This window comes from Sciurus vulgaris (genome assembly GCF_902686455.1).
Source record: "Sciurus vulgaris genome assembly, chromosome: 7".
Lineage (NCBI taxonomy): Eukaryota > Metazoa > Chordata > Mammalia > Rodentia > Sciuridae > Sciurus > Sciurus vulgaris.
In genome coordinates this window covers 140,550,964-140,623,052 of record NC_136467.1, presented here as the reverse complement: position 1 = coordinate 140,623,052, position 72,089 = coordinate 140,550,964, and the positions used below count along the sequence as shown (strand labels likewise).

General features: G+C 34.8%; 2 protein-coding genes across 2 annotated transcripts in view; both read left to right on the top strand.

The window, feature by feature from the left end:
- The first annotated feature begins 28,826 nt into the window (after positions 1-28,826).
- Positions 28,827-49,548, top strand: LOC306665891 (adenosine 3'-phospho 5'-phosphosulfate transporter 2-like). Its single transcript, XM_079147543.1, is given in 12 exon segments — positions 28,827-28,952; positions 34,078-34,371; positions 36,021-36,142; positions 39,517-39,671; positions 41,108-41,215; positions 43,443-43,540; positions 45,400-45,489; positions 45,492-45,493; positions 45,885-45,915; positions 45,917-45,998; positions 47,967-48,036; positions 49,260-49,548. Coding segments are annotated over 12 exon segments (1,278 nt in total). The 5' UTR covers positions 28,827-28,877; the 3' UTR covers positions 49,411-49,548.
- A 10,644-nt stretch (positions 49,549-60,192) lies between these two features.
- Positions 60,193-72,089, top strand: part of LOC306665892 (adenosine 3'-phospho 5'-phosphosulfate transporter 2-like) — a 15,760-nt gene continuing 3,863 nt past the window's right edge. The window contains 8 exon segments of the mRNA XM_079147544.1: positions 60,193-60,483; positions 62,128-62,249; positions 65,617-65,771; positions 67,204-67,256; positions 67,258-67,310; positions 69,527-69,635; positions 71,495-71,587; positions 71,979-72,089. The exon segment at positions 71,979-72,089 is cut by the window's right edge and continues 1 nt beyond it. Of these exon segments, the coding sequence (XP_079003670.1) occupies positions 60,283-60,483; positions 62,128-62,249; positions 65,617-65,771; positions 67,204-67,256; positions 67,258-67,310; positions 69,527-69,635; positions 71,495-71,587; positions 71,979-72,089 (897 nt within the window). The 5' untranslated portion in view covers positions 60,193-60,282.

The window sequence follows — 72,089 nt, the reverse complement described above, 5'->3', positions numbered from 1 at the left end:
TAATCTCTAGCATGCTGGTGAGCTGAAGTTGGGGGGATGGTATGTATACTGAGGGAATAGAACTGCTACTTTGAGCATATGAAGCCTTCCAAATCTGGTGTTCACGTTGGGAGGGCCCGTGGTAAGGCAGTAACTTGGACCAGGTTGTGGCAAAGAGGCTGATAAAAGATTGCATGTTCTAGGTACCCAGCTGGGGCATATTCCTTGGGACCCAAGGAAGAGCAGGGAAGTCAGTTGTCTGGTTTTTCTTTTTGATTAACATATCTAAAATGAGTGCTAGAGACTTTAGCAAACCAAAAAAGCCCACATGGACAAATAAACAAATGATCAAAAATCTGCCAGACAAGTCTGCTCATATTCTCTAAGCAAATGACCAAAAGAGTGGTAACCTCATAAGGTAGACAACTTTTAGGCAACTACACACTATTCAAATCAAACACTGTGAAAAACACCTCTAGCTGAGCCAACCTCAGCAAATTCTGAGTGGGAAGCCTAGACTTCCAGATTTCCCTTGACTGTGATGGGGTCAGGTTGGTTCTAGATTTTTTTGAGTCAGGACCCAGAAATATCATCATTGTCCAAAAATAGTAAGCCTCTATTATACTGTCAGTGAGGTTTACATAGGGAGAATTATTGGGGCAAAAACATTTATATTCATTTTCTTTTTTAAACTGTTATGAGCAGAAATTATAAGAGAACAATGCAGAAATGCAGAAATAAATGAAGAATTCCAATGTGACTGATATATTAATATCAGTTTGGGCTAGGTCAATGATTCCTACATTCTTGTAGTTGAAATATTCTACCAATATTCATTGTCCTTTAAAAATCTGATGATGTTTTAAAAATTAAATTCTACTTTGGTTTGTTCAAACATACATTATACATTCAAACAAGAAGAAAACTATGACATACTTTTACCATGTGTGCCAATTATCAGTTTATGGCCATAATGACCAAATTCATCCCTCAAAACTTTCTCTCTAATAGTGGATTAAGCAAATTTATTACTAAAGGATGCTAGAGAAACATTGAAGGTACAGAGGCTTCTTTTCTTACTCCTGCTCTCTCTTATAATTCTTCAAACAGTGCCTGTAAGAGTAGAGAGCACCCAGTAATATTCCCCAGCTGGGTACCTAGAACATGCAATCTTTTATCAGCCTCTTTGCCACAACCTGGTCCAAGTTTCTGCCTTACCATGGGCCCTCCCAACGTGAACACCAGATTTGGAAGGCTTCATATGCTCAAAGTAGCAGTCCTATTCCCTCAGTATACATACCATCCCCCCAACTTCAGCTCACCAGCATGCTAGAGATTAGTTTCTTACTTGCCTGAAAACTGGACCAGCTCTGGCTAGAGCAACCCAGTGAATTTTCTGCCATCCAGTTGGCTGTAATGATACCTCCTCCAATAAAGTCTAACTCAAGTATGGGGAAGGCCCCTTGCTTCCAACTTTGTGATTCCTTGGGTATTCTCTCTCAGCCCTAGGGTATCCTTTAGAGTTCCCTTGACATCCATACAACTACTATCCTATTGATGCTTAATAATTCCTTAGAGTACACTTTCCCAGCTTAACTTACTTTGTGATTTCTTCTCCTGATTGGACCCTGACTCATATACCATGTGACTGGCAAACCCACCTCTTTGTCCAGCTCCTTCGTGTGGTGTACATGTGTGTGTGTGTGAGACACTAGGGATGGAACCCAGAACCGTGCATATGCTAAGCAGGCACTTTACCTCTGAGCTACATCCCCAGTCCCTTGCTACATGTTTTGAGATTTACGTAATTGGTGAAAGCTTTAAGGCTCACCTTACCTTCTTCACTTTCTGCCCTACATATGTACAAACTGATAAGAAAGCATTGGTGCTCCTTCATCAGGCACCAGCAGGAGATAAAAACTATTACACTTACCTTATTCTCTTTAGTCATTTTCAAACCAGATTGGGAGGCCTGCCTAGGTCTCCAAAACAGGCTTGTTACGTGAACAATAAGCCTTTTCATACCCTCTTGGTGTGGTGTCATTAATCTTGACATCTGAATCAAATTTGGGGTAAGAAGGTCCATTTGTCATTTCAAAATAGCTACAACAGTCTCATAAAGTACTTATTAAATTTTTTATCATTTTTCTCTAATGTACATATTATATAATTTATATTGATCAATCTTCAAGTAAACCAACATGGGTTTTAAATCATATATGCTGCTACAACCCTTTAAGGATTATTTTTAATTCAAATATTTTATTTTCTGTTCTAGGTGTTCCATTTAGTTCTTTGTCATAATTTCTACTTCTTTCCTAAAATGTGTTATACTTTCATTTTGAGCATTTTTATTCATTGTGGAAATAGTCTCCTTCACTACCAATATACAATTCTATACTCAAGATATCATTAAACAATGGAGGAGAAATAAATATCAAATAAATATCAAAAGCTAGAGTTTACTATCAGAAGATCTTCAATAAAGGTCTTTATCAGGAATTTATGAGCAGAAATTAAATGAACCCTGGGAAAAAAGGACAACTCTGAAAAAATTATTAGTAAGAAAAGCAATTAGAAAATATGTGAGTAAAAGTTAAAAATTGAAAAAAATGAAGGAATAATAACTTGTCATTTAGCTAGAATTAAAATACTTGTTAAAAACAGCATATAATTTCAAAGGATAATGACAAAATTAACATATTCTAAGATGTCTACTTGATTGAGGACTAGGGAATGATATTAAGGTTTTGTTAAGAATGTATGTTAATTTAACGAGGTTATGAATTGAAAAACAGATAAAGAAGGAATAATTTCCAAAGAAGTTGAAATGAAAAATTGAACAAGAATAAACAAAGGAATTAGCCCAAAAGGAGGTAAGGAGCTAGAGATACAACAATTGAAAACACAAGACTTAATAAAAAGCAAAGACAACCAAATCTAAATGAATTAATAATACAATAAATGTAAATGGACTACACCCTTCAGATCAAGAACAAAGATGGTCACATAGGAATAAAACTCAAAGTAAAGAGACATACACCTAAAACATAGTGACACAGAAAACCAGAAAGCATAATAACAGGAAAAAAATTTTGTTAAGAAAATTGACATAACTATAACATTAACCAAGACTGACTGTAAAGCCAAATACATCATCAGAGATAAAGAGGTTGCTGAACATTGGTTGTAATTTCCATTCACCAGAAAGATACAACAAATCTAAACTTATGTAAATCCTAATAATATATCCTCCAAGTACTTAAAGTTAAATTATCAAATCCACAACCATAGTGAAAGATGTTAACACAACCACCTATTGAATAATAAAGGTACAGAAGTCATGAATCACGCAACTAACAAACTTATGAAAATAGATATATGGAATTGCACCTTGTGTCTCAAGAATACACAGTCTCCACAGTCATACACAGGACTCTGGGCTCTGGAACACTGTAAACCAGGGCACACAACTGGCTGCCACAATCTGTGAAGAACTTGAATCATACAGAAACTTTCCTGGTGACAATGAAATTATCTTAACTTGTAGTACAAAATATAACAAAGGAAGTAACACATGATAAGAAATTGTAAATCCTCTGATGGGTCAAACAAGAATTCACAATGAAATTGGGAAAATAAGATTTAATAATAACAAATGTACTATAAAATAAAAACTAATGCAATTTGGTTAATAAAGCAGTCATAAGTGGGAATTTATGATGTCAAGTACTATCTTATAAAAAGGACCACAGGATAAATCCAAAGAATGTAGAAAGTGAGTGATTAATGAAATTGAAAATAAGCATACTGTAGAAAAATGAACTACAAGAAATAAGTTCTTGAAAAGAGCTCATTAACCACTGACAAGCATAATCATGATAAAAGAGAGATTTTTAATATTATATTGAGAATTAAAAAGGGGGACATAATTTGAGATATTGCATAGATTGAAAGCATAATAAAATAATATTATGAACAATTTTATACCAGTAAATGTAAATACATGAAATGGGTAAATTTCATTAAAATACAGTCTACCAAATCAAACACAAGAATAAAAGACTATTAATAGTTCTATTACCATTAAAGAAATTATCCCACAAATAAAAACACCAGTCCCAGATGGCTTTACATGGGCTTCTACCAAATAGTTAAGCAAAAGGCAAATCTGAGTCACACTCTCAGAAAATAAAAGGAAGGACTCTCCTCCAATTCATTTATGAGTCTAACACAACCTTGATACTGACACTACACACACACAATAAAACATTTGGACTTTGGACATACGAGGCAATCTTACTCATGAATACTGATGCAAATTCACAAGCTAAATATCCAATCGCATTCAGCAGTAGGATGCGACTATACTAGTTCACCAGGACTGCCGTAAAAGAGCACCGCAAACAAGGAGGCTGAGCAGAATTTATTCTATCATAGTTCAAGGAGTCAGAAGTCTGAGGTCACCATGTTGGCAGGGCATGTTCCCTCATAAACCTAAAAGGGAAGATCCTTTCTTGCCTCTTCCTGGTGGCCCAAGGCAGCTTGAAATTACAGGTTGATTTTACAGTTTTTTTAGAAAGGGAGAAATAAATTGTACTCAGAGACAAATCCAAGGAAACATAAGAATGCCTGTATGGATAAAGCTTTAAAGTTTAACTAAGAGATTAAGGATTCCAAAGTAAATAGACATTTCACGTTCGGATGGTTTGAATATGGATCGTTCCCCAAAGGTCCAGGTGTTAGAGGCTTAGGCCCCAGGTTTGCATTATTGTTAAGGGGTGGAACCTTTAAGTTAGGGAACCCAGGAGGTAGACTTCAGGTCGTGGGGGCTCTGCCTCCTAAGGGGTTGTGAGACTCTGGCCCCTTCCTGTTTCTCTTTGCCCCCTGGCTTATATGGGGAGCAGTTCAGCTCTACCTCTCACTCTCACCATGATGTGCCATCCCACCAAAGACCCAAAACCAACCATCCAACCAACCAGACTGAAACCTTCAAAACTGTGAATAAAAATAAACCTTCCCTCTCTGTAAGTTGACTATCTCCAGTATTTGTTATAGTAACAGGAAGCTGACTAAGATAACACAATACCATAAGGATGCATATTCTCCCAAAATTATTCTATCAAGAATCCAATCCAAATCCCAACAAGATTTATTGTTGCTGATTTTACTCTTGAAATTTCAACTTGGTTTTGCAATTTATTTAGAAAGACAAATTCCACAAATATCCACCAAGTTGAGGAGTTCTAAGCTAATATATTTGACATCTTATAAAGCTATATAATTAAAACCTATGGCATAACTATATGGATGTGGAAATAGAGTCATGGAACAGAATAGAAAGTTTAGAAACAAATCTAGGTAAAAATAGTTTTAAATTACTTATAATAGATCTGGGACTTCAGATCAGTGGAAAAGGATGAGCTATTGAACATTTATTGTACATTTTAAGTTATCCCTATCTTATTCAATTTCCTACATTAGCCAGGCACCATAGCACATGCCTTTAATCCCAACTACTCAGGAGGCTGATGCTGGAGGATCATACATTTGAGGCCAGCTTCAGCAAGTTAACAGGGCCCTCAGCAACTTAGCAAGACCCTGTCTCAAAACAAAATATAAAAAGGGCTAGGGATACAGTTCAGTGGTAAAGCGCCCCTGAGTTCAATCTCCAGTACCAAAAAAAAAAAAAAAAGGAAAAACTTCCTACATGACACACATACTAAAAAGAAAAAGTTACTAGATAACTTCTGATTGAAAATAAATGTGAAAGACAAAACTATAAAACTTTAAAAAGATAATATAAGAATATATCTTTATGATGTAGGGTAGGAAGTATTTCTTAAACAAGACATGAAAATGTAACCTAGAAAGAAAATATTGATAAATTAAGGTACATTAAATTCAAAGATATCTGATACCATAGAGTGAAAATATGAACTCTAAGCTAAAGAAGATATTTGGATTACCTACAGTTGACAAAGAACTTACATCAGGTATATATAAAGGAATTAAGGAGAAAAGACAACCCAATTTAAAATAACTTGGGCAGGTACTTCACAGAAGAGAAAAAAAATACGTATATTGATTCCTCTGATTATAAATCAGAGAGATAAAATTGTCCATAATAAAATATTATTTTATATCAGAGTATTAGGAAAAAAAACATTAAAATTCAGGCTACATCCTGTTAGCAAGATGGCAACCAGAACTCCCAGATTCTGTAGATGATTTTATGATTTGATCCAACCACTTTGGAAAACAATTTAACATTACTGGATGAATGTAAACATGGGTCTACCCTGAGATTCAGCAATTCCACTAGTAAGTTTATACCTGGGGAAACTCCTGGACACGCATACAAGAATGTGTACACAAGTGTGGTGGTGACAGCATTGCTCAGAACTGCAAAACCTGAAATGAGCACCGAATCAATTAACAGTTCATACAGTGGAATATTATACAGTGAAAATAAATCACATCTATTTACATCAACACATACGAATCTGAAAAACATAGAGAAAATGTATATTATTTGTTGGCATGATGCAAATATCATAAATAGGTAATCTAAATCATCTATTATTTGTGCACATAGGAAAATTATAAAGAAAAGCAAGGGAAAAGTGAACACAAAAACCATAATCCTATTACCATAATTCTATTATCAACTACATACATAGAAGTAAGTCGTTGGGAAGCAAATGAAATCAAGGAGGAATAATACAAGGCAACACTTTAATTTTTGACCTAGGTCATGGTTCATGATGGCTCTTGTTATTATTATTCTTTATGTGGGACCTGAATTTTTATGTATTCTTTTATATGTATAATAAAATTGACAATAAAAATTAAGCAAAAAGGGACCAAAATCAGAAAACATATTTTGAAATTTTGTGCACATATGTATGTGAAAACTCTGGCGTATTATCCACGTTGACTCTTTTCCTTTAGATAGTAATGCTACTTTCCCTTCCCTTCTTAATTCAAACCCACACAACACAAAACCTGTTTATTAATCATGTTCAAAGGTCTGGATTTCTTTATCTAATCAGGCATTAAAATTTGTGTAAAATTGTAATAATGAAAATTTGGGGACTTGGGCAGGAATAGGCAAACCAAAGGAATAATACAGATTACCTAGGATCACACAGAACCTAGAAACAGTTCAGCATAATGTGGGGACTTGTTATATGATAGAGGGGCATTGCAACACTCTCAAAAAAGAATTTCACAAATGATGCCTGACCAATACATAATAAGGATGAATAATTTTACTCTGAATAACCTATGTGTCTTTCTGCAGAGCAGGGAGAATATTAAGGGGTTCATTCTAACATTTGGGTGACTGCATTTCAAGGCCTCCTGGGCAGGCTACCTAGCTTTTCTACATCTCACTTCATTCATTACTAAAATGGGGCTGATACAATATGGTACTTGCGTTGGAGGCTTGGTAAGATTTAATGAAGTACAGTCAGCCCTCCATATCTAAGTTTCTGCATGTGCATATTCAACCAACAGTGGATGGAAAAAAAATTCTATCTGCGCTAAACATGTACAGATTTTTGTCATTATTACCTAAACAATATAAGGTAACCACTATTCACATAGTATTTGCATTGCATTAAGCATTAGAAGCAACTTAGATTGGATTTCAAGCACACTTTGAGATGTACAGAGTTTATGTACAAATGCTACTTCATTCTAGATAAGGAATGTGAGCATCAGGGGATTTTCCTATCTCCAGGGCCGGGATTGGGGTATCTTAGAACCTGTGTCCTGGGGATACTGAAGAATGACCATAATTCATTTTAAGTGTTTAACCAAGTGTTCACCCTTGAGTGAATTCCCAATAAATAGCTTGCTTCTAAACTTCTTTAATGTCAAGTGTCCCAAGTTAAGGATTTAATGTGATACAGGGAGAAAAGTTATTTTGAAAATCACCATTTGCTACTTTTCTCTCAAGTGATAGAATTTTGACTTTGAACAGCTTGAGAGTAGCAATTATGCCTATTCAACTTCATAAATTTAGTACCTACTACAAAACATGACAGTAACGAATGCTTAATAAATAAATAGTCTGATGCACTGATTTGAATTAAGAAGGGAAGAGAAAGCAGCATTACTATACAAAGGGAAAAGAGTCAACGTGGGTGTTAGAAAATGCCACAGCTTTTCACACTGTGTGGAAAAAAACAAAGCTGTGTTTTAAAGGCCAAATTTAATGGATTCCCAAGGTTATGCTACTGGGAAATTATGCTACTGTGGAACAGGAATTAGAATCAGCCATTTCAAATGTAAAATACCATGGAAGATAAAGTCATAAAACATAGTATACTTTAAGTGAATAGTCCAATTAGCCAAACACCAGGGAGAACTTAAATCAGAATGTAACTTTATATGAGCAGAACAAGGAGCAACCATTAATACTTAGAAGTAAAAGCAACCAAAAAAAAAAAAAAAGTAGAACAATTATGAGGTAATATGCCATCTCATTCAAACCTAATCACCTAAGAAATAGCTGTCGTCTAATGCATCCATATAATTCCTTTGTGAGACACTTAAATATCTATATCTGTAATTTAAATAATCCAAATCAGTAAAAAACAAAAGAAATGAAAAAACTATATTGTCCATCTTCAAAGAATAAGATCTATGCTCAAATAGCCAAGAGTTAGAGGAGAATAAAGTTTAGGATTGTTTGATTCTGTAATAATGTTTGATAGGCACTGATCTGAAGGTTCATCAAAATGCAATGACATGGAGGAATATATGTGTTAACTGGTGTCATCATTGCTATATTGCTGAAGAAAAGACATTTTCCTTGAAATCCACATCCTAAACCCTGTTTCAGGTGACATTAAAAATTCCTAGTTTTTCATGTTTTAGAAATGTGAGATAAATCTACATAAAACTTATGGCAATGTTTTCAAAATAGTTTGTCTTTTTTAAAGACTATATAGCCAAGTGGTTTAAATGTCAGGAGAATCACGATGGATATTTCTCTATCCTCTAAAAAAGAATATTTTCAATTCCATGACCAAGAAGAGAATCTAAAAAGCTTTGTTCACTTTACTTTTTCATTATCATTCTGTAAATGATCTACTGTAGTATATCAAAACCAGATCTTCCAAGCTATTACATTTCACCATCTGGTTAACCTTATCAGTAAAGCACTAGAAAATAAATACCACACATTAGAATTTCATCCAATCTGCAGTTATCCTGACCATAGAGTTGCCTAAAACTGAGATAAATTATTATGGAGACCAAAAATGGGCTACATTAACTGTGCCTGATTGGATTCAACTGGAAGAACGGAACACATAACAAACTAACATGTAACGCTGGGGGCAGTAGTACAAAAACAGACTAGAAAATTCTGGTTGCTCAGCTCTCTGTTACCCAACACACATAAACATACTGAAAATACATCAAAGCAGACTTTAAGAGGTTTTAAAATTAAGCATGCATCTCAATGTCACATAACATTTTCATATTCTTCTTCAGTGTTTCTGGATCAAATCAGAAATTATACAAAACTTATTATTAATGACCCTAGGGTCATTACAAAACAAACAAATCTATGAGTTAAAATAAAAACTCATGAAAATTGTGTAACTAAATTTAGTGTTAGGTCAAGAGTCCAAAGCACTACCCAAAGTATAGTCCTAGGATATCCACACTTTATTTAGCTTGAAGAATTAATAAAATAACCACAGGAGATTTCACTAGTATCACATGAAGATAGCATTCCACATACTATATCCTTGTCATATCTGTCTGAATTAAGTCCGGGAAGGAGCTGGCTTTACAAATGAAATCGTGGCCCACGAAAATTATTTGTGACTGAGAATATTCTGGAGATAGTGAACAATGAAAGTGCTAATATGCTAATCAATAAATATTCATGTTTCTTGGAGAACATAATAAGGGTGACTAAGGTTATGTTTTTCTGGTAATTCAAAACAACCTTCTCCTTCCTCTCTACACATAAAAAATTAGTTTGGTGTTGCACCCACTGAGTATCCCATGCCATTCCTCCCTTAGTCTTTCCCTGCATTCCCAGAGAATGCCAAGAACATCCAGAATGCATTACCATGCAAATGTCTTGGGTGCCTTTACTATACATTTATATTGCAAGGTAATCAATAAATTATTATTTCAATATTTATTGGAATCTCAGAATAAGAAAGAAGATAGATTACACAAATTCATCTTCTGTGATTAATGGATGTTCCAGCAGAAGGCATACACTGATGGAGGAGGTCAGTATGCAGACTATATTACTGAATATTTCAACCCAGGCTGTAAATATAGTATCTGTTTCTCTTAGGGACTGTCACACTGAGTGCAGTATAAAAGGCAATAAATTTCAACAGATTAATTAACTCTTTGGTTACTGGGGCTGTGTGTCACCTATCCTGGCACCTAATAAAAATTCCTTTAATGCCAAGACATAAAGAAGGGCCTCTTTGGAAATGAGTTATTAACAGCATTTCGTGAATAGATGGAGAAATTGTAGCCGAGCCATTTAAGTGTCATAAAGTGCAGAAAAGGCTGCTGGAGGCCTCTGAGGGACGCCAGGCAATACCATAACAATCAAATCTGAGATGGAAGAGGGATTGAGCTGTCCACTCAGAATTTTTATATTGTCAAAGAGCAGTGAGGAAATAATGTGATCAAGAAGTGAATTAACCTTGTGTGTGAAAGAAAGGGGATGATCTGATGGAAAAGGCAGTAAAGTAAAAATCACTCCATAATGCCTACATTGCAGGCGAGCCATGAGGGGCCCCTCATGTCTGCAGGCTGTCAGAGAACGGATCCAGACCTCTAAGTACCATAAACCCATTACCTGCATTAGCCTATAATTGGAATACATTTATTCATGCTTTTTTAGTTCTTCAGGGTCTCCACGTTGTATACCCACAGAGTATTAATTCCTATAAATGCTCTACCTTTGCAGACTCCTGAAAACTGCTAGTCAGTCTTGGGTGGGAATTAACATTCGGTGAGAGGAAAAGAAAGTGCTGCATGAATAGAACAGGATTGGTATCGATTTTCCATTTCATACTATGTAGCTTAATTCAGTACCTTAGCTGCCCCACCCAAATATTCTCTGAATGTTTTCTACTGAATATTTAGCTATCAATTTTTTTTATATTTTTATAATTTTCAAAGAAAGTGTTCCAACAACCAAAACATAATAAATATCAAATACTGATAGCTCACTTATTATCAGTACTTGAATAACTATGATTGGAAATGTAAATTTCATTTTCTATCCAAGTTATGCCTCAATGTATGATACCTTTCTAAGTTTTACACATAAAAATCTAAAAAGAATGTAGAAATAACGATAATGTTTAAATTAATAATCTTTCTGAAGACAGCACCTGTAGCCTAAGTTAGTGGAGAATCAAACCCCACAGTTACTAGCAAGTAGATGCCTGGCATACAGAGGGTGCACCATGAACCAGGAACTGCTCTATGCTTCACATATACTAATTTAGGTCACCCCGATGACAACCACATGATGCAGAAGCTATTTACTGATTGGGAGCTGGGGAACTGAGATATTAAGTAAATTCCCCAAGACCGCACAGCTCATTTGAAATCCCCAAAATCTGTTTCTAGGAATCTGAGTTCTTGACTACTTTGCAAAATCGCCTCACCAAAAGATTATTAATATATCCGACACACAACCTTTATCATCATTCCCACACAGTGAAGATCATATTTGTACTCCAAAAATTAATCTTAAAATCATGCACAAATAGGCATAAATGTATATGTTTTATTCTCAGGGATTTCACTGCCTCGGTTTTTCCTCACCCCGCCCGCATTATCAACCACTGTTTTCTTCTTTCTGATAATGGTGCCATCAGCTCCCAGTTGTGTTCAGAATCTTCTACCTTAACCTCCGACCCTGTGATCCTACATCCCCTATAGCAGCTCCCTCCCGTCCATGGTCCGTGGAAAGCTTCCCTGAAGAGCTATATTCAAGGGCTGCCCAGCTTCCTCCTTCATCCCACTTCCTACTCAGTCCACCCCATGGAAAATGCCATGCTAAATTCAAAGGTCACCTTTATGTCTTCATTTGTTCCACCTTTGGCAAACAGAACACAACCACTCCCTCCTTGGAAATTACTCCCCTGTGTCTCCCCTGCCACCACTGCTTTCTTGCCTTTCTTCCTGCCTCTGACCTTAATGGGTTTCCCTTTGCCAGCTCCTCCTTTTTTCCCCAGAGTTTAGTAGTTGAAGCCCCTCAGAGCCTGGCTGTGGTCATCCACGCCCCCATGATCAAGGCATCAACTACATGGATTCAAAAAGCATATTTTTGCTAATTATGTGTACATGTCAACCCCATCTTTTCATTCCCAATGTAAATATCCAACTGCTGCCTGACATCTCAACTCAGATGTCTTATGGGTTTCTTAGATACAAAATGGACCTCTTAATTTCCCCCCATGACTCCGAAGCTTAAGGCAGAAATCTAGGTCATCCTCGATTCTCCAATTCTTCTCATGCTCTGCACCCAGTCCATCAGCATGTTTGCAAGTCCCTGCTCTCTCCATCTCATTTGCCAAATGTTGGTTGAAAGAAAGATATTTTATTCAATTCTGGCCACCAAAAATGAGGGGGAGCCAGGCATGGTGGCACACACCCATAATCCTAGTGACTTGGGACACTGAGGCAAGAAAACAAATTAGAGGTCAGCCTCAGCAACTTAGCAAGACACTGTCTCAAAAACAAACAAACAAACAAACAAACCAACAAAAAAGGTGGGGGGATTTTCTTTTTCTGCAAAAAGACAAAGAAGAAATGCCTCTTTTGTCCAGGAGATGAGTGAAACTGCTGACAATTCTGACAGTTCTGTGGTTCTGTGAGGTGACATCACCATAATAATAAGAATGGCCACACAGAAAGATGATGTTTGGGGCACAGTCTTGACTAGTATTGAAATTGCCCTTCCTCTGCATTTATGATGTGAGACAATAACTGCTCATTGTTTCAAAATGCTTTTAGTTGGGTCTCACATTTGGGAGGCCAAAAGCCATCTATCTGCACATTTCTTGTTCATCAGCTCTCTATATAAAAAAATCACCTCAAAATTTAGTGGCTTACAACAATAGTAAAAAAGTGGTATCTTTCATTGTTCCTGATGATCAAGAATTCAGAAGTGGCTTATCTGGATAGTCTAGTCTGGGGTCTTTCATGAGGTTATGAAATATAACGTTGACCAGGGTTGAAGGCTTAATTGGCAGGTGGATCTCCTCCCCAAATTGTTCACTTACATGGTTCATTTGCATCAGAACTTGGTATTAGTTGCTGGTACAGGTCTCACTCAGTTCCTTTCCATAGGATTCTCCCCATAGTCTCAAAAAGCAACGTGGTAAATGACTTTTCAGAGTGAGTCACCTGAAACTGAGTAAGCCAAGTGCAAGCTGTTCTTTACTATGACCTAACCTCAGAAATCACAAGGAATCACTTCTACCACCTTGTATTAATTAGAAGTGAATCACTAATTCAAACCTAGATTTTGGAGGAGGGACTTAGGCCCCAGCTTAGGGAAAAAAGTTGAAGACACATTAGAGCTGTAACATGCACCTTTTCTCACTGCATCCTAGTCTCAGGAGTCTTCTTTCGGTTCCCAGAATTTGCTAACCCCTTTCTACCTTCAATCCCTTCACATGTGAGCATGCCTGCCTAGAAGATTCTTCCCCTGGCTGACTTTTCCTGAACACCTTTTTAAAGTGACTTTCCCCAACCCATTCATCTTTGTCACTGTCTCTTGTATGTTTCATGAGGGAAGGGCTAGCTGTGGCTGGTTTTCCCATTACATCCAAGATTCCTACACAGTGTCCTATAGACAACAGGCACTCAAAAATAGTTACTGAATGAATGTATAAATAGACAGATAGAAATACATATGTATTCACCCACAAAATGTTTTCAAAGAGCTGCAAAACCATTCAGTAAAACCCATCAGAAGAAAATGTCTAAGATGATAAGGTGCTTAAGAAGTTTAATATGGAAAGTGACATTATAGCCATCTTTTAAATATTTAAAGGACTATCACTGGGGAAAAGATTAAATTTATTCTTTATAATTCATGGAGTTGAATTAAAATGAATGGGTAAAAAATCATAGGAAAACAGAATTTAGCTGAATAAAAGAAAGACCTTCCTAATGATTAGAGTTATCTAAAAAAGTCAAACCAGGCCACTTACAAGGGAAAACTTATCATTTGAAATTTTCAAACACGCTTTAAGAAAACCTGTCTTCAATATTGAAGAAATTCAGTTAACTGGAAACCAACTTAAACACATGACCCTAGATTCCCATTTTTACATTCTAAGACTATATAAGCCTTAACAAAACATACATTTAATACTTTTATGAGACTAAATAAAGACAATAAACTCCATAAGAAATGACTTCTGTCTGTACTCTCATGCTTTTAGAAAATGTTTGTTCTACTTATTATAAAAGTTTATATATTTTAAAATCTAAATATCATATACTGATCTTAAATATTTTAAATATACACTGATATGATATAGGTATTAATCTTGGAGCTAAAGAAACTTTCATTGAATGGCTCACTATCAAACATAATTGCTAATCTCTTTGGTTTCTGACAATAATAAACTATATAAGCCTTAGTTTCTACCTGTGTATTAAATTGGTCTTTTAAAATTGCATAAAGGAAAAATTATTCTTTAAACAAATAACAGAAATGTTCTTTTATAGGTGAATAGACAAACTATACTCTGGAATATTATATAAGGATAAAAGGAAATGTACCAGCAAGTCACAAAAAGACATGGAAGAAACTTACATGCCTATTGCTAAGTAAAATATGGCAGTCTGGGAGGACTACATACTGTATGCTTCCAACTACCTAACCTTCTAGGAAACATAAAACTATGAAGACAGCAAAGAGAGTGGTGGTTGCCCAGCATTCAGGGGAAGGAAGAATGAATAAGAGGAGTATTAAGGATTTTTAAAGCAGTGAAATTATTCTGTACGACACTGGACTGTTGGGTACATGTCATCTTACATTTGTTCAAACTCATAGAGTGTATAATGCCAAAAATGATCCCCCTAATGTAAATTACAGATTTAAATCAATAACATATCAATATTGGCTCATCAATTATAACAAATGTACCATGCTAAAGCAAGATGATAATAAGAGTAACTTATTACTCTTATTAGATGAGTATAGGGGAACTCTTTGTACTGTCCAATCACTTTTTGTGTAAACCACACGAGCTCCATATGCAATATATAAAAGACTGTGATACTTATGTATAGATTGTTTAAAATAAGTATTAATGTATTTAAATTGAAAATGCAAAAATAGAGTCGAGATTTGAAGGACTATAGAATTTGGGAAAAAAAATGGAGAAAAGGCCCATAACCTAGGCTAGAGAAAAGCAGTTCAAATGTAGGCTCAGAAGGAAGAAAACTATTAGTAAGTGTACTCCTGCACACTAAAAACAAATATGATAATATTCACATAGGACAGCATGTTAGTCAGCTTTCTGTTACGGTAGCAAAATTCCTGAGGTAATCAACTCAAAAAGAGTTAAGGTCCATTCTGGCTCACACTTTTGAGGATTTCAATCCATATTTAGTTGGTACCACTGCCCTGAAGCAAGGCACATTATGGTAGGGGCTGTCTACCTCATGGTGGCAAAGAAGCAAAAAGAGACAGAAGAGGCCAGGGTCCCAATATCTTATTCAAGAGCACATTCCCACATGACTAGATTTCCAGCTAGGCCCTGCCTCTTAAGGTTCTACCACCTCCAGGTAGCACCACTGGCTGGGGACCAATAGTTGGGACTCTGTGGGACTCTTACCCAAATCATAACAAATAGTGAAGCTATTGGCCTGGACTAAGCCTATGATTTATCAAAGCAGTCAACAAACATGCATATGAAAAAGATACTGTGATAGGGTAATGGAGCTTCAATATGTTTCCAGACACCAATCCTGCTCTCAGGAAGCTTGCCGAACGGCATGTTTCACCAATCCTCACCATCGCAAAACTGGGAATTACATGATCTTATAAAATAAACATGAGATCAAAAACTAGTCAGGCCTCAGAAAGATTTTCTTGTCCAACTACTCAACATACACACCAATCTTGTGTTCTTAATGGAGGAAACAATTTCCCCTGGGTCTTCTTTCTTTGGCACAGAAATAGTACTCTGTAGGTCTGAAGTGTTTCATACATTTTAATTTTTGTTCTAATTATCCACTGGTATGTGAGAGATCCTTAATCATCTCCTTGACCTACAAGCATGTGCTGCTGTGTCATGGTAATGTTCCTTATGGGGAACTGGATGATCAAGAAGGGGCAGTTCTAGCCATCCAACAGCAATAAGGAGTGGCAAGGCCCTATAAAGGGCACTTGTGTGGAAGAGAGCTTCTGGGGGTTGCAAATCCTAAGGAAATGTCTGGTGCATATCTACAGTGAAGGGGACTCTTATACAGCAACATCCTAGAAAAATGGTCAATCTCATCCCTCAGCTTCATAGGACAACTAGGCGAATAAAGTCAGAAATATGTAATCAATCTGAGACATGTTTTGCAACTTTCGTATTTTTAACTGTATTAATACAGTTTGAAGGTATAGACAACATTAAAACATAAGGATAAAATAAAATAAAAAATATAAAAGTGATTAAAGAATTCTACAAATGCCAGAAAACATGTCTAAAGCATTTCTTCTGACCATTAGTATGATCATAGATTGCTAATTAAGCACAAGGGAAAATGAGATAATCCAGGAGTTGGATTCAGTTCTCAAATTGCTGACTTTCTTCCAAGGTTCAGATCCCTGAATATGCAGACATGTGGGGGAAGCAAAATAATGGAGGAAGTTCAAATCTGGAAATTGTATTTCTATATTAAATATCATTATATTTAATTTTTCAAGTCTATATATTTTTAAACCAGAATTAAATTGTATATGTAACTTCTAGCTGGGGGTTTCAAAATAATTTTAAACATATCATTGTTCATTTTAGCAATGACAGTAACTAACATGTTCAATGTTATGCTGGGATTAATAATCAGAAATATTTTTTTTAATGTATGGCAAGTTAACCTTCAGATTGTAGTGTTTGTTTCATGAACAGCTATATTAAAAAGTCATTTTCTCCCATTTAAATTCAGAATGTGACTGAATGACTATAAAATGTTTCAATAAGTCACAAACCAATGGAATAGCACAGCTCAGGTGTCCACGAGAAGCCCAGTTATGCCAAGAATTTGTTATCTGGTAAAATCCAATGATAAATTTAGAAATCAATCTCTCAACTAAATATATTACACACCAGTTGTATCAAATATCTACAAAATATCAAGTTATAAGCACAAACCATCAAGAGTTGTTAGACTCTATTCCAGATTCCTCACCTATAAATCATTTAGCATATAGGTACTGAGTAACCCCTATATGGCAAATATTACATTAGTCAGTATGTTGCTCATTTCCATCACCCATGACAAATTATCTGAGAAAATTAACTTATAAGGAGGAAACGTTTACTTGGCTCACAGTTTCATAGGTTTCAGTGCATCGTCACTGGGCCCTATTGCTTTGGGCCTGTGGGAGGCAGTGCGTCATGGCAGGAGCACATGGTAGACTAGACTGCCCACCTCAGTATGGCCAGGAAGCAAATAGAGGGAGGAAGATCTGCATCCTAATATCTCCTTCAAGGTCATATCCCCAGTGACCTAATTCCCAGAAAGTAGCCCCTCCTCTTAAACCACCTCTATAGCACCACAGGCTGGGAACCAAATCTTTAACACATAGGTCTCTGAGAAATAGTTATGATCTGAACCATAACAGACCATGAAGATAAATAGAACATGGTGCCTCTAAGAGCTCTTAGCCTTCTGAAGAAGATAGAACTATATAAACACTGCAAAATGCCATGATTGCTGCTATAAAAGGAGTCAAAAAAAAAAAAAGTGGGCATAAGAATCATGGTGGTCTAAGGAGGGAAATGTTAATCTACTTGGCAAAGAGGGAAATAAGGAGGGTAAACTTTAGAGGATGCCAACTTCTTACAGTTAATAGTTTGGAAATGGAAGACCTTTCATTTGAATTCAGATTCCTTGATTTCAATGTAGTATACATTTTGGTATACTATTCAAAGGTCATTTATACTATAATTAAACAACACCACACGTGAGATTTAGTTTAAATAGTATATTTAAGGAGTGTCCAACAATTACCTACTCCACAGAATAAAGAAAGACCTTTTACTCTCTAACATTGTACCCAAAACACTAAACTCTTCTACACATGCATAGTATACTATACATACATGTGTGTGTATTTACACAGTGTTTCACATTATGAACAACCACAAAAATGGGAAGTTATACTCCATGTATGCATGATATGCAAAATATATTGTCATGTATAACTAAAAAAGAACAAATAAAAAATAAAAGAATACATTTCAGAGGGCTTACCTTGCTCAATACAGGTAATTCAATACAAGACCAGGTTGGCTAATTAGGCAGTCAAAATATACTATCTTCCTCAAATGTACAAAAAGCAGTTGAAACCTCTGATGCTATGTTTGATAGGGGAGAAGTACAAAAGCACACTGAATGTCAATTCCCAACAGGTAGCAAAAGATCAAGTTTGGCACTGTAATCTCCTTCAGATAACTGAACATACTGTGGCAGTCCACTGGTTCTGAAGGAAGGAAAACACTGTACTCATGTCTCAGAGACAATGGCAATAATGCTAGATAATGTTCAGTGGATACTGACATCTAAACAGTATTCAATGAGAAAATGCAGCTTGTACATAACTCCTGATATTCTCAAAAAATAAATAAATAAAAAGCAAAGATGGGTAAAAATGAACACCATCTTCTACATCATGGAATACTAAAGTGAAATTAACCATACTGCTACTACTTTTCTTCTAGCTATAATAGTCCTGAGAGTTTTCTTTTTTGGATGATGAATCCAACAGACTGTGATTACAAGAAGTCATCTGAAGTAATATTTCCCTTTCTATATTAGCCCTATCACAGATTCTAAATGCCTAATGTGTGAAAGCTGGACATTCTATTTCTAAAAGAAAAATTGCTTTACATTATTGCTAAGACCTAAATCACATCAAAATGATACACACTGTAAACAGAAAAAACAGCAGGCGCGCACACACACACACACACACACACACACACACAGCTTATTTTGTGAAAGACTATTATGATGATATCAAACTAAAGGCAGCTAAACCATGATCACAAATTATTTACTTGTGATTAAAACTGTTTTGAAGAACTTCAGAGGTGGGGAAGAGATCTGTTAAGGGTTATTGGAAAAGAGACTTTAGCTAGTTACTTTAAATTCAACTGTCATGTTAGCAATTTATGGACCTGATTATGTCTTCAAAGTGAACCATCACCCAGCAACAACTCCAGTAGAAGGATACTAAATTTTTATGATATGGGATAATCAGCTTGGGAACCAGACATATAATATATACATGATTCAAAGAAGAAACAATTCACAGCGAACTGTTAAGCCCAATTATTTTGTAAAAAAAAATTGTTTCTAATAATAATTCAAAAAACTGAGAAAACTTCATCACATTTAACTCCATTCTTAAATTTTCTTATTCCTTTGTATAAGAACAAAAAGGATGCACATGAATATTTTAGGCAGGTATATATGTAGAAATGCATTGTAATACTCTTAATAAAATAAAGGAAACTAGGGTGCTCAATCATTAGTAATCCAAATGACTCATGAAAATGTGAGCTAATATTTTTCTAGAGTTATTAACTTGTCATTGTAGTTTTGCATTGCTTTTCAGGTCATTGCTTACATTTCAGTTTGACATTAGCTTTTAAGAAGCAGTTAGTTCCCTAAGACTTATACCCAAATATTTGACAGGATTAAAGGAAACAGCCACATCATATACCTCTCCAGAATTTATTTAATTTTATTTATTCAACTATAGAAATTTTTCCTCTAGGGTAGAGGCACAATAGAAGTAGGTATCTCTATCTTTCTACCATCCATCAGTCCAATATTAGTTATAAACAAATCAAATAGAACAAAGTTTTTCATTTCTTCATTGACTCTTTTTCTTTGAAATGCAAAAATATAATGTATTTCAAAAGTTTTTATGTAAACTATGTCTATAATATATATTTTGTTATATTTATCCATATCTTATATTTTGTATGACTAATGAATCTATATATTATGCCATTAATTTTTTTTTTTTTATTGGAACCAGGGATTTGAACCCAGAGGGACTTAACCACTGAACCAAATCCCCAGACCTTTTCATACTTTATTTAGAGACAGGCCTAAATTTGAACTCATGAGCCTCCTGCCTCAACCTCCAGAGCCTAATTTCTCTGCAGAACTTCAGAATGTATTTCATACATTGATTTGAGATTTTTACATACTTTTTAGTGTTATAGAAAAATTACCTTTAACTACTATTATAACTACCCAAATTTAGTGTGATTTCTACAGACTAAAATTATAATAAAAACTTTTGTTAATGTCAGTTTAAAAAGATCTAAAATTACAAACTTTAATATAGTTTATAGCCAAATGAGAGCTTTGATACTAACTATAAATATTTAGTTTATTCAATTATGTAAATTTATTGAAACTTGTCATTTTCCATAAAAATATTTTAGGTAAAATTTATTGATGGACATTTTAATATTTCTCCTCTTGAAATAAGTACAAGAATGATTTGTTGAATGCTGGAGTTCATAAGAAGCAACTGTTTTTATTTCAAAGATGAAGATTGGCCATTTAATCTCTGCTGCAGTAGTGTCTCCTAATTTACCAACATGGAGCTATTAGAAGTGTACAATTATTGTATTGGTGTCCTAAGAATCAAAATACAATCTTGAAGACAGTGCAGGCACATCTTTAAAGTATTTAATGAGAAACATCTGTCATCCTACAATTGAAAATCCATTGAAAATAACTTTCAAAAGGAAAGGCAAACTAAAGACCTCATAACATATGCAAAAGTTCACTCAGACTGGATAATAGACCTAGATGTAGAACCTAAAACTAGAAAATGTCTAAAGGAAAATGGAAAAATCTTTTTGACACATAATTAAGCAAACATAAATTAGGTACAACATAAAAAATATGATCCAAAAAATACAATCCATTAATCCATATAAAATAAATGTATTAATTTTATAAATTTTATAAATTTATTAATTTATAATTAATTTATAATTAAGACACATCAAAACTAAAAACTACTACTCTACAAAATACTACAAAGAGAATGATAAAATGAGTGTCAGCATGAAGGAAAACATTTGTAAGAAGCACTTCTGATAAAAAGACTGGCATCGAGAATACATAAGGAACTCTCAGAATACAATAAGAAAACAAAAAATTTCTCCATGTGAAGCAAGGGAGATGCTAACTTGCTTGACTGTAGTAATCATTTCAACTATGTATATGTGTATGAAGGCATCTGTCTGTTTTAGGCCTTAAATACAGACAATAAAAAAGAAATAAAATATTTGAAATTTTTAAAATAATTTAAAAGAAACAAAAAATCCAATTTAAAAACATCACCAAAAGATATGAGCAAATGCTCCACCAAAGATCAGCACAAGTCAATAAAGCAGGTGAAAAGACACTCTTTAAGTCAATAAGCATGTGAAATGATTAATAGGATTAGTCATTATAGGATTCCAAAACTGAAACCTCAGTGGGATGCTATTGCTCTTACAATGGTTAAAATAACAATGAATGACCACTGTAGTCTTCTTAGCAAGGATGTACTTTGGGGAGCAAGTGGAATTCTCATCCACTGCTGGTGGGAATGTGAAATAATACAACTACTTTGGAAAATGTTTCAACATTAGCTTAAAAAGTAAAATATATGATAAAATCATTCCACTTCCAGGTATTTACCTAAGAGAAACAGAACCCAGGTCCTCACAGAGATCTATGCATGAATGCTCAAATGTAGCTTAAGGCAGAACAACTAAAACCCAAATGCCCATTAACAGGTGAAATGGATAAACAAATAGTGTAATAAATGCAAAGGAATATTATTCAACAGTAAAAAGAAATTTATTTTGATAAACACAACAACATGGATGACTTTCAAAACAATCTGAATAAAAAAAAATGTAACATGGCAAAAAGAATTTTTCCATCAGTACGGTTACTAATCACTTGATGATGAGCAAATCAAAATTATCCTTGTGGGTCTGAGTTAGTCACATGACCCTTGATATGGGTTTAAAGGTCAGAGACAGAGCAAGTCAGGGTTTTGAAGCTGTAGAAGGATTTGACAGCCATTGTTGGCTTTGCACAAAGAGGAAGTCACTTAGCAAGAACAGCAGGTGTTCTCTAGAAGCAGAGAGCACCCTGCCAGCTGACAGCCAACAAGGAAACAGGGACCTCATTCCAATAACTGCAAAGAACTGAATTCTGTTAACAACCTGAATGAAACTGAAGATAGACACTGAGCTCTAGAAAAAAATGACAATCCTCACTAAAACCTTGACTGCAGCCTTGGGACACCTCAACAGAGAACCCATCCAGTGCATAGCCAGATTTCTGATCTCAAAAATAACTGGTGTTAAACTGCTAAGTTTTCAAGAACATATATAGCAGCAATAGAAAACTCATACTGTGAGAAGAAATATAGAAATATCAATATTCATCAGTAAATAATTTGCAGGACAGGTGAGTTAGGAATGGCCGATCTTGTTGGTCTCACATCTTGCACGCCAGTATCAGGCAAGCCCACTCTGTGATCATGGTGGACCAGGACAAAAACACAAGACTACTCACTGATCATGTCTGAATGCAGAGACAAACAAGAACATTGTCTCAACCACAAAACTCCACTGTCCAAACATCGCCCTATCTGGACTATTACATGTGACAGCTACTTCTTGATTAGTTGTAACTTTAACTTTGTTCTTCTCTCCTTAGAGATTAAGAACTCTGAAGATACCCAAATTTAGGATGATCTACATTCCTGACAAGACAATCAGGGCAAACCCCAATTCCTAAATCTTTCCTCCAAGTCACCAGACAAGAGCCCCAATCCTGTGCTTGCTAATACTCTTTTATCCAGGGGCACCCCAGTTCCCCCAGAGGGTGCTTTCTCTCTCACTGCAAGAAGTCAAAGAGTATTCTTCCAGCACAGGCAGCATCCCAAGGACCCTCTACCAAAACAGGTTCTCAAGGCTTTGCTTGGGGCAAGAGCAAGCTGGAGTGAACAGCTGGGAAAGTTAACAGCCTTAGGCAAAGCCCTCATCCAGGGGGAGGGAGTTAAAGGATAAAGAGCCAAGCTTCCTCTACCTCAAAGGAAGTAGCTCAGATGTACATTCTATACTTTCTCTCAGGGGTTTCCAGCAGGATGGAGCCCCATTACCCACAATGGTATTCTTCTCACAGCACACCCTTTTAAACTCCCTTCCTTTTCCTGACTCACTTGCCTGCTGCCTCACCAGTGCTTCCAGGAATCTCTTCCCAAACAACCAACTTTCACAACAGCTCATGGGGAAATACAACCTAATACAACGGTCAAGGTTGACAGCCAGATGAAGTCAGGGGGCAAGTGTGCAGTTACTGTGGCAGGCAGAATAACAGCCCCCTCAAAGATGCCCACATTCTGAAATGCACTTGAAAAACGAAGCACAGACTGGATTTCTAAGACTTTGTATAAAAAAGAACTTAAGCTATCTCATTAATAACCGCTACATTGATTACATGTTGAAATTATATTTTTCCTTTACTGAGTTCAATAAAATATACCATTAAAACTGTTTTGTTCTACCTTTTTAATACAGCTAACAGAAAATTTAAAATAGCCCATGTGATATATATTATGTTTCTATTCGGTAGTACTGCTCTAAGAACTGAAAAGAACTTCACGTAAACCAGAGAAACCCTCCATGGAAGGTGGTTTGAGAATACTCTCCTAAGAAGTTAAATTACTTTTAAAAGATTGTCCCAAAAGGTGTTCCCAAATCATGTGTTAAATGAGTAAAATATTTCTTCATCTTATTACATATGCTATATCAAGCATTTTGTACCCCACAAATTATCAGTGCTGGGACAGAAGGTCAGCTGGGGCCTTGTTCCAGTGGCCCAGTCTGTGAACCACCATTCACTTGGGAGAGATCAAAGATAAAATTGTAGCTCTGGAAGTTAACCACCCTCCAGGAAACCTTAGCCTATAACATGGCCTCTCAGTGTAGCCTATCGCACCCACGGCATCCTATAGTTAATTCCCTTACCACTAACATTAATCACATTGTAGTGTCTTGCATGATTATCTTTGCCACATGACCATGAGGTTTGTGAGAGCATGGATCTAAGTTTATCTGCTTCATCCACATGTCTACAGGAGAATGAGAAAAAGGAGAACAAAAAGTCAACCTAAGGAGGCTTTAGCATCAGACCTGGTCATACATAGCACATGATTCCCCCAAACATTCTGAAAAGTGTAAAGAATGCCTCCCAACATCCTCCCCCGGGGGATAGAAGGCAGGAGCATTTGTCCATAGATATCCCTTGCACCAAAAGATCACTGCCTGAAGGCATTAACTCCCCTAAACCTTTCTAGGGGCAGGCTGTACGTGTGTGTGCCCACTAGGAGGGAGGGCCAATCAGTCCCTTTAAGCCTCTGCAGCATCAGAGAAACAGAAAGCAAAAAAAAAACAGAATTCAGGCTTGAGGAGTGGTCCAGAGGAGATTGAAAGGATACAACCTCCACAGAGCTTAGTAGGCTCAGTTAGATAGCCTGCTGTCCCCAGTCATCCTGAAGCCACAGCTGACAGTCATCTTCTCCCTCTTCCACCCTCCATTCCAAATCAATTTCACCTTTGGCCTGATTACTATGGCTGATGTTTTATCTTAGTGGTATGACTGAAACTTCTGATCCTTCAGTTACTTTGCCATTGTCGGCCATCATTACTGCAATTACCATTTACCATTTGTACTGAGCATGGAAATATCAAGCACTTCAGCAAATCCCCCAGCTTTGGAGACATATACCTTCCATGTCCAGAGTATGTAGGGTCTTTTTATGTAGCAAGTCTTCATAAAACTCTGGATCTCTTACCTACCTGCTTGTCCTCTAACAGAAGGCACTCAAATAACAGGCTATAGACATAACTTCAATTTCTATGGTTCCTACTTCCTAGTAGAAGAGTTATTCCATGAAGACCAGAATTTCTAACCGAGTGGAGAAATGGGAGGCACACATTCTGCTACTGAGTTACTGGGAAGCATTGTGAAAAAGGCCAATATTATTTCTTCTTCTTGGTTCCCAGGCTCATATATTATAACTACTGGGGGACATAAGACCATATCTATCACATACTTATGTGAATGTAAGTATACTAGAAAATGGCACAACAACCTTTTTAGGGTATTTGATCTAAGCAAGGAGTCTTGCTGATGTTCATTAGACCATGTTAATGTTCCTTCAGGCATCTGCCTATAGATGGCCCAATGTGCCCAGTGTTCCAACTGCCTTACCATCAATATCTTCTTTAGGTCAGTAGCCGTATGTCAGAAATCTGTCATGGGTCTGTAAGTCCATCAGAGAGTGGTGCTGGCAGAGGCACTGTGATCATAGAAAATTCTTATCATGAGAGATATCAATTCCATGAGGACATACTACTTTTGGGCTTTCAATCCTCATGAAATTGTGCCCCCTGATTAGAACAACAATCTCCATAATAAACTCTAGTATTGCCTTTCTTCTCTGTCTTCTTCCTCTTTTTATCTACCATGTTTTCTGAGATGGTCTTCCAAACACTACCTGCACACAAATTCTTGTTTCAAATTCTTGTTAAATAAAAATAAGGGGTATTATAGACTCTCTCAAAATTAGATGCCCCCAAATTTGGCAGACTCTGGTTCACTGCAGGTTTTCTCTCCCATTCTGTCACACTTGTATCTTCCTAAGGTGTCTAGTACTTACTTACTTCTTGTTCTCTAGATACAACATGTATATCAAAACCACAGAGAACCAATAAAGTAATTTGCAACATTTCATGACAATCAAGGTTCCTGCAGGACTAAATCATAACAGAGAAGAAAGTTATCCCAACCCTAGAGAAACTCAGTGAATGTGTACTGCTGCTATTTTGTAAAGAAGCCAACAGTTCTTGTTCTGCTTTACCAACAAGAACATTATCTAGATCAATAACCACATAACAAATAAAGAGACCCTGCTTTTACTCTAGTAAAAATCCCACATCTTGCACAGTAGCTGCTACTGGGCTGCCATGGTGCTAAATTACAGTAGTCCAGATTGGGAGATGTATTGGAGAACCCCTACTGAAGATATCTGCAGTGGTATTTCAGGGTTCTTCCTTCAAGGGACCTGCTTCACCCTCAGTTAATGGGCCTGGGAGTAGGGTTATTTCTACTGAAGCAGCGGACAGTAGCCTTTTGTTCACCAGTTGTTTGTTTTTCTGATAAAGCAAGGTAAGTGACTATGCTTAGGCTCTCCATCTCCCTCCCCCTTAAGTAACTTGGTTGCTACTCTGCCTTTGCTGTTTTCCATAGTAATTACATCCCCTTACTTCTGTTGGCTAAAATCTTCCAATAGATTACTGCTATTTTGGAATTCTGTCACCTGCATCTCTCCTACTAAAGCCCATGGAAGCATCTCATGTTTCATCTTCATCCTCAATCAATCACAGGTAAGAGCCTTAGTAACTGTGATGTCACAGCACACCAGGGGATACCACCACCTTATTTACCACCAACAGAGTTCAAGTAACCAAGTTCCAGAGTTCTGAGGGTCTGTATTATCAGTATTCATCTTACATAAACTTTTTAGCTAGGTATTCCCCAAAAGCATAACCTAAGAAAACCTACTTGAATGAAGGGAGGTTATTTTGGAGATAATCCTAATAAGAAATATGATAAGGAGAAGGGTATAGACTATGATACAAGACTATGTTCTTGAAGTTGCTGTTATGGGCAACCAGAATTTAATTTCACTATGATTACTTGAGATTCTCACAGAATAGCCTACCCAATTGTTTTGCTGAAGGATATAAAACAGTAGCATTTACCCAAAAGCTACTATTGCCCCTTGCTTGAAAGACCCCAGATGTGTTAAGTTCCCGACACTTCAAAGCTGTGCACGGCATATGTTAAGAGCTACTGATGCCATCTACAAAATCAGAAGAACCTTGGGACAGAAAACAGTGATCTGGTAAACTCGAGAGAAGAGAGCTATTGGGAGGAATGCATGGAAGCTTGCAAGACACTGTCTCCCCAGCCCCAACCAAGGCAGAAATCAGAGGTGATGGTCAAAATACGTGAATTGGGGCACTAACAGAAGAGAGTGAGAAAGCAAGCCCTGAGGGTGTCCCTGGGAGCGCAGTGTTCCAAGCAGAAGGAACAGTAGGTAACAAAGCACTGGTGCTTGGTGTGCTTGGAGAGGGTTAGATGGGTTCTGCAGAGTAGCTTGGGCATGACCCACCAAAAACAAGTGATAAGCCAAGGTAAGGGTTGTGAACTTTAAGTAAAATTGTTAGTCATCAAAGGGTTCTGAGTAGAAGAGTAGCACATCCTGTCACAGATTCTAAAAAGATCACTCCAGCTATTGAGTGGAACTAAGCTGAAAAGAAATAAAGGGGAAGTAGAAAGCCCCGTTTGAAGGCGCCTGTGATGATACCTCTTATACTGTAAGTTTTATACTACCATTTACTTTCTCACATGTATCCTGTAACTCCCTGGGGGCAGAGAGCTCATACTTGTAATTTATGGATTATGTACGTGACTTAAGATGTATGCCCATTCATAAATAATTATTATATAAGTAGCTAATAGTAACATTAAATCTACGCTATTCAATTACAGTATGACATCATTGAAAACCTTTGTCATTCACAATCTCTTTAGGAAATTTAAGTTTTCTAGAGTATTTGTTTCAACACTTGTAAACTGCTGATAACACTGGCCTAAGATTAGTGAGTATTAAACTGAAAATACTTTCTCAGTTTAGAGTAAGTTATCTGCCTTGCTGTAACATGAACCCTCACTCTCAACACAAAAAGTTTCTGCAAAATTTCCTGAGAAATTTTAAAAGTTAACACAACTGATTGGATTCTGACATCTATATTAATCGAGCTCATCCCTTTCCTAGCACGGGAGGCAGGCTCTCAAATACCGTCCCTCTTAATTATGGTAATTTTTTTTTAACATCATTGGTAACTAAAGAATCACTCATCACCAATACCACCTTGGTTTTTACTTCGTTACATCTCAGCGATGTAGCGTTACGTTTCCAGAGTTAAGGGGCACTGTGAAAACAATGCTGGTAAGTTTGTCAGGTTCCAAGAAACAGTCTTGCTGTAACTACATGCTGCATTGTAAGATCAGAACCCAAGTACTGCTCCAGTCCACCTTCATCGAAAAGGCAGGTACGTATCGGGCGAAGAGAGCGGAGAAACGTGCTGCAACGCTGCCTCATCTCACTGAGCTCAGGTGGGGTGAGGAAGGAACCCAAGGATCTTTAAATCCGGGTCCAACATTCTCCACGTGGCCGCCTTCTCAAATCTCGGTCCAAGGGCGCCCGGAGGTGGAAGTCGCCTCCCTAGCGGGCACCCAGAGGCTAGACATACTGGGGATATCCGAGCCGGGAGGCAGCAACAGCCGGGCACCGACGCCCGGTCCGCTCACGGTCTCTGGGCTGCTGAGCGCGTCCCACGCCCGGCAACACACAGAGCAAGCGCAGGAGGCGCCGGCGCACGCGCAGACCTCGGCCCCCGGCCGTGTAGGGGGCGGGGTCACGCTCCTGCGCACGCGCGCAGATACACATAAGCGGAAGTGGCGCGTGGGCGCCGGTGATGCGAGTGCCTTCCGGGGAAGCGGCCGCGGCGGTGGAAAGTCCAGAAGTAGGAGAGGAGGCTGAGGAAGAGGAGGTGATGGCGACCGACCTGGGGAGGGGGCGACGCTCCGTCTGGCCGAGGCGCCGTCCGGGCTAGGGTCACCCAGGTGACATGCCGGTTTGGGGGTGGGCGTGCCCTCGACGCCCTTCCGGTCTTTGGGACCCAGAAACCCGGTCCCCGAAAGACCGTAGACCTTGTGGGTCTTCCCATCCAGAACGAGCTTTCTAGGAGCGGATGAGGTCGGGATGGCAGGAGCGGGTGACTTCCTCTTTAAAAGCGAGCCGAAACCCCCTGGCATGGTTTCCAGGGAGGAGCATCTGCTTCTCTTAGCCCCTTTACCCACCCGGGTGGCGAGAACGCCTTCAGGCCACTGTGGACTCCCTTGGGTGGAGGCTAACTCCGGGGGTCTCTAGGCTGTTCTCCTTGGGGTCTCTGGAGCACTGTCAGGCTCCTGTTTTCCCCCAAACCATTTGCAGTTAGGAATCACTTCCGGCTTCTGTGTTTTGAGGGGACTCCACGGTTCTCTGATGCCCTGGAAGGTGACTGTTCTTGCCGGGCTGTTAAATTTATGTCACTAGAAGTTCTGCAAGTTCCTCCAATCTTTGCTATCTCTTCTGTTTTTCTTTCAAAGGAATATTGAAAGTAGAAGGTGAAATCATTTGATGTGCTAACAGAATTTTAAAGTATCAGCCATCTGCCTTTATTATACAGTAGGTTCCCCTATAGCTAGCAAATTAAACGGGCTTTGAAAAAAAAGATTGTGACAGCTTGAAACTTGGAAGAGGATGCAACTACCATTTGAAAATAATTTAGGTAGTGTTATTTGTATTTTGTTAATACGTAAAGTGCTAATTTTAGCTTTCTCCTTTGGGAAAAAAAATTCAAACTGGCACTGTTTCTCGAACTTTGTATAAAGTGGGTAGAAAGAAATGAGATAGAATCTTGTTTTGGGGTACTCCCTAAGCCATGATTGAAATCTAAAGTGCAGTTAATCGAGGAATAATTGTGCTTTTATTTCTAACATTGAGTGTGGCAAAACAGTCATGTTTCTCAGTTTACTTGCTCAGTAACGACATATTTTTCTTACATTCTGCCTTTTTGTAGCAGGAGTCTTTCAGATTAGAAAAGTGAGATTAAGAAATAACTAATTTTGACTTCAGTGGGTCATTACAAGGCAACACTTATCACTTTATAATTTTGAAATGTCCAATATGTGGTGGAGATGTTACCTTTTAATTCCATGTTAGGTGTTATTTGTACCTTCAAGAAACTAAAGGTATATAATCTATTTTGAGTTTAGGAAGAGACCTCAGATAGTGATTCACACCTGTGATTTTCTTTTCTATTTTAGTTTCATGGGTCATTGTGAAGTTCTAAGGCAAAGCCAAATATTGATCATTTAATTTGAAAATTAGTCTTAATTTCTGCTTGATTCTTTTCCTCCTGCATCACAAAGACAGGCTCAGTTTCTTTAGATGATAATTAATATCAGTCCTTAATGTTTGAAATGGAAAGGAGATGGCAAACATTGGGAATCAGTTTCTTTATAAGAGGCCTTCATCAGTTTGATCAGTGGTGTGCAGATTGATAACACAAAACTGCATTCTAAAGGCAAAGAGTTAAAGGGCAGTTTTTTTGGTACTGATGCCTCAAGAAAGCAAGGGAAATAAATTTATGTCCATACTCACTTCAGGTACTTTGTGGGAGATTCAAGAGAGATGTTGGTGTTTTTGCACGTTTTGAAAGGATAGTGCTGGAGGAATTTAATTGTGCATGTGACCTGGATCTGTGGTTCTGTAGTTGTAAACAAGTGTGTTGGGAGAACTAAAGCAGTGGAAAAGGAGCAGAACCCTGTTGATTCGATGACGATTACTAAAGTGCAAAAGCATCCTTCATTTAATATCTGTATTTTTGTTATGTGCTTGAACAACATGTGAAGGCAACATCATCTCTTGCCTTAAGGAACTCGTTTTTTGTAGGAAAAGCACACTCAAAAGTCATGCCACTATGATTTAGACATTTGCAAATTACATCTTTATATATTACATGTATATAAACTGTGCTGTAAAAACCTAGAATAGCAATTAGTTTTTAATGTACAAGGTCTTAAAGTTGCAGCATGGTCAGATTTCCTGGTCAGTAGTGTGAAAGATTGAGAAGAGGAAATTACACACAAGCTAATCTGGACAAGAGTTAACGGCTGTTTGATGGTAGGGTCAAATATTTTTCAGTATACTTGAGGATGTAGAGTCAACAGGAATCTCTGCAGAATGTGTGAGGAATAGGGAAAAATCTTAAGGTAACTCCTGGATTTCGAGCTTGTGTTTCATACCAAGTAACATTACATGTGATTGTAATGTGCTGCTGTGACTAAAAATACCCAACCAGAACAATTGTAGAGGAGGAAAAGTTTATTTAGGGCTCCCAGTTTCAGAGGTCTTAGTCCAAAGAGGGCCAACTCCATTTCTCAGGGCTGGAGGTGAGACAAAACATCATGGTGAAAGAATGTGGCAGAAGGAAGCAGCTCGTGGTGATCAGGAAGAAAAGAGAGACTCCACTCTCCAGATACAAAGCCACACCCCACCTACCTCCAGTTACCACTCATTTAATCCCATTGGAGATTAATTCTCTGATTAGATTAATACTATGGCCCAGTCGTTTTTCCTCCAATCTTTGCATTGTCTCACACGTAAGCTTTTAGGGGCACCACATCTAAACCATAACAATCACTAATATACATGTACTGTCATACTATATACTGAGCACTTTTACATTTATTTCATGTAGTTCCAGCAAAAATCCTATTGCAACCATATTTTTAACCCAGCCACTTCCTTTACCTGTCCCTCGTTCCCTTCTGAGAGGTACAGAACCTAAATTTCAGAAAGGTTAAATAATTTGCCTGAGACTCCTCAGCTAATACACAGCAAAACCCAGTCTTGAATTCAGATCTATATAAATCCAAATGCTATACTGCTTTCTTCAAATATTAGCTATAATTGTATTCATGTGCTTGACATTTTGCTGAATTACACACATGACAGAAGAAGGGACTTGAAGAGAATTTACCTTCTGGAGAAGTATTTTGATACCAACAAAAGCAGCAATGAGATTTTGTATACATCTTGTTATAAATACAGAATCATTACTTGTGCTTTTCTCAGACTTTTCATATTCTGTAAGATTTTTGGTTTTTCCCATAAAACTTGCCAGTACCATAGACCGTTTCAAGTTGGGAGTGAGTGATTACAAGCTAAAGTTTGAGAGTATCAAGAGGAAGGACCAATTTATTTGCTTTATCCATTATTGGATGCAGAGACAACTAGAATGTGAGTCTTCTCTTTTTCTGTCTCCTCCCAACTGGGGGAGTTAGGGAGGATGTCCCAAAGGAGACATTAAAGCTGAACTTCAAAACCTGACCCAGAAAAAGGAGAGCAGGTAAAAAGACGTCATGACCAGAGGGCAAGAATATTTGAAAGGCCATGATGTTTTTCAGGACTGAAATATTGGTGGTTCAAGCTTTATTGAAAGAAGTGAGGGAAAGGAAGCTTAGAAGCTTATGTTCTGCCAAGTGTTCTTAAGTGGTGTTCTTTGTCAATCCTTAGACATAGCAAATAGTTGTTAAAATTTTTGTTCTACATTCAAGCACAGGTTTAATGAAATATTTTGTGAAGATAATATATTATGTTTTTATTTGTGCATTATAATTATTCATAACAGTGGGGTTCATTGTGACATTCATACTTGAACATAAAACTATCTACTGCATTTCATTTTCTAGTATTTCCTGTTTTCCTCCTCTCCCCAACCTCTTCCTCTGCTCCACTGGTCTTTCTTCTATTTGCTTTTTTTTTTTTTACATAGTGCATTATAATTACACATAAAATCAAGTTTCATTTGAGAAAGAAATTTAAAACATAATTTATAAAGACTGTCACATCTCAAGGTTATTCTACAAGATGGTGAAAAAGTCTTAACTGAGATAGCAAGGACTGAAACAGTGTGGGAACCAGAAACAAAGTAGAAGGAAGAAAAAGTAAGTAAAGGAAAAGAAAGCAAAACTTTGTAAAACTACACATTCTCTGTTTAGAAACATAGCAGGGACCCTATAAAATAAAATGTTTTGGTGACTGAAGAGTTCTTAGTTACAAGTTGTATTCAGAGCCTCGGCCTCATTTGAGTTAGGGCCTAATTCATCTCTGTAAATCGGTAAATTGGGAATGATCATGAGGAAGCAACATTAGTTCTTACTATTTTAAGTCAATGGTTTCTATTAAAAGATTTCCAAAGTGAAGCTTGCTGTCAAAATTATACTTATCTTTTCAGCCCTTAGTGTTTAAATTTTCATTCTCACTGGAATTAAAAGTCTTTTCTAGAAAAATAGTTTTTCTTCATCAGTGTGTTCTAATCTTTAATTGTCATTTATTCTTGAATCTCCTCAACCTTACATGGGATTCATGTTTCAGTTCATTGAAATCCAAAACAAATTGACAGTCTTCCATGGTACCTCATATTTTTTTTTTCTTTTTTCACAGACTGACACAGATGATACATTTTCCAGCCTTTTACACCCCGGAGACTTTCAAAATTAAAATGATCTCCAAAAGAAAAAAAAATTTATTTTAGCCTAAGAGATGCTATTACTAAAACATATTATTCATTCTACAGTCTCTGGTAAATTAGCTTTTTAAGCAACTTACAGTTGGGTGACTTTTAAAATGTTACTGGCAAATAGATTTTACAGTTGTTTTAGTATTTAAAGGAACACCACCTATTCTTTACTGTTATCCAAGTAAAGATTGACTTTAATGTCGAGAATGTAATGCATACACTATTGTAAACTTTAAAAGTTATCTGTTTACTAGATATAAAAACATAACATCCTGCTTAGTTCTTTGACAAAACAATTTGGTTTGTTGCTGTGGAAATGAGTATGGTCTACATCCAGTTGAGTGGTGCAATTGCTCTTTATCAAGTGTAAATAAATTGGCAGTTAGGTGTGTTGGTTTTGGTTGTTTAGAAGCTGGAATTGAGTTAATATATTAACATCATATGTAATTAACCTCATGTACACAATTTTAGAGTTTGGATTAGTTTTTGGAGCATAAATACTTCATGATACAAATGTTTTACCTCATTTGTGTATTTCCTTCTCTAGGACTTGGCACAGCATGCAGAAGAAGTATTAAACGAAAAAAAGCAAACCAACAAAGCTAACTCCCAAAGGCCTGAATGCAGCAAAATAAAAACAATGGACCTCAAGTTCAACAACTCCAAGAAATACATCTCTATTACTGTGCCATCCAAAACCCAAGCAATGTCACCACACATTAAGTCAATTGATGACATTATAGTACTTGGCATAAATCTCAGCAAATTTAACAAACTTACTCAGTTTTTCATATGTGTTGCTGGAGTTTTTGTATTTTACCTAATTTATGGATATTTGCAGGTAAATAGTTATTTGTAATATGTTAATTATTTATAGTAGTTAATTTCAGTATCAGCACTGATTAAAAATTTTGTCTGATATTTTTACTAACAGTTTACCAGTTGATTTATAAATTTGAATTTTTCATAGAGAAATACAAAAGGACTTCTTAAAAGGGCTTCTGAAAACAGATCACATTTTCAGAGTTAAGTATTTTTAGTGGGGAGGAAAGACTACTATCTTAAAAAACTTAAATTATGAAAATAAATTTTAAAATATTCAACAAAATGTGGGTAGTTGCAGCCATGTGTTAGTTTTTAAAAAGAAGAACACTTCAAGTATTGGTTGATACCTGGGAACACAGTTTTCCAATAAAATTGAATCATAGCACAATTTATTGTTGATTCTTTGAGCTCAGTGATAAAAGATTTTTTTACAAAAATATATCACGATATTTTATGATTTTTCTAAGGGTGTCCCTTTTAGTCCTGTAATAGTCAAATCCATTTTTAAGTACCTCTCATTTTTATTTTAATTTTCTCTAATCTAACTTTGCCAGAATCTTACCTATCTGTAATTTTTGTTTACACTTCTAACATTGCAATAGTTTGTTTCTTATTTGCATTGTGTTTTGCGGTAGTACTATACATTTGGTCAACAGCAGATTTCTAACCTTCAAAAACGTGGGCTGTTGAGTGAGGATCCAGGCTAGTAAAAACAGGATGTAAAAGTGGGAATAAGTGTTATTAATCACCATTTAATTAATGAATGTTTTCAGTCTTTAGCAACTTAGATTTTTAATAAGGTGAGAGAAGCTTTGTAATTCAAGGAAAGGAAAGTGATGCTTTTTCTTAAAACATACTATATCTGGCATACGTTAATACTAGTGAATTAGGGTGATTTTAAAAAGATTACTCTTTTTCATTGTCTTAGAAATGAATTACACAGATAAATGTAGACAAAGAAGGAGAATTTTGACTTGGTTACAAGAATGCCATGTAGAATATTAAGGTAAAACAGGCATTAAAAATATCAACAATTACAATTGATTTCCTACTAGAACATGATATAACTTAACATATAATGGATGACAGTTAAAAATAGAGATTGGAATTTCTTGTTGAAACTTTTTTGTCCTTCAGCATTCCACTCTTAAAAATAGGTTGGCACCAAAGGTAATTTCCTTCTTGCAAAGGAAAATGAATTAGAAATTTACCTTACAAATTTCATTAGATACATTTTTTCATATATTTGATCATGATTGAACTATTTTTGTTGCTAACCACTATGTGCAAACTTTTAAATTAGAAAAACCACTGCAAGTTACATTTGCAGTTTACCACTTTTATATTGTGAAATTTCTTGAATCAGTCACCTTTTTCATTGTTTTGGGCAACTTTTAATTGTGGTGTCTTTTGTTTTGCTTAAAAAAAAGAAGCATCGCATCTTGTTCCTTTATATTTTCTGCTTATTTCATACCTGGGTCTATAGTGTCAGTTCTTTTGAGAGAACTAATGTCTAACCTCTCTTAAGGTACTATAATGAGTCTTATAGTTTGATGGGAGTGGGGACTATGACTTGATTTCTTTTAAAATGTGTTCGTGAGAATTTAACATGAGTAAGTTGGTCCATCCACTTGAAATTAACAGTATCCATATGTCTTTTGACAGGAATTAATATTTTCAGTGGAGGGTTTTAAGTCCTATGGCTGGTACCTTACTTTAGTGCAATTTGCATTTTACTCCATATTTGGCCTAATAGAACTTCAGCTTATTCAGGATAAAAGGAGAAGGTATGTAGCTTGATTTTTTTTGTTTTGTTGTTAGTTAAGTTCACTAGTATTAGTTGAATCTTCTTTAGTATTAGTTGAATCTTTCTTTTAAATTTTTTTATTTAGCTATTTAAATATGCATAACATTTATATTTCCTATTAATGTTATCTAATCATGAATTATCAGTATATAATCAGCTTAGTAAAATTAATGTTTCCTTTATACACTGAAAAAAATGAGGCCTCTCTTTGAGTGTAATATTACAAAATTGAATATATACTTATGGTCAACTTGTGATAAAGTCTATCTTTTTGAATAGAAGTACATGTATGTTTATGAAATTCACTGAAATAGGTGTAATTACAGGAAGATTTATGGGCAACTGACATGGAGGTAGTGGAGTGAAATGTCTGTTTTTGTAGTGATTTTTAAAATGTGAAGTTAATATTTCAGGGGATATATTCAATTAACACGGCCATGGAATAGCCAGTTGCTAATATTTTCATTCTTAAACATTAGAGAAACGTACTTCATTGCTTTGTGTTAAAACTAAAGTGACTGGTTTGATAATATCTTTCAAATTAACAACCATGTACAATTGAAAAATATCAATATGTTTTGATGACATTTAACAACATTCAAGAAAACAGTCTCTCATTATAAATAGAAGGTGGTTAGGAATCTGAATGTGAAATTTTGATAAATGTGAGAAGAGTGGTCATTTCTTTATTATCACACCCTAATATTGATTTCATATATCTGTTGGGCAGTTTAAATGCAATAAAGACTATAATATGGGCATTCTATCTTCTTTTGTGTATATGTTTAATCCTTTAGTAAATTTTTTTAAAATTTCATAGTTTAACATGATTTTGAAGTTTGATAACTGTACAATTTTAAATAATTCTATAACATAAGATTCTTCATGGAAGAATCTGTGACACATGTTTCTTCACAGGATCTAATTTTACCTGCCATACTCTTTATTGCCAATAAATTGTTATAGTAGTTACAATAAAAATATTTTAATTTCTCAGAATATTATCCTCCTTTTTTTCTTGCTCTGAAATTATAACATATAAGTCATAAGTGATAGAATAAAAAAGCAATGAAATACATCTGTCAAGACTAATATTTAAGGAAACCTGAAGATTTGTTAAACCATTGCCAACTGCTTGGTCTCTAATTGCTTCTAAGGTAAAAAAGACACGGATGCCATCTTTGTTAAGTGAAAAGTGACACAAAGATAATGTATCTCCTGTCAGATTTCAAAAGGAAACCTTTTCCATTAGCTAGCTACCTAGGTGAGATGGGAGTGGGCCATGTTTACCCCAACCTTTAAGCCACATGACAATAATATGTTTTAAAATAAGATTTATGATTTAAATGTAAGTGAAAGAATCTGGAAGAATTTATAGACTTAAAGGTAATTGTGAATTGAAACCTTTTCCTTCTGAGTCATATTAAATATAAAAAATTATCATTAAAGATATAACACAATGAAAATATGCCCAACCACATACTACTTATTATTAATATAAACCCAATTCTGAATTTATTTAGTGCTAATTTCTTTAGACCTATAATTAGCTACACTCTTTGGTTAAGGTGTTTTTTTTCCTCTATGTTTATTTAAATAGCTGGGTATAGGAAAGAGAACAGGATTTCAAGTTAGAAAACATGGGTTTGAATTTTGGTGCTACTTATTAGCTCTGGCAAAACCTCAGGAAGTCCCTGAAATTCTCAGTTTTATTGGGAATCAGATGTGTTTATGATAATGCATATCATAAAGTATAATATCCCAAATGTTCTACTTAATTATTTTTCACCAAAGAGTATCTTGCAATTCCACTTTTAATTACTTTGATTTTTAACAAAGAAGATCTGTCAAATCTGTTTTGAAGGTTTTTTGTTGTTGTTATGGTTTTGCCCCCACTTCTAAAGAAGTAAGTAATTGAGGCATTAAATAAAATACGAAAAGTGAGAATTCTAGAGGCAAGCTGGTAAAATCCAACCTCCTTATTTTACGAATGAGAAAACAAAGATCTGGAAGCTTGCTGAGATTTTTATGAGACTATATATTAGTTATTGTCAGTTGAAACTGTTTGAGTTTAGGTCTCCTGAGTTTCAAGCTGGTTTTCTTTCTGCCTGTGCTATACTACTCTGATCTTTCTTTGTAATTTCTCTGATTTGATTTCTTTGATTTTATTTTCTGGCCACCACTATTTTTGCAATTGTCTGAGGAAATTTGACAGTTAAGATTAGTGTCATTATAAGGGAAAGTTTTGCTGTACTTCTTCACTGATTTGCACTATGAGGTTTAGGGACAGCGTGAAAATGTCTTTGTGTACTCTGTTGTATTCGGGCATACCAAGTTATTTCCAGTGGATTTAAATGTTGTCAACTGTATTAGTACTTTGATAGGAAAGGCCTAAAATTGAAATGTAGATGTGATGAACTTCAATTAAGTTTTCCCAGTTATTTTACCTGATAATCTGACCATATAAATGATAAGAAGGAATGTTGTTGCCTTGATGTAAACATAAAACACATTTCAAAATGGAAATTACATTTAAGTGTATAGCATCCTCAAATTATGTGAATAATGTCTCATCATGTTTCTAACACCAGTGTACAACATTATTATTTTAGACCATTAAGTATCTAGTCAGTGAGAGTGTAGGGTCCCAATAATGACTTGAAATTCTAAAGATGCCAAATTAAGAATCTCCTTTAGGAAATCTAAATAGAGCCAAAATTAAAAGATTTGAGAGCAGAGAGAGTCAGATACTTTATTTCAAAGTTATTGTGACATTTTATAGAACACAGAGAGTTGAATTATAAGATAGTGAAATAAAAATCATGTCAAAAATTTTAAAGTTCATGCACTTTTTCTAGAGAAATTCTGCTTAGGTTATGCTAGCAGAATAGATAGATAAATTTTTCCTAATGCTAGATGGAAACATTAGGAAATAGAACAACAGTTGAGAAGTTAAGGTTTTGTTGAAATTATTTTAGGTGCCTTTTTACATTATAGAGGCTAATATTTTTTTAAAGCAGTCTCTTTTTTTTCTAAATTTAGTCAAGATTGTTTTTATCTGTAGCTAGGAATGCTGTTTAAAACCCTTTGATGCTTATACCTTCAGTAAGAACTTCTTAATTTTTAGTTGAGAATTCTCATTTATGATTAATTATATAAAGGCAAATTGTTATTTATACCAGTGTTCTTTTAAAGTGTTTCAATTTTAAGAGTAGTGATATTTTTACTGATATTTACAGAAATATTAACCAGAAATTACAAAAGCAATTAGATATTTACACATTGTAAACACATTATATTAAAGTAGTATGAATTGGGTCCCAAAATGAAGGTCTTAAAAATTGTCTTTTACAGAATACCAGGAAAAACCTACATGATAATAGCTTTTCTAACTGTGGGTACTATGGGGTTATCAAACACTTCCTTGGGCTACCTGAATTATCCCACCCAAGTCATCTTCAAGTGCTGCAAATTGATTCCTGTTATGCTAGGAGGAGTTTTTATTCAAGGTATAGTAATGATATATTTTCATACTATTTGAAACCAGTAGGACATGTTATGGCATCTAGCATTAGGAAAACACTAAATATCTATCACATTTTAGTGAGCATCTAGGTATCCTAACAGTTACGAGGGGTATCTTATAAAAATAAGGTATTATAAAAACATGGATACTTCTCTGATACACCTCAGTATCTGGAATCAATAATTTGGACTTGAGAGAAAAGAATTTTTCTTTGAAATTTTAGCACATTTCTAGCAATACTATATTCACATTTGAAGGCCTAACTCAGAAGTACTGGAAAGTTCCTTTTCTCAATTCTTTTATTCTTCTACCCTTCAGAGTCCACACTCAACCTCCAATGTACATTGGGTGATTGTCCTTTTAAAGTAGGGCTTAATCTGAGTGGACTGCTAACCCTGCTGACTTAGTGATGTCTTAGCACCCCAGCTAAGTTGAAAACTATGAACATATGAGGAGAGGAGAATCCACAGCAACTAGCAGGATATCGAGTTGTTCTTCCTGTTGACTGTCATGAGGCATATTCCAATAATCCAAGTGTTCCTGTATCACTAAATGTCATATACAGCAACATTTCATTTTATTCCTTACATGCCTTCCCAAAATAAGCCTTTTACAATGAAAGTGTGTATTATAGCAACTTGACATCATCACAGGATGAAAAATTCCGAGGGAGAAATTTACTTCATTCCCTATTAAAAATCACATTTAGGCAACTCCTCTTTGGTCCCCCCTTATCTTCCTGGTACTCTTTTCTTCTCATTTGAATAAATTCAACTCTTTTATACTTTAAAAAAAATCAAATCACACTTAACCTGGCGAGGCACATATAATGTTACCTACAATCTTTAAAAAAAAGTTATACATTTATACATATCTCATGGTATTTATAAATCACAAGAAAATTTGTACCTTTTAATATGCATTCACCAAAAGCATTCATTTCTATAGAAAAAAAATTAATGCTTTCAAATGGCCATTATTCTTGTCAGTTTTCACCAAAATACAGTCATGTACCACATTAGATGTTTCATTCTACAGTGGACCATGTATAGGAAGGTGGTCCCATAAATTAATATTGCCCAAGGACTTCATAGCTGTCTTAGTCTGTGTAAGTATACTCTGTGATATTCGCACAGCAATGTAATCACTAAAGATGGATTTCTCAGAAGGTATCCTTGCCAATAAACAATGTATGATCATATATATTTTATTTACTATGATAACAGATGAAGTAGGATTCCATTTCTAACTTAAAGACGTGTTGTGCCCATTGATTATTTAATCTTCAGAAGCCCTTTCTCATCCCTTGATCTAAGTGTTCTTCATATTTTTGGCATTGGATATGAAAAACAGATCCCAGCTCTATTTGGTTAAGCACATAGATCTAACATGAGGTGGGCTTACCTTTGTTTTGTATAGGAAAGCGGTATAACGTGGCAGATGTCTCTGCTGCTGTATGTATGAGCCTTGGCCTGATCTGGTTTACTCTTGCTGACAGCACAATTGCACCTAACTTCAACCTGACAGGTAAGAAATTTATACTTCTAGATTATATAGGCCTTTTGATTTAGAGTAAGAATTTCTTAAATTTCATAAGAATTTTAAATGATGCTATAACATCTGTGATTCTCATATCTAACATAAGGCCTTTAGATTTTTATAGGTTGTAGTAAAAATATCACAACTCTGGAAATGTAAGTTATTTTAGTACCTTTTATTTTAACATAATGAGGCTGCCCAATCAAACTCTTTGACTATCAAATATAGGTTAGATTAATTTTTTATATGCTGAATTAGAACTGTGTACATGATTAATAGGTGAAACGCAGTAGTCATTGTTTTTACTCTCCTTAAAAAAAAAAAAAAAAAAGGACTGAGGATGTAGCTCAGTTTATGGATCACTTACCTAGCGTAAGTCCTGGGTTCAATCCCCAGCACCACAAAACAAAAAACTTTGAAATTTGTGTATTTATTGTCATGGTTTGTGCTGAAGGGGAAAGGTATGTTGTACTTTAATATTAAACTATATAATGTAAATATGAATATTACCTCAAAGTGCTTAAATTTTCTACCAAAAGTTTTCTTTTTAGTGTGCTACATAAAATTTTATAAATAAAAGTTTGGTTTCTCAAAAGCAGAAAAACTTTCATAAGATGTGCAGAAATATGAATAAAAAATAAGTGTGGGAGTTCTGTTCTTATAGTTTGCCTTTCAGATAAATTGTTTTGTGGTATTATTGAAGTTTTTATGTATACAGTACTCCCCTTAAATTATTGAAGGAATTTTACTAATAATACTAATTTAGTATCATCCCATCTCCTAACTTGACAGATACACTGTTTAAAGTGTTTAGGTCTTCAAAGAAGCTCAGAGAAGAGCAAAAAATAATATAACCAAATACAAAGTGAAATTATTTCTGAGAAAAATAATAAACTTTCACATAATGAAAAAAATTATGTATTTTCCTAAGAATCAAAACTTATATTACCAGTTATCAGTTTTCCTCAGTACCCTGGCTAGCCAGGCTGAGTGAATGGATTTCATTGTAAACAGTTCTGCCTCTCAGAACACCCTCAAGGGTCTGGTAGGACTTACTCCATCTGCTCTTTAAACTTGATTATACGCACTCACTGCTCAGTTTCAGAAAATGCTGTGAGTTGCAGCTGTTCTTATCATGGTCTGTATTTTTCAGGAATGCTTAATTTTCACAAATCAGAAACTCTAAAAATTATACCTGAAATCAGCAGAATTGATTTTTTTTTTTAACCTAGAAAAAGGCAATGTTGAAAGAAGGTACAGAATTTGCAATGAGAGTAGTAGGTTCAAAGTCACTTTGAAGGACTTAAAAATACAACAACCATGAGTAAATTATAAAACCTCTTTAACCTTCACCCATAAAACAAAATAATGATAAATTGCCTCAACACAGAGCTGGTGGGAAGGTAGACTAAGTTGAGGAAGTAATGGATGCAAAGCCATATACAGTGACGCAGCAGGAAGAGTGGCTCCTGTGGCCCATAACTTCTCACTGTACCTTGGGTGCTGTCCCTTCCTAAGTTCCAGCTGTATATTTTTGAAGAGAATTAGAACCCAGCCATACCTCATGAAGAATGATTGATGAGCACTTATCCCTACTCTGATCTTTATAGTGTATTATAAAGAAGACGTGATAAATTGGCTATTAAAGTGTGTGTGTGTGTGTGTGTGTGTATCAGTATCCAGACTTGCTCAAATAAAACTTTCCTTTAAAATATTCCCCTTAGGATACAGTTGAGGTGTTTTCATGTTGTTGCCCATTATTCGGAACATTCGGGGATTATCTTTGAATAGCCTTTCAGGGTAGGACATTCCTTTGAGGATCCTCAAAAATCCCATGTCTTTCAATATTTGAAATCAGTAAAACAGCATTCAGAATCAAGTTGGATGAATAAAATGTATGATTAGGCAATAGATAATAAAGCTAGAACTTCCTTAATACAGTAATTTTTTTCAAATATATAATCTAGGGTGAGAGTTATTTAACATTGAAACACAATAATGATAACAGTATTAACTCACTTATTAGTGTGACTTTTTGTTTTAATATCTTCACCTGTGTGCTTATTGCAGCTGATTATGGATAAGAATATTCAGCTTTACAGAGCAAGTGTGGTTGCTCTTTTGCTTTTTAGGCTATTTAACTTCTGCTAGAACTTGATTTTGGTCCGTGTGTTTAAATAAATAAGGAGACTGTTTCTTTTATACCTTCTTGAAGGTGTGATGCTTATTTCCCTGGCACTGTGTGCAGATGCTGTCATTGGAAATGTTCAAGAGAAAGCTATGAAACTGCACAATGCTTCTAATTCTGAAATGGTAAATACTTGAGTGCTTTTTCCTTCATGTCAGACAGATTAAAAAAATGGCAACGTGCTTACTTTTATGAAATAGAATATCAACGACATGCATTGTATTTTTAAGCTAGTTTATCATTGTTTTCCTAAAATAATCAGTCAGATGTTATAGGAAGGTATAAAGAAAAACTACCACTACTCTTGCTAACAGCTGCCTATATATTCACTTTTTTCTCTTTGATTTACATGTCATTTTACTCCCTGCTTTGTATTTGATGTTATTTTCCACGTAAAAGTTTATAATTTTTATATGATCCAATTTATCTTTGACGTCTAGCTGGGGATTTTCCTAACTTTAAAATTTTTAATGTATTACCCATGTTGTCTAGTATTATGATTTCTGTTTTTTGTTAAATCCTAATCCAATCCAAGACTCTAAAAATATTCTTCTTTCATGACTACTCTTTTGTTCCAGTTACATTTATCAAATAAGGTCACTCTTCTAGCTTATTTTGAATGCCTTCTTTTTAATATCGTATTCTAATGTACAGTTGAATTCACTTGAATTTATTTCTGCACCAGTACATATAACACAGCAGCTTTAGCCATACATTTACCATCTGTTAGGACTAGCCAGCATTGTTCCTTTTCTTTTTCGAACATTACTACCAATAGTAATTCCTTGAGTGTCCATACTCCCCCCAAAAAAACTAGAAATGCCATTGGTATTGTGATTGGTATGGCATTGAATTATAAATTAATTTAGGGAGAATGGCATCTGTACACTTGATTCTTTCAAGTCCAAGAATAAGGTATGACTTTCTTTATTCAAGTGATTTTTTAAATGTCTGTTAGTACTTAACATTTCCATAATATAATCCAACACAGTTCTTATTAAGGTTATTGTAAGTACCTTGTTTTCTTTTGCTGTAATCTTCTAACTGGTTTTGTGTGTAGGAAGTTGTGTGTGTTTGTGAGTGTGTGTACACATTAATCTTATAACCACAATCTTCATAGACAGAATACATCACATTAAGGATATAGAGGAATATTCTTTCCCGTTTCTCAGCGCAGACGGGTGCATCTTTAAGTACATCTAGTAATACAGTAACTATTCTTCATCAGTAATTCTCTTGATCATCATCACCACTCTTTCTAAATAAGGAAAGGTTGACCTAAGAGGGAATTATGGAGCTATTGGTGGTTAGAAAGTTAATAAAATGTAGTTGTTAACATGGTAAGCTGTGAACAAGATAGCCTCAGTTCATATTCTAACGTTACTACCTCACATTTGGGAAAACACATCTCTTAAGTTTTAGTTTCTTCATTTGAAAATTGTTAAGGAACAGTGGACTAAGAACACCCATCTGGAGGATTCATTTGGGGCAGTAGCATAGTACCTGAGACTGTTTATGAGGACTGTAATGAACATAGATAAAAATTTGAAGGAAAATAGAATATTAAGCATAGATTATGCCAACACACTGCTTATTTTCAATATATTATTAATATCTTTTGCAAACTTAATGTTTGGGGTTTTTTTTTCATCTCATATAAGTAACTCTTAAGTGTTTCACTTTGGTATATATTCTAGAATGCTGATGTTAAAATCTGGTTTGTATCAGTAATTAAACTGACAGAAAAATGAATAATTATGTACATGTACAGAATAGGATTAATGCTGTTATTTGGTACATAAAATAAAGTGTATGCTTAGAATCCATTAAGATCACCATCATTTCTAGAGAGTTGGGTCAAATGGGAATGATACTACTAAAAAGATTTTGTTTTGCAACTTAAGTAGATTAACTGAACTCTATTTAGAACCCTCAATTTTCTATTTGATTTGATAGTGCTTTTTCCCACTTTTATCTATTCTAGGTTTATATTCATATTCAAATTGGTTTTGTGTACATTTTATTGGGACTGACATGCACTAGTGGATTAGGCCCTGCAGTAGCATTTTGTTCAAAGGGTAAACACTAATCACATTTTTAAATAAATGTCTTCTGTTAGTTTTTTTTTCCCATATATTCTTAATTCCTCTGATTTAAAAAAGGCTATTATTGATATAATTTGAATAACTTCTCTAATATAACACTGCAGATCAGAAAGTGAAATGATAGGTATTTAAATTTATTTATCCTTGCTAACCCTATAAGTTAATTTTTAAGCAGTTCATAATGTAGAAGTTGAGGATTTTTAATTTCATCATTATTTTCCATTAAATCAAAACTAATCTTTGACTGCATTGTTGAGTGGCTTATTATTGCTTAAGAAGTTAATTAAAATCTGTGGTATTTATTTCATTTGTAATACCTTGGGGTTTGTTTTGTATATTTTAACAGGCTTTTTATTTGTTGCAGAAATCCAGTTCAGACCTATGGTTATGCATTCCCTTTTTTCCCTCACTGGATACTTTGGAATTTCTTTTGTTCTGGCTTTGATTAAAATGTTTGGTGCACTGGTTGCTGTAACAGGTAGGAGGGATTTTATTTGCTTAGAATATGAAGTAAGCATTATGTTGTCTGATGCTATTTTCCAAAAGGCAAGAAAGTTGTTCTTTACATCAGTTTATTCTTTGACTTGTGGCGATTTTAAAATTACTATTCCAAAGAAAATGATCTTTCATCTTAATTTATTGTTTTCAATTAAAAAAAATTACTTTTTCTTTTGTGGTGCTGGGGATCAAACCCATGGCTTAGTGTGCCAGGCAAGCACTTTTACCACCAAGCAACACCCCAGGCCCTAACGGCTTAATTTTAAAGCACAATGTATATATTTATCCAAATGATAATTTTTAAATACATTAAAAGAATTTGCTGTAAAAGTATAATGGGATGAATACTTTCAAAGAAAATATTACCTTTATACACTTTTAACTTAATGCTGAAATTCCTTGCATTTCAAATATGATGGGTCCATTTGAATCCAAGCTTTAAACCTTACATTTGTACATTTTCTAGTACAACAAGGTTAACTTTTCTCCTCACTAGTAAGTTATGCACCTGCTCAGTGCAAGGACTTCACTTGGCACTCTAGAGGAGTGAAGCTTGTATTTGTTGTTTTAGAGGAATGTTTGGCCACATGCCAGGAGCCAGTAACTGGATATGCTTGTCAGTTGCCAGAACTGAAATTCAGCCCGTATCTTGACAGTATAGGCAGTTTTGTTTTGGTTTTTCCTGTTCTGTGAAATCCAGAGGTGGTCATAAATAATACCTAGTACACACATAGCCCTTATATATTGAAAACAATTCTGAATATCTTATGTATATTAATTATTTTAAATTTCCTACATCCTAAACTGTAGGCACTATTTTTATTCCATTTTACACATGGATAAACTGAGGCACAAGTAAGTTGACTTTGTCCGATACTTAACTAGAGACTGAGTTCCAACCAAAGCCATCTGGCTCATGCCTGTGCTCTTTGCCATATTCTGCACTGCCTCCTGAGCACATGTAACACCATGATAACTCCATGGTTATCCGTAATTCCAGTCTCCTTTTACCTCCTGGACCATCTTCAGCCTCCTCCAGGCAGTGGGGTGGAGTAAGGGAAGGTGAAAAGCACACACCTTCTCTTTATGGAAACTCCTTTAAAAATTGCAAACAGTACTTCTGGCTTAAGTTTAACTGGCCACAGCCTAGTCACTTGACCATGTGTAGGAGAGGCTAGAATGTATACACAGCTAAAAAATGGTTTTCCTACAAAAATAGATATTGGAAATAAGGCCCTGACACGTTTCCATAAGTTTTTCATTTGGTGTTCGTTTGTTCAAGCTTGAATGTGGAGTGCCAGGGAACTGTGGAGTCTGGAGATACAAGGATGAGTAAGATACGAAACTAAAGCACATGGACAAACAGCAGCTGACTCTGTGACATGGAGGAAAGGCTATAATACAGATGTGCACAGTTCCTGGCCTCTGTCTGGGACAGGGGAGAAAGGTTTCAGCCTTATGGGACACCTCCAGGTGTAATCGCTGGAAGGACAGAGAAGAGTTAATGTAGACATGTAAAGAGGAGTATAAAAATTATTCCGTCTTATCAGAGATCACCGTTTTTAAAATATTAGTATATTCATTTCTATTTTTAACAAATAGACCCACTCTACCTAATCACATCCTCCTTAGGAGAGAAAGCCTTTCTATTCTACAAAACTAAGTCTGTAAGGGAAGGTGTGGCTCCACAGTCCCATAGTGTCTGTTGAGTGCTTCCTAGAGTTGGACTTCAACGTCTCACAGTATTAATTATCCATGGTTCCCTACAAAGCCATAAACATAGCAGCAGGAACAGTGCCTAGTTATTTGGTTTTTATTTTGCGTCGTTCCTGGCACCTCACATAGTTTCTGGCATGTAGTTGGCTATAAATACTTGTTGAATATAGATGACTTCCAAAATGTTACCATGGTAAGAGGCACCTTCTAAATCAATATTTTGCTCCTACAGTGACAACAGGAAGAAAAGCAATGACCATTGTACTTTCGTTCATATTCTTTGCTAAACCATTCACATTTCAGTAAGTACTTTTCAAATGCAAAAAAAACAGATTTCTCTATTTTTTAGATATCATTTCACATTTCCTCTTAAACAGCCTTATTTTCAACTTTTTTTTGCAGAAAATAAATTGATTTTTTTTTAATTAAGTTAATGTGGGTTTTTTTTTCTGTTATGCTCTATAAAAACTTCTTTTCACTTTGACTTCTTTAGTAGACTTCTTTTGTTTTTTTTTTTTTTTTTTTTTTTTTTTTTTTTTTTTTTTTTTTTTGGCGAGGCAAGTACTCTACTGACTAAGCTATCTCCCCCCAGCCCTTGACTTCTTATCTATTGATTTGTCTTCTGCTATTTTAGAAATGTTTATGATTTGTTATTTCAAATCTGTCATTTTGTATACTTAAATTGCCAAAGCAGAGCCCAGTGCAAATGTTACCCTCTTTTCTATATTGATTGAATGCTAGTGATGTATACATTGTGTAGATTAAGGGATTCCCCCATACCCTGTTGCAAATATATAAATTATATATTTATAGTACATGCTTTTAAAAACTACTTGTTTAATGATGGCTTCTTTCTACAAAGGATTTGAAGTAGAGAAGTATTCTCTAAGTTGTGTCACAAGTTACTTAGTTTGTGACCTTTTATGAAAGTGCTTACTGTTCTCTTTATTGACTGGTATTTGTTTGAAAGTAGCATCATGAAAACTTACCGACATATAACTTTAAAGGTAACCCTAAAATAAGTCTCCATCAGTGTTTAACAGATCATTCATTGTCTGTAAATTGCTTTTCTTTCTGCATGTGCTAGGTGTACATTATAATAATTAAATTATGCTTACTGATGGACATGTCCCTTTTTATCCTTTTGTATTCTGTGCAACTGAAACAACTTGTTGGATTGTGGAGTTGAATTCCCAAGATGGCCTTAGTAGATTTATATTTCCAATATTTTAAGCGTACTCTTAAGACTTTGGTAGCAGTTGTACTCTAAATATGCTATTATCCACAAAGTTGAAATGATCCTCATTTTATATGATACTTTATATTTTTTATTATGAAAGATATGTAATTCTAGCTAAGCAAATAAAAGAATACCGTTCATATTTTCATGCTGTTTTCATAGCCCTCTAATACCAAAAATTTAATTTCATTGAAGAAATATCATACATTATTATTAAATTATTGTTAATAAAAATTGTTACCTTGTTAATTTTAATATTCTTTTTTCCTTATTTCTTTCACTTAGGTATGTATGGTCTGGTTTACTAGTTGTTCTTGGCATATTTCTCAATGTTTACAGCAAAAATATGGATAAAATAAGACTACCATCACTGTATAATCTGATAAACAAGTCAGTGATCATGAGAAAATCAAGGACGTTGGCACAAACTGTATAGGTATAGATTTTTCCTGTTTAGAATTTTATGGGAACAATCACTAATCAGCTTTCCAAAAGGAAAAAAAAAAAACCAAAGGATATGAAGGCATACTGTTAGTTTCTGGATGGATTGCACATGAGTACTTTCGTGGTATCAGCCATTCTTCAGAGCATTTGTTTGACTGACTTCTGACATGAAGAAGAGCCACATCTAGCACACCTTGCAATAAAATTTCTACATGAAGGACTAGTCCCTAGCAGTTTCTTGAGAATTTCAGTGGAAATGGACCATGAAACAAGACTATTTGGATATCATTATGAATATGAAAAACATTGATATGCACATTGTTTTGTCTTCATTCCATTTTGGTGGTATTTAAATTGATTCTCTGTTATAAGAGTAACTGATGATTTAAAGTCTGGAGAGAATAACATTCATTATAAATAAAATTATCTTGTGATTTTTTAAAAGAAATGTGGCAATAGAATTTTGTTATAAAGACAGAAGTGAAAGTTGTAGAAAGGCTTTAACATGAGCTGTAAAACCTTGGTTTGTCTTTCATGAGAATATTCTTCAGAGAATACATGTGTTAAGTTCTATATAGGATGTAGGCAAGATGATAAAAGCAGTCATCATCCTGCATGTAAGTATGCATCACAAGAATATTTTGCTACTCTTTACAAAAGAAGTACTAAATGAATGACTTAGATTTTTTTAATTGAATGGAAAATAATCAGTCTTAAATTATTATAAAATAATGAAATTATTCTAGTTTAGCTTATAAAAGTAAAATTTAATTTGGAAATTTAAAGATGAAATAGCATAAATTTGAGAAGCACAGATAGATTTAGCAAACTTGGTAATATTTTCTCTCAGTCCATTCATTCTGCTTTAATAAAATACCATGAACCAGATAACTTAAAACATCCAGAATTTCTCATAATTCTAGATGCTGGGCACTCAAAGATCAAGGTCCTAGCTAATTTGGTATGTGATGAGGGCTGCTACCTGATTCTTTAATGGTGTCTTTTTGCTATGTCCTTACAAGGTGAGTGCTAATCCCTACACCAAGGCTCTGCCCTCATGACTTAATCACCTCCCAGAGTCCACATCTTAATATCACATTGCAGGTAGGATTTTAACAACATGAATTTGGGGTGACATAAACTTTCAGACCATAGCAATGTTGTCACATAGTTTTGAATCTAAGCTCTTAAAGATTTGGCTCTTTTATGCATTAATTTTTGGAATTGCTCCCACTATTAAATCTATTTACCTTCATTTCAATATAGTCTATGGTATGGAAGTATTTAGCACAAGGAATTCTGCTTAGTTTTAATGTGCCCCATTTGTTAAATACTCTGGGAATCATTTTTAAGTTATTTTAAAATATTTTTTTTTTTAGTCGTAGATGGACACAATATATTTTATTTATTTATTTTTATGTGTTGCTGAGATCCAACCAGTGCCTCACACATGCTAGGCAAGAGCTCTACACTGAGCCACAAACTCCAGCCTCCATTTTTAGGTTTTCATAGCTTAAATGGAACCAGCCAATCCTATGGATCGCTGTATTAAGATTTGACCCAGAGATAAGCTGGCCTAGCCAGAAGTTCTCATTAGAGCATGTTATACAATGAGGGATTTAACTGGCCATTATCCCAGGTTACTGGAAGACCACCTCTAAATCCTTGAAATTCCTCAAATGATAGGAATGTGGTTATTCATGATGGGCCCCTAAATAGTTTCAGGGTTGGAGCTAGCCATGCTGGACTGTAGAGTTGGGGCTTTGAGCCACATACTGTCAGCCAAACCTCCAAGGAAAGGAGGGAAATTGAATGAAGTTGAATCACATGGCAAATTGCTTTTCCAGGAATCATGGGGGCCACATAGTGAATCTCCTATAAAATCTCTATAGTGAGGTTTGAGAGAGTTTTATTGGTTCATGAGACACATTGATGGACCCAGTGAGCAGCATCTTAGAACATGAAAACTAAGTGTTTGCTCCCTCCCAGACTGTGCCCTATAGTCTTCAGGCTGGTCTTTGATTTACAATAAACCTGAAAGAAAGTTCAACACTTCAATGAATTCCCTGCGTTCTAGTGAATTAAACCTGAGAACATAGTGGGAATCCCTAAATTTGTAGTCAATTGATTTGAAGTATGCATGGCCTGGGAACCCCAAGTCTTGTCTGAAATGGGGGCAATCTTGTGGACATTACCCCATTTCTCTGATGGGAGATGTTTAAAAAATTCAGTATTAATTACTTTCAGCATAAATGTTAGCTTGTGGTGAATCGTCCCCAAAATAAGCTAAGCTAAGCTAAGCCCGTAATTCCCCCCCCCCCAGCCATGATCTGTTGTTGGAATTTCAGAACATGTAGTTAAAATATTCTTTATGCCACTCTGTAATGACATTATGAAGACATGGTCAATTCATAATTTACTGTTCTTTCAGGATGGGGTTTTGTTGTTGTTTGGTACCAGGGATTGAACCAAGGGGCACTGAACCACATCCCCAGCCCTTTTTTATATTTTATTTAGAGACAGGGGCTTGCTAAGTTGCTTAGGTCCTTCCTAAATTCCTGTGGCTGACTTTGAACTCCCAATCTTTCTGTCTTAGTCTCCCAGCCACTGGGATTACAGGCATGTTCCACTGTATCCAGCCAGAACAAACAACATTACAGAGAGTTTCAGAAATAGACCTTAACACTTAACGGAGTCTTGTGATACTTTAATCACAAAATATGCTTTGTTAAATATTTACATCTTATGATGCCCCCAAATTTTCTAAAACATAATTAGGCCATTTTAAGCCATTTTAATACAATTGACAAGATTTAAATAGATTAAATAAATGTGGAGTATTATTCACAATAGATAATGATAACAATAAGACTGGAGTCTGATTGTTTAAGATCTAATTGAGGCGCTCTCCTATTTCTCCTAGTGTCACAGCAAAAGGAATAAATAGATCAAGTGGTGTCCATGTTTCGTTTCTGACTCAGCAGTACATAAGCATTTAGGAATTGATTTGGGCATCTGAACTGATTTTTTTTTTATATACTTGGAAAAAGTTCACTAGCGTATATCTTAATTTTAATTGCAAGGAATATTTTTGAATCTAACCAGAGAAGATTTATAAAGGCAAGTAATCTTTTCTAACTCAAGTTTAATTGATACTGTTGGTCTGCAATATCAATGCTAAGCAATACAAAATCAAAATCTCAGGTTGCTTGATGTTTGTCAAGTCACAGAACACAATTGAAATGTCTGTTCTTGCTTAAGAAGGTTTGATCTAATCGGGTGGGGCAAGGGAAGAGGATACTGTAAAACACCTGCAAACAGTAGCCAGATTGATGTCTAACTAAGCAACTAAGAATTATTGCTGGATTTAGAAAATAATAGACTCAAAAAGTTGCAGTGGCATTGTTGACGCAAGGCAGTTAATTAGCTCTGACTAGGTCTGTGGTTAGGGGGCTAGTGAGAATACTAAGTCCCAGGCTAATAGTCACACACTGAAATTCTACAAGTTAATCTTCCTACCATTAATTATTTGTTAGCTCATTTCTTAGCAGTTTGCCATTCTCAAAAAAAAAAAAAAAATACACAAAGTGTTTTGTGTGTTTATTTGTAAATCTGAGGACTTGTCTGTTCAAAGTTTCAAGAACATTTTGACTGTTCTCTTTCTTCCTCCACTACTCTACATACATGGTGGCGATGCTACTTCATCTCCATGCTCCATGCCTTCTCCTGGTTTCCATCTCTGCTGTCTTGCTACTTCTGGAAAGTCTCTCACTCCTGTCTTTTGATGCACTGCTTTATTCTGCATTTGTTCATCCTGCCTCAACCCTTTCATTGTGGAAGTGCTTTTGATATTTCAATTATATATATGTACCTAGTATTTCCACTAGAATTTTTTTAATTTCTTAGTTTTATTTTAGGTCCAGTATTTGTTGTTGTTTTTGTGTTTACCATAGTTCTTGTGAATCATGGACCCTCTGTCCTAATTGTTCTGTTTCCAATGGCAGATATTTTTTCAGTTGTCTTTTACAATAATCCTACACACTAGCATAACTATTGGTTTTCTTGCCAACTGCCTTCTGCATTATGCACTTTCCTCTGCTTCTAGTCCAAGGTTAGGACTGCCTCAGTCTCCCCAACACCTCTCAATTTTTGGTATTGTTTTGTTTTGTTTCTAGAATCCACATGACTGACTGTTCATCTAAATCAATCATCCCTACCTCCCAATTTCACCAAGGTTGGATTTGGAAAGGAAACTTCTCCCAACTCTTTGTCTTGATGGTTTATACTACTAATTCTCAGATTTGCCAGTCTGATACATATACAAATGTCACTTGTTGGCTGTGACATTCTGATTCAATTTTATTTTAGAAATTTTGTTTCATTTACCAGTTTAAATTGGTAGAAATCAAATTTAAGCAGTAAGACTTGTAATGGTTTACAATTTAAATATTGATTTCAAATCTGACAAAAATGAAATGATAGAAATACAAAATATTCAGTTCTAGCAATAAACTTATGTTTCATATTATATCTAATTAGGTGAGATCATTTCTAATACACATTTGGTGTTAGAAAACTTACCTTAAAGTATTGATTATTTGAGATGACACCAGTTCTTATGGCTTGTAAGAGTTCCTAGTTCTGCTGTTACTTGGTATACATCATTTGTAAAACCAAATAAATAAAGAAAATAAAATGAAGTAGGCAGGAAAGAAATAGTTTATATCTTGCAGACATGAAAACAGGCCTCAGGGAAGATTGACATGTAGCAAATGGCAGAATGGACCTGAGTCACTTTCTTTGAGCCTGGACCCTAATGTCTCTTTGATCACCCACCATTCCAAAACCCCTTCCCTTCCCAGCCCAAACCAGCAGGTTAGAATTGACATCCTGCAACTGTCTGTCCCATGAAAGGAACTTAACACTGATTGCCTGCCTTCTCTGTCACACTTAAACTGGACAAGAAAGATACCACCTTGCTGGTATACCTATCAACCCACCAAAGGAGACTGGTCTCCAACCAGGCTTTGGGAGAATGCACATAGAGTGGTACAGTAAAAAAGGATTATCTGCCTGCTCCCCTTGATCCTTGATGGTGGTAAGAGGTAGACCCTTCAAGTAGTCCTACCCACAGGTGATGGGCTCAACCACAGAGAGGTGTTTAGGGACAACTGGGAGAGGGGGACAGAATCAAAGGACCCATCCAAATCCGAGTTTCAGTTGAAGTGGGTCCTGAGCAGGGAGCCAGACAAATGTAGTCAAGACTGCTAAACTGGAAATAGAATATCAGGCAGAAACTTAACCATGAGAAAAAGTAAAGAAGGTGAGCTCCAAAGTCAGAAGGAAAACAAAGGGACTCTTGCTCCGGAAGCTATGAACTCCAGGGACCTTTTGTTGTCCCTGTAAGAGATCAAGATGGGACTAAACCTAACAGTTTAACAAGTGGGCAGGGATTGAAGGCCATTAGCAATGGAAATTTTAAGAGGGGATGTAGGAACCAGATAAGAAGTTTTGCTTAATGATTTCATACAACTCTTCTGTTAGCTAGAAACATTGTTACCACAAGTAAAGGGAGAATCTAGAATTAGAAATCAGTATTTATGAATTATTGTGTCAGTAATGAGTTGAGACCAGGCATGAAATGGTTGATTTTACTATGCTGCTTCCACCACACTGAAAATGAGCTGAGAAACACCTCTCCAACTGAATTCTCTTACTTAGGGTAGCTCTATTGATAAGTGGTACTTAACTTGAAATCATTATATTCAGAACTCAAGTTACGTGATGTTAAGCATTTCTAAGCACGCAACTTCAATGTTATGATTCGTCTATTATCTTCCATGTAGGCGGACATTCAAATCAAGTCAGAGGCTTTGCTACAGCCACATGAACAGGAACATTTTCTGGCCAGCAGAGCATTACCATAAGTGGTTCATCTCTGTTTCTCTTTTAAAGAGGCGTTGATACAAATGTACCCAAGTTAATAGTGCCGTCTGAACTGTCTTTTCAGAAAGGTGATTAACAGCAGTCCATGGCCCCACATGGCCCACCACAGAACATATGACTTATCAGCAATTATAACAACCACTGAGAAAAGAGTAGGCTTTTTTCCCCTTTTTCCTAGTGACATCCATTGATCAAATAAGTAGTAGACAATTTGCAGGGCTGTTAAGAGATACATACCTGTGCCATAGAGCCTGTTCTCAGTCTCTCTCAGTTTCATGAGGGGAGAGAAGTAGGCATGGAATTATGATACAATGATTTCTACTGTGGATATGTATGAAACATAATAGGACTGCTCAAAAAGACATTGTCCAGAATGTAGCATTTAAGCAAGTGTTCCCCTATAGCTAGCAAATTAAACGGGCTTTGAAAAAAAAGATTGTGACAGCTTGAAACTTGGAAGAGGATGCAACTACCATTTGAAAATAATTTAGGTAGTGTTATTTGTATTTTGTTAATACGTAAAGTGCTAATTTTAGCTTTCTCCTTTGGGAAAAAAAATTCAAACTGGCACTGTTTCTCGAACTTTGTATAAAGTGGGTAGAAAGAAATGAGATAGAATCTTGTTTTGGGGTACTCCCTAAGCCATGATTGAAATCTAAAGTGCAGTTAATCGAGGAATAATTGTGCTTTTATTCTAACATTGAGTGTGGCAAAACAGTCATGTTTCTCAGTTTACTTGCTCAGTAACGACATATTTTTCTTACATTCTGCCTTTTTGTAGCAGGAGTCTTTCAGATTAGAAAAGTGAGATTAAGAAATAACTAATTTTGACTTCAGTGGGTCATTACAAGGCAACACTTATCACTTTATAATTTTGAAATGTCCAATATGTGGTGGAGATGTTACCTTTTAATTCCATGTTAGGTGTTATTTGTACCTTCAAGAAACTAAAGGTATATAATCTATTTTGAGTTTAGGAAGAGACCTCAGATAGTGATTCACACCTGTGATTTTCTTTTCTATTTTAGTTTCATGGGTCATTGTGAAGTTCTAAGGCAAAGCCAAATATTGATCATTTAATTTGAAAATTAGTCTTAATTTCTGCTTGATTCTTTTCCTCCTGCATCACAAAGACAGGCTCAGTTTCTTTAGATGATAATTAATATCAGTCCTTAATGTTTGAAATGGAAAGGAGATGGCAAACATTGGGAATCAGTTTCTTTATAAGAGGCCTTCATCAGTTTGATCAGTGGTGTGCAGATTGATAACACAAAACTGCATTCTAAAGGCAAAGAGTTAAAGGGCAGTTTTTTTGGTACTGATGCCTCAAGAAAGCAAGGGAAATAAATTTATGTCCATACTCACTTCAGTACTTTGTGGGAGATTCAAGAGAGATGTTGGTGTTTTTGCACGTTTTGAAAGGATAGTGCTGGAGGAATTTAATTGTGATGTGACCTGGATCTGTGGTTCTGTAGTTGTAAACAAGTGTGTTGGGAGAACTAAAGCAGTGGAAAAGGAGCAGAACCCTGTTGATTCGATGACGATTACTAAAGTGCAAAAGCATCCTTCATTTAATATCTGTATTTTTGTTATGTGCTTGAACAACATGTGAAGGCAACATCATCTCTTGCCTTAAGGAACTCGTTTTTTGTAGGAAAAGCACACTCAAAAGTCATGCCACTATGATTTAGACATTTGCAAATTACATCTTTATATATTACATGTATATAAACTGTGCTGTAAAAACCTAGAATAGCAATTAGTTTTTAATGTACAAGGTCTTAAAGTTGCAGCATGGTCAGATTTCCTGGTCAGTAGTGTGAAAGATTGAGAAGAGGAAATTACACACAAGCTAATCTGGACAAGAGTTAACGGCTGTTTGATGGTAGGGTCAAATATTTTTCAGTATACTTGAGGATGTAGAGTCAACAGGAATCTCTGCAGAATGTGTGAGGAATAGGGAAAAATCTTAAGGTAACTCCTGGATTTCGAGCTTGTGTTTCATACCAAGTAACATTACATGTGATTGTAATGTGCTGCTGTGACTAAAAATACCCAACCAGAACAATTGTAGAGGAGGAAAAGTTTATTTAGGGCTCCCAGTTTCAGAGGTCTTAGTCCAAAGAGGGCCAACTCCATTTCTCAGGGCTGGAGGTGAGACAAAACATCATGGTGAAAGAATGTGGCAGAAGGAAGCAGCTCGTGGTGATCAGGAAGAAAAGAGAGACTCCACTCTCCAGATACAAAGCCACACCCCACCTACCTCCAGTTACCACTCATTTAATCCCATTGGAGATTAATTCTCTGATTAGATTAATACTATGGCCCAGTCGTTTTTCCTCCAATCTTTGCATTGTCTCACACGTAAGCTTTTAGGGGCACCACATCTAAACCATAACAATCACTAATATACATGTACTGTCATACTATATACTGAGCATTTTTACATTTATTTCATGTAGTTCCAGCAAAAATCCTATTGCAACCAATTTTTAACCCAGCCACTTCCTTTACCTGTCCCTCGTTCCCTTCTGAGAGGTACAGAACCTAAATTTCAGAAAGGTTAAATAATTTGCCTGAGACTCCTCAGCTAATACACAGCAAAACCCAGTCTTGAATTCAGATCTATATAAATCCAAATGCTATACTGCTTTCTTCAAATATTAGCTATAATTGTATTCATGTGCTTGACATTTTGCTGAATTACACACATGACAGAAGAAGGGACTTGAAGAGAATTTACCTTCTGGAGAAGTATTTTGATACCAACAAAAGCAGCAATGAGAGATTTTGTATACATCTTGTTATAAATACAGAATCATTACTTGTGCTTTTCTCAGACTTTTCATATTCTGTAAGATTTTTGGTTTTTCCCATAAAACTTGCCAGTACCATAGACCGTTTCAAGTTGGGAGTGAGTGATTACAAGCTAAAGTTTGAGAGTATCAAGAGGAAGGACCAATTTATTTGCTTTATCCATTATTGGATGCAGAGACAACTAGAATGTGAGTCTTCTCTTTTTCTGTCTCCTCCCAACTGGGGGAGTTAGGGAGGATGTCCCAAAGGAGACATTAAAGCTGAACTTCAAAACCTGACCCAGAAAAAGGAGAGCAGGTAAAAAGACGTCATGACCAGAGGGCAAGAATATTTGAAAGGCCATGATGTTTTTCAGGACTGAAATATTGGTGGTTCAAGCTTTATTGAAAGAAGTGAGGGAAAGGAAGCTTAGAAGCTTATGTTCTGCCAAGTGTTCTTAAGTGGTGTTCTTTGTCAATCCTTAGACATAGCAAATAGTTGTTAAAATTTTTGTTCTACATTCAAGCACAGGTTTAATGAAATATTTTGTGAAGATAATATATTATGTTTTTATTTGTGCATTATAATTATTCATAACAGTGGGGTTCATTGTGACATTCATACTTGAACATAAAACTATCTACTGCATTTCATTTTCTAGTATTTCCTGTTTTCCTCCTCTCCCCAACCTCTTCCTCTGCTCCACTGGTCTTTCTTCTATTTGCTTTTTTTTTTTTTACATAGTGCATTATAATTACACATAAAATCAGTTTCATTTGAGAAAGAAATTTAAAACATAATTTATAAAGACTGTCACATCTCAAGGTTATTCTACAAGATGGTGAAAAAGTCTTAACTGAGATAGCAAGGACTGAAACAGTGTGGGAACCAGAAACAAAGTAGAAGGAAGAAAAAGTAAGTAAAGGAAAAGAAAGCAAAACTTTGTAAAACTACACATTCTCTGTTTAGAAACATAGCAGGGACCCTATAAAATAAAATGTTTTGGTGACTGAAGAGTTCTTAGTTACAAGTTGTATTCAGAGCCTCGGCCTCATTTGAGTTAGGGCCTAATTCATCTCTGTAAATCGGTAAATTGGGAATGATCATGAGGAAGCAACATTAGTTCTTACTATTTTAAGTCAATGGTTTCTATTAAAAGATTTCCAAAGTGAAGCTTGCTGTCAAAATTATACTTATCTTTTCAGCCCTTAGTGTTTAAATTTTCATTCTCACTGGAATTAAAAGTTTTCTAGAAAAATAGTTTTTCTTCATCAGTGTGTTCTAATCTTTAATTGTCATTTATTCTTGAATCTCCTCAACCTTACATGGGATTCATGTTTCAGTTCATTGAAATCCAAACAAATTGACAGTCTTCCATGGTACCTCATATTTTTTTTTCTTTTTTCACAGACTGACACAGATGATACATTTTCCAGCCTTTTACACCCCGGAGACTTTCAAAATTAAAATGATCTCCAAAAGAAAAAAAATTTATTTTAGCCTAAGAGATGCTATTACTAAAACATATTATTCATTCTACAGTCTCTGGTAAATTAGCTTTTTAAGCAACTTACAGTTGGGTGACTTTTAAAATGTTACTGGCAAATAGATTTTACAGTTGTTTTAGTATTTAAAGGAACACCACCTTCTTTACTGTTATCCAAGTAAAGATTGACTTTAATGTCGAGAATGTAATGCATACACTATTGTAAACTTTAAAAGTTATCTGTTTACTAGATATAAAAACATAACATCCTGCTTAGTTCTTTGACAAAACAATTTGGTTTGTTGCTGTGGAAATGAGTATGGTCTACATCCAGTTGAGTGGTGCAATTGCTCTTTATCAAGTGTAAATAAATTGGCAGTTAGGTGTGTTGGTTTTGGTTGTTTAGAAGCTGGAATTGAGTTAATATATTAACATCATATGTAATTAACCTCATGTACACAATTTTAGAGTTTGGATTAGTTTTTGGAGCATAAATACTTCATGATACGAATGTTTTACCTCATTTGTGTATTCCTTCTCTAGGACTTGGCACAGCATGCAGAAGAAGTATTAAACGAAAAAAAGCAAACCAACAAAGCTAACTCCCAAAGGCCTGAATGCAGCAAAATAAAAACAATGGACCTCAAGTTCAACAACTCCAAGAAATACATCTCTATTACTGTGCCATCCAAAACCCAAGCAATGTCACCACACATTAAGTCAATTGATGACATTATAGTACTTGGCATAAATCTCAGCAAATTTAACAAACTTACTCAGTTTTTCATATGTGTTGCTGGAGTTTTTGTATTTTACCTAATTTATGGATATTTGCAGGTAAATAGTTATTTGTAATATGTTAATTATTTATAGTAGTTAATTTCAGTATCAGCACTGATTAAAAATTTTGTCTGATATTTTTACTAACAGTTTACCAGTTGATTTATAAATTTGAATTTTTCATAGAGAAATACAAAAGGACTTCTTAAAAGGGCTTCTGAAACAGATCACATTTTCAGAGTTAAGTATTTTTAGTGGGGAGGAAAGACCACTATCTTAAAAAACTTAAATTATGAAATAAATTTTAAAATATTCAACAAAATGTGGGTAGTTGCAGCCATGTGTTAGTTTTTAAAAAGAAGAACACTTCAAGTATTGGTTGATACCTGGGAACACAGTTTTCCAATAAAATTGAATATAGCACAATTTATTGTTGATTCTTTGAGCTCAGTGATAAAAGATTTTTTTACAAAAATATATCACGATATTTTATGATTTTTCTAAGGGTGTCCCTTTTAGTCCTGTAATAGTCAAATCCATTTTTAAGTACCTCTCATTTTTATTTTAATTTTCTCTAATCTAACTTTGCCAGAATCTTACCTATCTGTAATTTTTGTTTACACTTCTAACATTGCAATAGTTTGTTTCTTATTTGCATTGTGTTTTGCGGTAGTACTATACATTTGGTCAACAGCAGATTTCTAACCTTCAAAAACGTGGGCTGTTGAGTGAGGATCCAGGCTAGTAAAAACAGGATGTAAAAGTGGGAATAAGTGTTATTAATCACCATTTAATTAATGAATGTTTTCAGTCTTTAGCAACTTAGATTTTTAATAAGGTGAGAGAAGCTTTGTAATTCAAGGAAAGGAAAGTGATGCTTTTTCTTAAAACATACTATATCTGGCATACGTTAATACTAGTGAATTAGGGTGATTTTAAAAAGATTACTCTTTTTCATTGTCTTAGAAATGAATTACACAGATAAATGTAGACAAAGAAGGAGAATTTTGACTTGGTTACAAGAATGCCATGTAGAATATTAAGGTAAAACAGGCATTAAAAATATCAACAATTACAATTGATTTCCTACTAGAACATGATATAACTTAACATATAATGGATGACAGTTAAAAATAGAGATTGGAATTTCTTGTTGAAACTTTTTGTCTTCAGCATTTCACACTCTTAAAAATAGGTTGGCACCAAAGGTAATTTTCCTTCTTGCAAAGGAAAATGAATTAGAAATTTACCTTACAAATTTCATTAGATACATTTTTTCATATATTTGATCATGATTGAACTATTTTTGTTGCTAACCCACTATGTGCAAACTTTTAAATTAGAAAAACCACTGCAAGTTACATTTGCAGTTTACCACTTTTATTGTGAAATTTCTTGAATCAGTCACCTTTTTCATTGTTTTGGGCAACTTTTAATTGTGGTGTCTTTTGTTTTGCTTAAAAAAAAGAAGCATCGCATCTTGTTCCTTTATATTTCTGCTTATTTCATACCTGGGTCTATAGTGTCAGTTCTTTTGAGAGAACTAATGTCTAACCTCTCTTAAGGTACTATAATGAGTCTTATATTTGATGGGAGTGGGGACTATGACTTGATTTCTTTTAAAATGTGTTCGTGAGAATTTAACATGAGTAAGTTGGTCCATCCACTTGAAATTAACAGTATCCATATGTCTTTTGACAGGAATTAATATTTTCAGTGGAGGGTTTTAAGTCCTATGGCTGGTACCTTACTTTAGTGCAATTGCATTTTTACTCCATATTTGGCCTAATAGAACTTCAGCTTATTCAGGATAAAAGGAGAAGGTATGTAGCTTGATTTTTTTTGTTTTGTTGTTAGTTAAGTTCACTAGTATTAGTTGAATCTTCTTTAGTATTAGTTGAATCTTTCTTTTAAATTTTTTTATTTAGCTATTTAAATATGCATAACATTTATATTTCCTATTAATGTTATCTAATCATGAATTATCAGTATATAATCAGCTTAGTAAAATTAATGTTTCCTTTATACACTGAAAAAAATGAGGCCTCTCTTTGAGTGTAATATTACAAAATTGAATATATACTTATGGTCAACTTGTGATAAAGTCTATCTTTTTGATAGAAGTACATGTATGTTTATTGAAATTCACTGAAATAGGTGTAATTACAGGAAGATTTATGGGCAACTGACATGGAGGTAGTGGAGTGAAATGTCTGTTTTTGTAGTGATTTTTAAAATGTGAAGTTAATATTTCAGGGGATATATTCAATTAACACGGCCATGGAATAGCCAGTTGCTAATATTTTCATTCTTAAACATTAGAGAAACGTACTTCATTGCTTTGTGTTAAAACTAAAGTGACTGGTTTGATAATATCTTTCAAATTAACAACCATGTACAATTGAAAAATATCAATATGTTTTGATGACATTTAACAACATTCAAGAAACAGTCCTCTCATTATAAATAGAAGGTGGTTAGGAATCTGAATGTGAAATTTTGATAAATGTGAGAAGAGTGGTCATTTCTTTATTATCACACCCTATATTGATTTCATATATCTGTTGGGCAGTTTAAATGCAATAAAGACTATAATATGGGCATTCTATCTTCTTTTGTGTATATGTTTAATCCTTTAGTAAATTTTTTTAAAATTTCATAGTTTAACATGATTTTGAAGTTGATAACTGTACAATTTTAAATAATTCTATAACATAAGATTCTTCATGGAAGAATCTGTGACACATGTTTCTTCACAGGATCTAATTTTACCTGCCATACTCTTTATTGCCAATAAATTGTTATAGTAGTTACAATAAAAATATTTTAATTTCTCAGAATATTATCCTCCTTTTTTTCTTGCTCTGAAATTATAACATATAAGGTCATAAGTGATAGAATAAAAAAGCAATGAAATACATCTGTCAAGACTAATATTTAAGGAAACCTGAAGATTTTTTAAACCATTGCCAACTGCTTGGTCTCTAATTGCTTCTAAGGTAAAAAAGACAACGGATGCCATCTTTGTTAAGTGAAAAGTGACACAAAGATAATGTATCTCCTGTCAGATTTCAAAAGGAAACCTTTTCCATTAGCTAGCTACCTAGGTGAGATGGGAGTGGGCCATGTTTACCCCAACCTTTAAGCCACATGACAATAATATGTTTTAAAATAAGATTTATGATTTAAATGTAAGTGAAAGAATCTGAAGAATTATAGAACTTAAAGGTAAATTGTGAATTGAAACCTTTTCCTTCTGAGTCATATTAAATATAAAAAAAATTATCATTAAAGATATACACAATGAAAATATGCCCAACCACATACTACTTATTATTAATATAACCCAATTCTGAATTTATTTAGTGCTAATTTCTTTAGACCTATAATTAGCTACACTCTTTGGTTAAGGGTTTTTTTTCCTCTATGTTTATTTAAATAGCTGGGTATAGGAAAGAGAACAGGATTTCAAGTTAGAAAACATGGGTTTGAATTTTGGTGCTACTTATTAGCTCTGGCAAAACCTCAGAAGTCCCTGAAATTCTCAGTTTTATTGGGAATCAGATGTGTTTATGATAATGCATATCATAAAGTATAATATCCCAAATGTTCTACTTAATTATTTTTCACCAAAGAGTATCTTGCAATTCCACTTTAATTACTTTGATTTTTAACAAAGAAGATCTGTCAAATCTGTTTTGAAGGTTTTTTGTTGTTGTTATGGTTTTGCCCCCACTTCTAAAGAAGTAAGTAATTGAGGCATTAAATAAATACGAAAAGTGAGAATTCTAGAGGCAAGCTGGTAAAATCCAACCTCCTTATTTTACGAATGAGAAAACAAAGATCTGGAAGCTTGCTGAGATTTTTATGAGACTATATATTAGTTATTGTCAGTTGAAACTGTTTGAGTTTAGGTCTCCTGAGTTTCAAGCTGGTTTTCTTTCTGCCTGTGCTATACTACTCTGATCTTTCTTTGTAATTTCTCTGATTTGATTTCTTTGATTTTATTTTCTGGCCACCACTATTTTTGCAATTGTCTGAGGAAATTGACAGTTAAGATTAGTGTCATTATAAGGGAAAGTTTTGCTGTACTTCTTCACTGATTTGCACTATGAGGTTTAGGGACAGCGTGAAAATGTCTTTGTGTACTCTGTTGTATTCGGGCATACCAAGTTATTTCCAGTGGATTAAATGTTGTCAACTGTATTAGTACTTTGATAGGAAAGGCCTAAAATTGAAATGTAGATGTGATGAACTTCAATTAAGTTTCCCAGTTATTTTACCTGATAATCTGACCATATAAATGATAAGAAGGAATGTTGTTGCCTTGATGTAAACATAAAACACATTTCAAAATGGAAATTACATTTAAGTGTATAGCATCCTCAAATTATGTGAATAATGTCTCATCATGTTTCTAACACCAGTGTACAACATTATTATTTTAGACCATTAAGTATCTAGTCAGTGAGAGTGTAGGGTCCCAATAATGACTTGAAATTCTAAAGATGCCAAATTAAGAATCTCCTTTAGGAAATCTAAATAGAGCCAAAATTAAAAGATTTGAGAGCAGAGAGAGTCAGATACTTTATTTCAAAGTTATTGTGACATTTTATAGAACACAGAGAGTTGAATTATAAGATAGTGAAATAAAAATCATGTCAAAAATTTTAAAGTTCATGCACTTTTTCTAGAGAAATTCTGCTTAGGTTATGCTAGCAGAATAGATAGATAAATTTTTCCTAATGCTAGATGGAAACATTAGGAAATAGAACAACAGTTGAGAAGTTAAGGTTTTGTTGAAATTATTTTAGGTGCCTTTTTACATTATAGAGGCTAATATTTTTTTAAAGCAGTCTCTTTTTTTTCTAAATTTAGTCAAGATTGTTTTTATCTGTAGCTAGGAATGCTGTTTAAAACCCTTTGATGCTTATACCTTCAGTAAGAACTTCTTAATTTTTAGTTGAGAATTCTCATTTATGATTAATTATATAAAGGCAAATTGTTATTTATACCAGTGTTCTTTTAAAGTGTTTCAATTTTAAGAGTAGTGATATTTTTACTGATATTTACAGAAATATTAACCAGAAATTACAAAAGCAATTAGATATTTACACATTGTAAACACATTATATTAAAGTAGTATGAATTGGGTCCCAAAATGAAGGTCTTAAAAATTGTCTTTTACAGAATACCAGGAAAAACCTACATGATAATAGCTTTTCTAACTGTGGGTACTATGGGGTTATCAAACACTTCCTTGGGCTACCTGAATTATCCCACCCAAGTCATCTTCAAGTGCTGCAAATTGATTCCTGTTATGCTAGGAGGAGTTTTTATTCAAGGTATAGTAATGATATATTTCATACTATTTGAAACCAGTAGGACATGTTATGGCATCTAGCATTAGGAAAACACTAAATATCTATCACATTTTAGTGAGCATCTAGGTATCCTAACAGTTACGAGGGGTATCTTATAAAATAAGGTATTATAAAAACATGGATACTTCTCTGATACACCTCAGTATCTGGAATCAATAATTTGGACTTGAGAGAAAAGAATTTTTCTTTGAAATTTTAGCACATTTCTAGCAATACTATATTCACATTTGAAGGCCTAACTCAGAAGTACTGGAAAGTTCCTTTTCTCAATTCTTTTATTCTTCTACCCTTCAGAGTCCACACTCAACCTCCAATGTACATTGGGTGATTGTCCTTTTAAAGTAGGGCTTAATCTGAGTGGACTGCTAACCCTGCTGACTTAGTGATGTCTTAGCACCCCAGCTAAGTTGAAAACTATGAACATATGAGGAGAGGAGAATCCACAGCAACTAGCAGGATATCGAGTTGTTCTTCCTGTTGACTGTCATGAGGCATATTCCAATAATCCAAGTGTTCCTGTATCACTAAATGTCATATACAGCAACATTTCATTTTATTCCTTACATGCCTTCCCAAAATAAGCCTTTTACAATGAAAGTGTGTATTATAGCAACTTGACATCATCACAGGATGAAAAATTCCGAGGGAGAAATTTACTTCATTCCCTATTAAAAATCACATTTAGGCAACTCCTCTTTGGTCCCCCCTTATCTTCCTGGTACTCTTTTCTTCTCATTTGAATAAATTCAACTCTTTTATACTTTAAAAAAATCAAATCACACTTAACCTGGCGAGGCACATATAATGTTACCTACAATCTTTAAAAAAAAGTTATACATTTATACATATCTCATGGTATTTATAAATCACAAGAAAATTTGTACCTTTTAATATGCATTCACCAAAAGCATTCATTTCTATAGAAAAAAATTAATGCTTTCAAATGGCCATTATTCTTGTCAGTTTTCACCAAAATACAGTCATGTACCACATTAGATGTTTCATTCTACAGTGGACCATGTATAGGAAGGTGGTCCCATAAATTAATATTGCCCAAGGACTTCATAGCTGTCTTAGTCTGTGTAAGTATACTCTGTGATATTCGCACAGCAATGTAATCACTAAAGATGGATTTCTCAGAAGGTATCCTTGCCAATAAACAATGTATGATCATATATATTTTATTTACTATGATAACAGATGAAGTAGGATTCCATTTCTAACTTAAAGACGTGTTGTGCCCATTGATTATTTAATACTTCAGAAGCCCTTTCTCATCCCTTGATCTAAGTGTTCTTCATATTTTTGGCATTGGATATGAAAACAGATCCCAGCTCTATTTGGTTAAGCACATAGATCTAACATGAGGTGGGCTTACCTTTGTTTTGTATAGGAAAGCGGTATAACGTGGCAGATGTCTCTGCTGCTGTATGTATGAGCCTTGGCACTGATTTGTGTTACTCTTGCTGACAGCCAATTGCACCTACTTCAACCTGACAGGTAAAGAAATTTATACTTCTAGATTATATAGGCCTTTTGATTTAGAGTAAGAATTTCTTAAATTTCATAAGAATTTTAAATGATGCTATAACATCTGTGATTCTCATATCTAACATAAGGCCTTTAGATTTTTATAGGTTGTAGTTAAAAATATCACACTCTGGAAATGTAAGTTATTTTAGTACCTTTTATTTTTAACATAATGAGGCTGCCCAATCAAACTCTTTGACTATCAAATATAGGTTAGATAATTTTTTATATGCTGAATAGAACTGTTGTACATGATTAATAGGTGAAACGCAGTAGGTCATTGTTTTTACTCTCCTTAAAAAAAAAAAAAAAAAGGACTGAGGATGGAGCTCAGTTTATGGATCACTTACCTAGCGTAAGTCCTGGGTTCAATCCCCAGCACCACAAAACAAAAAACTTTGAAATTTGTGTATTTATTGTCATGGTTTGTGCTGAAGGGGAAAGGTATGTTGTACTTTAATATTAAACTATATATGTAAATATGAATATTACCTCAAAGTGCTTAAATTTTCTACCAAAAGTTTTCTTTTAGTGTGCTACATAAAATTTTATAAATAAAAGTTTGGTTTCTCAAAAGCAGAAAAAACTTTCATAAGATGTGCAGAATATGAATAAAAAATAAGTGTGGGAGTTCTGTTCTTATAGTTTGCCTTTCAGATAAATTGTTTTGTGGTATTATTGAAGTTTTTATGTATACAGTACTCCCCTTAAATTATTGAAGGAATTTTACTAATAATACTAATTTAGTATCATCCCATCTCCTAACTTGACAGATACACTGTTTAAAGTGTTTAGGTCTTCAAAGAAGCTCAGAGAAGAGCAAAAAATAATATAACCAAATACAAAGTGAAATTATTTCTGAGAAAAATAATAAACTTTCACATAATGAAAAAAATTATGTATTTTCCTAAGAATCAAAACTTATATTACCAGTTATCAGTTTTCCTCAGTACCCTGGCTAGCCAGGCTGAGTGAATGGATTTCATTGTAAACAGTTCTGCCTCTCAGAACACCCTCAAGGGTCTGGTAGGACTTACTCCATCTGCTCTTTAAACTTGATTATACGCACTCACTGCTCAGTTTCAGAAAATGCTGTGAGTTGCAGCTGTTCTTATCATGGTCTGTATTTTTCAGGAATGCTTAATTTTCACAAATCAGAAACTCTAAAAATTATACCTGAAATCAGCAAGAATTGATTTTTTTTTTTTAACCTAGAAAAAGGCAATGTTGAAAGAAGGTACAGAATTTGCAATGAGAGTAGTAGGTTCAAAGTCACTTTGAAGGACTTAAAAATACCAACAACCATGAGTAAATTATAAAACCTCTTTAACCTTCACCCATAAAACAAAATAATGATAAATTGCCTCACACAGAGCTGGTGGGAAGGTAGACTAAGTTGAGGAAGTAATGGATGCAAAGCCATATACAGTGACGCAGCAGGAAGAGTGGCTCCTGTGGCCCATAACTTCTCACTGTACCTTGGGTGCTGTCCCTTCCTAAGTTCCAGCTGTATATTTTTGAAGAGAATTAGAACCCAGCCATACCTCATGAAGAATGATTGATGAGCACTTATCCCTACTCTGATCTTTATAGTGTATTATAAAGAAGACGTGATAAATTGGCTATTAAAGTGTGTGTGTGTGTGTGTGTGTGTATCAGTATCCAGACTTGCTCAAATAAAACTTTCCTTTAAAATATTCCCCTTAGGATACAGTTGAGGTGTTTTCATGTTGTTGCCATTATTCGGAACATTCGGGGATTATCTTTGAATAGCCTTTCAGGGTAGGACATTCCTTTGAGGATCCTCAAAAATCCCATGTCTTTCAATATTTGAAATCAGTAAAACAGCATTCAGAATCAAGTTGGATGAATAAAATGTATGATTAGGCAATAGATAATAAAGCTAGAACTTCCTTAATACAGTAATTTTTTTCAAATATATAATCTAGGGTGAGAGTTATTTAACATTGAAACACAATAATGATAACAGTATTAACTCACTTATTAGTGTGACTTTTTGTTTTAATATCTTCACCTGTGTGCTTATTGCAGCTGATTATGGATAAGAATATTCAGCTTTACAGAGCAAGTGTGGTTGCTCTTTTGCTTTTTAGGCTATTTAACTTCTGCTAGAACTTGATTTTGGTCCGTGTGTTTAAATAAATAAGGAGACTGTTTCTTTATACCTTCTTGAAGGTGGTGATGCTTATTTCCCTGGCACTGTGTGCAGATGCTGTCATTGGAAATGTTCAAGAGAAAGCTATGAAACTGCACAATGCTTCTAATTCTGAAATGGTAAATACTTGAGTGCTTTTTTCCTTCATGTCAGACAGATTAAAAAATGGCAACGTGCTTACTTTTATGAAATAGAATATCAACGACATGCATTGTATTTTAAGCTAGTTTATCATTGTTTTCCTAAAATAATCAGTCAGATGTTATAGGAAGGTATAAAGAAAACTACCACTACTCTTGCTAACAGCTGCCTATATATTCACTTTTTTCTCTTTGATTTACATGTCATTTTACTCCCTGCTTGTATTTGATGTTATTTTCCACGTAAAAGTTATAATTTTTATATGATCCATTTATCTTTGACGTCTAGCTGGGGATTTCCTAACTTTAAAATTTTTAATGTATTACCCATGTTGTCTAGTATTATGATTTCTGTTTTTTGTTAAATCCTAATCCAATCCAAGACTCTAAAAATATTCTTCTTTCATGACTACTCTTTTGTTCCAGTTTACATTTATCAAATAAGGTCACTCTTCTAGCTTATTTTGAATGCCTTCTTTTTAATATCGTATTCTAATGTACAGTTGAATTCACTTGAATTTATTTCTGCACCAGTACATATAACAACAGCAGCTTTACCATACATTTACCATCTGTTAGGACTAGCCAGCATTGTTCCTTTTCTTTTTCAGAACATTACTACCAATAGTAATTCTTGAGTGTCCATACTCCCCCCAAAAAAACTAGAAATGCCATTGGTATTGTGATTGGTATGGCATTGAATTATAAATTAATTTAGGGAGAATGGCATCTGTACACTTGATTCTTTCAGTCCAAGAATAAGGTATGACTTTCTTTTATTCAAGTGATTTTTTTAAATGTCTGTTAGTACTTAACATTTCCATAATATAAATCCAACACAGTTCTTATTAAAGTTATTGTAAGTACCTTGTTTTCTTTTGCTGTATCTTCTAACTGGTTTTGTGTGTAGGAAAGTGTGTGTGTGTTTGTGAGTGTGTGTACACATTAATCTTATAACCAGCAATCTTCATAGACAGAATACATCACATTAAGGATATAGAGGAATATTCTTTCCCGTTTCTCAGCGCAGACGGGTGCATCTTTAAGTACATCCTAGTAATACAGTAACTATTCTTCATCAGTAATTCTCTTGATCATCATCACCACTCTTTCTAAATAAGGAAAGGTTGACCTAAGAGGGAATTATGGAGCTATTGGTGGTTAGAAAGTTAATAAAATGTAGTTGTTAACATGGTAAGCTGTGAACAAGATAGCCTCAGTTCATATTCTAACTTTACTACCTCACATTTGGGAAAACACATCTCTTAAGTTTTAGTTTCTTCATTTGAAAATTGTTAAGGAACAGTGGACTAAGAACACCCATCTGGAGGAATTCATTTGGGGCAGTAGCATAGTACCTGAGACTGTTTATGAGGACTGTAATGAACAGAGATAAAATTTGAAGGAAAATAGAATATTAAGCAATAGATTATGCCACACACTGCTTATTTTCAATATATTAATATCTTTTGCAAACTTAATGTTTGGGGTTTTTTTCATCTCATATAAGTAACTCTTAAGTGTTTCACTTTGTATATATTCTTAGAATGCTGATGTTAAAATCTGGTTTGTATTCAGTAATTAAACTGAGCAGAAAAATGAATAATTATGTACATGTACAGAATAGGATTAATGCTGTTATTTGGTACATAAAATAAAGTGTATGCTTATAATCCATTAAGATCAACCATCATTTCTAGAGAGTTGGGTCAAATGGGAATGATACTACTAAAAAGATTTTGTTTTGCAAACTTAAGTAGATTAACTGAACTCTATTTAGAACCCTCAATTTTCTATTTTGATTTGATAGTGCTTTTTCCCACTTTTATCTATTCTAGGTTTTATATTCATATTCAATTGGTTTTGTGTACATTTTATTGGGACTGACATGCACTAGTGGATTAGGCCCTGCAGTAGCATTTTGTTCAAAGGTAAACACTAATCACATTTTTTAAAATAAATGTCTTCTGTTAGTTTTTTTTTCCCTATATTCTTAATTCCTCTGATTTAAAAAGGCTATTATTGATATAATTTGATAACTTCTCTAATATAACACTGCAGATCAGAAGTGAAATGATAGGTATTTAAATTTATTTATCCTTGCTATACCCTATAAGTTAATTTTTAAGCAGTTCATAATGTAGAAGTTGAGGATTTTTAATTTCATCATTATTTTTCCATTAAATCAAAACTAATCTTTGACTGCATTGTTGAGTGGCTTATTATTGCTTAAGAAGTTAATTAAAATCTGTGGTTTTATTTCATTTGTAATACCTTGGGGTTTGTTTTGTATATTTTAACAGGCTTTTTTATTTGTTGCAGAATCCAGTTCAGACCTATGGTTATGCATTCCTTTTTTCCCTCACTGGATACTTTGGAATTTCTTTTGTTCTGGCTTTGATTAAAATGTTTGGTGCACTGGTTGCTGTAACA